Source organism: Lepidochelys kempii, chromosome 23, assembly GCF_965140285.1.
Source record: "Lepidochelys kempii isolate rLepKem1 chromosome 23, rLepKem1.hap1, whole genome shotgun sequence".
Taxonomy (NCBI): domain Eukaryota; kingdom Metazoa; phylum Chordata; order Testudines; family Cheloniidae; genus Lepidochelys; species Lepidochelys kempii.
Genome location: NC_136402.1, coordinates 7,942,753 through 8,011,370, shown reverse-complemented (window position 1 = coordinate 8,011,370; position 68,618 = coordinate 7,942,753). Strand labels below are relative to the sequence as shown.

At 57.0% G+C, this 68,618-nt stretch overlaps 3 protein-coding genes across 6 annotated transcripts in view; all 3 read left to right on the top strand.

Moving 5' to 3' along the window:
• The first annotated feature begins 19,247 nt into the window (after nucleotides 1-19,247).
• On the top strand, nucleotides 19,248-31,941 carry GIPR (gastric inhibitory polypeptide receptor). The gene is made up of 13 exons (XM_078849966.1): nucleotides 19,248-19,484; nucleotides 19,930-20,029; nucleotides 21,042-21,149; nucleotides 21,534-21,655; nucleotides 22,044-22,147; nucleotides 22,893-23,049; nucleotides 23,779-23,938; nucleotides 24,571-24,631; nucleotides 26,025-26,094; nucleotides 26,529-26,617; nucleotides 29,119-29,257; nucleotides 29,692-29,733; nucleotides 31,539-31,941. The coding sequence occupies exons 1-13, from the start codon at nucleotides 19,428-19,430 to the stop codon at nucleotides 31,905-31,907; spliced, it is 1,578 nt and encodes a 525-aa protein (XP_078706092.1). The 5' UTR covers nucleotides 19,248-19,427; the 3' UTR covers nucleotides 31,908-31,941.
• A 1,960-nt stretch (nucleotides 31,942-33,901) lies between these two features.
• Nucleotides 33,902-54,538, top strand: FBXO46 (F-box protein 46). Of its 3 annotated transcripts, none has more exons than XM_078850089.1 (2): nucleotides 33,902-34,002; nucleotides 50,514-54,538. In XM_078850089.1, exon 2 carries the CDS (start codon nucleotides 50,598-50,600, stop codon nucleotides 52,587-52,589), a length of 1,992 nt encoding a protein of 663 aa, XP_078706215.1. In that variant the 5' UTR covers nucleotides 33,902-34,002; nucleotides 50,514-50,597; the 3' UTR covers nucleotides 52,590-54,538. The 3 variants fall into 3 exon arrangements, with proteins under 3 accessions (XP_078706215.1, XP_078706216.1, XP_078706217.1); XM_078850090.1 differs by lacking the exon at nucleotides 33,902-34,002 and adding an exon at nucleotides 44,056-44,368; XM_078850091.1 differs by lacking the exon at nucleotides 33,902-34,002 and adding an exon at nucleotides 44,392-44,585.
• Nucleotides 54,539-64,547: 10,009 nt separating this feature from the next.
• LOC144929710 (glutaminyl-peptide cyclotransferase-like protein) overlaps nucleotides 64,548-68,618 on the top strand; it is a 7,612-nt gene continuing 3,541 nt past the window's right edge. The window contains exons 1-5 of one of the 2 annotated variants that reach the window (XM_078850120.1): nucleotides 64,548-64,763; nucleotides 65,824-65,970; nucleotides 67,254-67,541; nucleotides 67,805-67,957; nucleotides 68,155-68,254. In XM_078850120.1, coding sequence (XP_078706246.1) covers nucleotides 64,563-64,763; nucleotides 65,824-65,970; nucleotides 67,254-67,541; nucleotides 67,805-67,957; nucleotides 68,155-68,254 — 889 coding nt within the window. In that variant the 5' untranslated portion in view covers nucleotides 64,548-64,562. The remainder of the gene's footprint in view (nucleotides 64,764-65,823; nucleotides 65,971-67,253; nucleotides 67,542-67,804; nucleotides 67,958-68,154; nucleotides 68,255-68,618) is intronic. The other variant, XM_078850121.1, reaches the window with a different exon arrangement.

Genomic DNA, 68,618 nt, shown 5'->3' with positions numbered 1-68,618 from the left:
CGGCCTATGGCACCAGCCGCCCATGGCTACAAGCATGGCTGAGACACTGTCACCAGCCTCAGCCGTCGCTGGGGGTCGTGGCCTGTTGCCGTCCAATTTTGAAGATCTCAGCCATGTCCAGGTTATGAATTGCACCCGTGCGGTGCCCCGCGGCAGCGGGACCCATGTCTGTGCCAAGCGCCCTACCCCATCGTGACAGCTGTTGGCTTGGTGGAATCTCCTTGCCATGTCGATGGACCCTCGCAAGGTTTATCTGAAAGCGTTTTTTTTAGATTTTTATTGAATTAAACGTTAATAGTTGGAGGAAATTGGGGGGTGGGGGGGAAGGGTCCGGACAATTATTTAATGACAGTGGACGTTGAGATTCAAAAAAGTTAAAGCTTTATAACCATTAAAATGCAAGTTGTCAACATCACATGTCAGAATATACCACGTAGACCTCGTTAAATCAGCAGCTCCTGGCTGGGTTTGCTTTTCATTCACTAAGAGAGACAAAGAGGGGAGGGGATATCTGTTGTTGGACCGACTTCGGCTGGCGAGAGAGACCAGCTTTCCCGCCCCACAGAGCTCTTCTGGGAAAGGGCAAATACGGAAGCAGAGTGTGTATGCTACATACAAATTGGGACCGATTGTTTAACACATTGGAGGTGGTCATTTCAAATGACGTGAGCAATTGGGGTGAAGATCGGGGGTGCCGGAACAGAGAGGGCTGGGGAAAGTGGGGTCCACGGCCCTCCCCACTTTTTACTGGCAGTAAGGGCAAACGATCAGAGGAGTGGGCGGAGAGGAGCGAGTGGGGGGGGCGGGGCCTAGGAACGGGCAGTGGGAGGGTGGGAGCTTGGGAAGAAGGGCGGGGCCTCAGGGGATGTGGCGGTGTGAGGGTAGGGGTTTGGGGGAAGGGACAGCAGGAGGGTGGGGGCTCTGGCCAATGAGCGGTGCAGGGCTGGGGCCTTGGGGGGTGCAGCATGGCATGTGGGGGCCTATGGCCCCTCACTTTTAGGGTGCTTCCACCGTCTTTGGTTAAGATGGTCACGCATAAAGGGTTTGAAGCGGGCAATCAAGGGTAGCCGGGAGGGTGATGTGTCCTGCTCGTTGTACTGTAATGAGCCATGAAACCAGCATTCCTGGTAAGTCCATGGCTTTTCGTATCTCGCGGAGTTGTGAATGTGAAGTTCCCCCACTCGCCTTTTGAAGGCGTTGGGCAGGTTTCCCTGGGGGACGAGTACCGAAATACCAGTGATGGTGTGATCGCTTTGTGCAAAGTGTCTGCCCCCAGGGATGCGATGTTTTCACCTCGCAAGTTCATTCAAGAACTCGTTCGTTCGCCAGCCTGTCTGCAAGAAGCCTAATTCAAACATCTAAATCGCTCGATTTTGACTCTAATAAATTCTCAAGCAGCCTTTTGCTTCCGTTGCCTATCTGTAAATTTAGCCTGTTATCGATGGAAATATCTTTCCCTCGGTTTGCGTGTGTACCGTGAAATAGATGTTTACAGACATTTACCGAAAAATATCTAATCCTTGCAAGCCGAGATATCATTTAATTCCACCAATCATGGGCCTCGCTCGCTGTACAGCTAATTTGTATGCAACAGTTTCATTGGCTGTGTGAGGGAGACTGCACAGATGGCAGATTACTTGGGCCAGTTGCCACATGCACGGACTTGTAGCTACCAGTTTCAGCCAATATTTTAGTGGCGAACTCGCTCGGCCACAGTTTATATTGAGAAGTCTTTTCTGTTTAAAGGTTGAGTTTTCCCCCCAAAGTGCTCTAAAACACACATGCTTATGCGGCTTGTCTTGAAATCTGTTATGCCTCCTGGAGGTCTGGGGTGGAATTAGTCACCAAAATTTGGGGTCTTTTGAGAAAGAGGTTCCGGAAATACAGCCCCATCAAATAACATCAAATCACCCCCATTTTGAAGGTCACAGAGTCTATCAAATTTTTTAGCGCTCACCTGGCTCCTACAGCTCTAATGGCTTAATGGGATGAGATGGGGAGGGTAAGCTGCAAAACGCTCAGGTAGGACAGGTCCCCTCCCTGCTCACTGCCTCAGTTTCCCTAGCTAGATGAAGATACTGACCAGCCTCACAAAGGCTTTGCAATGCATGACACTCCCTTCCACCCTAAAGGGGATGAAGATACAACAGACCAGCGCTAAGTGCTGTCAAGTGGCTCCCTTTAATGTGACTAATTGCTGCATGTCTCCCAGGCTCCAGGCTTCTCCCCACCAGGCCGGGATCAGCTCCAGGGCAGGACCTGGCTTCTCAGGAGTTGTCACCGCAGGGGAAGCATCAGGGCCAATCTACGCTGGGAGCTCTTATTGGCATGACTACGTCTCTCGGGGGGGAGGGGGTGTGTGAAAACTCTGCGCCCTTCGGAGATGTAATTAAACTGGCCTAACCCCTGGTGTAGACAGCGCTTCGCCGATGGGAGAATTCTCCCACCAGCCTGGCTGCCGCTTCTGGGAGCACTGCAGCGTTTTAAGCATCGACACACCCTCAGCCGCAGTTCAGCTCCTCAGGGCCTGGCTACACCAGGAACGCTCCCACAACAGTGCTTTGAAGTGTGAGTGTGGCCACGCGCCACCTCCTGGTAACCCACCTCCAGGAGGGGATTCGCTCCGAGCGCTCGGAGCCTGTCTACACTAGCGCTTTAAAGCGCTAAGACTTGCTGCATTCAGGGGGAGTGATTTTTCACACCCCTGAGCCAGCGAGTTAAAGTGCTATAAAATGTAAGTGTAGACAAGCCCTAAGACACGCCACGCACCAATGCCTACAGGGCAGGGTGGCCTGCTAGTTAAGGTTGGACTGGTATTAAGGGGACCAGGGTTTGAGGCCTCACCCAGCCCGGGACTCTCTACCTGACCCTCACACCTCTCTCAGGCCCATCTCTGAGGTCTCCCGTTGGTTTGGGCCCTGTGTCTCGGGTCCTGCTCTGTAGCATGGGGCTCATGGCCCGTCCATGAGTGACCCCTCCCCCCCGCCTAAGGGGGTCACAGTTTGGGCCAAAGCAACTCCACGTTTGGGGCCAGGCTTTGAACAGGGCTCAGCTCTCCAGAAAATCTAGCCATGAATTTTGGGTGCCTAACGGGTGCTGCTGAATCCTTCTGAACATCTGCCCTCAAGTGTGAGTGGCCCAGGTTTTCACTGCCTCGGCCGGCTTCTTTCCCCTCCTTTCCTGCTGCCCTTGGAGTCAGCGGTGTGAAACCAAACCAACCCCTCCCTGCAGCACCTGCCTTTACCTCCAGGAAGCGTGGCGCTTTCAGCGAGTCCCAGACCACCGGGGAAGCCCGGCCAGCCGGCGGTGCCTTCAGCCTGTCCCTGCGGGTTGAGCCGGATCGTGTCTCTTAGACAGACTCCAAGGGGTGGAGACTTGCCTCCGGCCATGGGGCAGTTGTGCTGATGCTTTGTTTCCATCACCGCGACGAGCTTTCCCCTCTTGCCAGTCTGAATTCGGCCAGCTTCGGCTCCAGGCGCTGGATCCCCCCCTGCCCTTGTCTGCTGGATTGAAGGGCCCTCTGCTCTCAGAGATCTCCCCCCATGGCAGGGGGTGGGCAGAGGCTGGCCCTGTAAAGACTTTCTTTTCTCAGGCTTTCAGCTGATCTCCCACCATCCTCAAGGCCTCCTGGCATTTTCCTCTCACCCCAGCCTGCCGGGAGTTTCCGGCCAGTTTGCAGCTGATCCGGGGGGTAGCCCTCTCTGACCGCCTGGCCTGCCGCCTCGTATCCCAGCTGCTGCTGCTGGTCAACCATTTATCCGCCGCTGCGGAGGTAGCTCCCTTGTCTTTCCCCGCCTGGAGGCTGTGGCAGGACGGAGTCCCAGGACTTACAGACCCTGACCAAATCCCCTCGCAACCTCCCCTTGGGCAACCTGAACAAATCAAGGTCTTTGCTCTGTGTGGAGTACAAGGCATCTTCTCCGAGCCCTTTCCAGTCGGGAGCATCCAGGCCAGGTACGGAGCCATGACTGGGCACGGCAGTCAGTACAGTGCTTGGAGAGCCCAGGGGGATACGCACCAGGGACAGCCGTCCTACGGGCTGAAGGACCGTTTCCCCTGCTGTATCCACACAAGTCCAGTGAGGGGCCCGTCACTTGGGAGCTGGATGGCCCCGCACTGGAAAGCAGGCAACGGGCAGAGAAGAAATAAAACCTTTAGCGCCCGATACTTCGTCCTCTTCTTTACATCAGTGCTACTCCACAACTGCCAGTGTGGTTACGCCCCATGCAATGGGGGAGCCAGAGGGACCCCCGTGGAATTACTGCTAACACCTGGTCTACACTGAAAACGTATCCCAGGGTACAGTGGTTAGGGGTGTGAAACCGCCCCAGCCCCTAGCCGGGACAGCTCTGCCACCCAAACCCGCCGTGTGGACGCAGCTGTGTGGATGGAAGAGGGCTTCTGCCGGCACAGCTAGCATGGCTCAGGGAGGCGGTGTTCCCACACAGCAGAGCTCCTCTGTCTGTCAGCGGACACTGCGTCTCTGCTAGGGGGCTCTGCCTGATCCCCAGCTGGTGTCAATGGGCCATGGCTCCATGGGAGTCAATGGGCCAGATCCCAGCTGGGGTCAATGGGCCGTAGCTCCATGGGAGTCAATGGGTCGGATCCCAGCTGGTGTCAATGGGCGGTAGCTCCATGGGAGTCAATGGGCCAGATCCCAGCTGGTGTCAATGGGCTGTAGCTCCATGGGAGTCAATGGGCCAGATCCCAGCTGGTGTCAATGGGCTGTAGCTCCATGGGAGTCAATGGGCCAGATCCCAGCTGGTGTCAATGGGTCGTAGCTCCATGGGAGTCAATGGGCCAGATCCCAGCTGGTGTCAATGGGCCGTAGCTCCATGGGAGTCAATGGGCCGGATCCCAGCTGGTGTCAATGGGCCGTAGCTCCATGGGAGTCAATGGGCCGGATCCCAGCTGGTGTCAATGGGCCATAGCTCCATGGGAGTCAATGGGCCAGATCCCAGCTGGTGTAAACTCTCATAGCTCCACTGATGTCACTGGAGCGCCACCACTCTAGACCAGCTCAGGATCAGGGCGTAGGTGTGTAAAGTGACTGGTTAAAAGTAACCTTCACCTGCAGGTAAATTAGTAACTTCTCACTGAGCTGCCGCTCCCTCCCTCCCACTGGGGAATGGGAAGAGGAGACTGGGGAGGGCAGCTGTATTGGATCCCTCTGCCTCCAAAGCCAGGAACAGAAATCCACATTTAGGCACCAAACTAAGGTCTCGTTCCAAAGTCCCCTGCAGCCAGCGGGCCTCCTTCCATCCGGTGAGCTGTGCATCAGGTCCCCTGCATGGTCTGATAGCTGGGGCCCGGGGGTCTGAACTCTGCCAGCTCCAGTCAAGCCAATGGGCAAGTTGGCTGCTCAGCACTGCACAACACAAGAGCCCCTCTGAACGGCCCTTCGAGCGCAACATCCCGGCTCCAGCCCTGGGGCGAGGACCGGAGAAGGAAAGTGCAGCTCATGCCCCTGAATGGGTGATAGTGCGGTAACCTGCCTCCAGGGGATGTGACCTTCTGGCCCCTCCGGCGCCTCAGAGCAGGAGGGGTTAGAGCCCTTTCATACTAAAAAAATCCTGACTGATGTTCTCACCCTCTGTGTAGGTGTCGGGTCTTCTTGTGAATCCTGCTCTGTTCCTGGCCCGGCTGCTGTCCTGTGGTGGGGAGTTCTGCAGGCTCATGGGACGTGGGGGAGAAAAGTACGTGAAAGCCAGGATGGGGCCCTGAGTCTGGTGGCTCAGCTTGTCAAAAGAGCCCAGAGCCCACGGTGAGCAATGGAGCATCCCTACCTCCACCCCCATGGGGAGCAATGGAGCATCCCCCTTCCCCCCCGTCCTGTGAGGAGCAATGGAACATCCCCCTTTCCCTCCGTGGGGAGTAATGTAGCATCCCCGCCACCCATGGGGAGCAAGGGGAGCTAAGTGCTCTCGAAACCTTGGCTTTGGGCATTGCCAGTGGGGTGCCCGGAATAGGTGGCCATTCCCCCCAAGGTTGCTCTGTCCCTTTGAAGTGATAAACTCCAGCAGCTGCCTTTCCCGGTGAGCCTCCTGCTCCGGGGCTGGAGCCGATCGCTAACTATCAGAGAGCAGGATGGGACCAATGTGCGGGGAGATTAGCCCCATGTGCTCCTGCAGGGTTCTCACACCTTCCTCTGAAGCAGCTGGGGCTAAGCTCTGTCAGAGACAGGACACTGGGCTGGATGGGCCTCAGATCTGGTTCCTAGCAGCCCCCAGTGACTGACAGGGGACGGACCAATGGGCCAGAGACTCTTGAAATCAGAGGGTTAAAATCTCTCCTCTGTCCTAGCCGGTCCCTCCCTCTCCTCTGGTCTGAGCAGGGCTGCTCCCCCTTTCTCCCAGTGCTGGGCTCCCACCTACCCTCCAGCCTCTTCTTTTCTCATCTGTGCTGCTGATTTAATCCCCACCAATGGACGTCCAGTGGTGGGAGCGAGCACAGGACAGGGGTTAGGAGCCTGGCTTCAGGGATTTCCTTACACACTCACACACCCCAAGCTCTCCTATTGCCCCCCTCCTGGTGTGGTCAAACCATCCAAGATGAAGAACATACCAAGAAGCAAGAATATACCAACATGTCATCTGAAGGTTCAAGTGGTGTATCAACATCTGACCAGCCCAAAGCACAAATCCAGCTACCTACTGAAGAAACAGCATCTCCACAACCTTCCTGATGTTTGTCGGTCAAACATTGCCCATTTATTGAAGTTACAAAAGATGGCTGGCTGGCGCATCTCTTGCAAAAAAGAAAAGCTAGAAGAAAAGCTTCCCAATGCTATAACTGGTAAACGTGGAGGAGCTTGGTTTGCCAGACTGATCAGCAAAGCCAATGCTGACAAGCTGCGTGAAGAGGCTACAAAACACCAAGCCTCTGGACTGCATGGGTATGCAGAAAGCATGATAAGCCAGTCACTGTCACAGCCAATTTTAGAAGTACTTTATGAGGCTGTTAAGAATGCTGGAAACACGACACGGTTTATGCAAACAAACAGGAGGGTAAATTAAAGGAGGGCTGTCACATCGTACTTCCTATTTAAGCAAGAGATACCGCACCCTACAAACTGGAGGGCAATGTTAAATGCACTGACACTTGTTAACCCTGGAGTTAGACGCTGATTCCAAACAAGACCTGCAAATGCTCACTGTCTTTCTGTAAGAAACTTAACTGACTGGTTAGAAGCATCTGGCGCAACAGGGAAAGATGCAGCCGTTGGAAAAGTGAAGGACTCTCTCACCACATTCAGAAAGTGTGCCTACGTGGCTGATGAATGCACCCATGCAAATGGCCATCAAGTATTAAGTCATTGTGTACGTTATCTTGATGCCAGTGTAGCCAGTTGATGCATTTCTAGCTGTTCAGATTATAGAAGACGCAGGGGCTGCATCTGTGACATCTTAGGAGGGTTCAATGCTTGCCCACGGGACCCCAGACAGACGGCTGCTTGTGCATTTGATGGCGCTAGAAACTTCTCCAGAAGACCTAGTGGATGCAAGCTTCACGCAGAGAAAAGAAAAGGAGGACTTGTGGCACCTTAGAGACTAACCAATTTATTTGAGCATGAGCTTTCGTGAGCTACAGCTCACTTAAAGAGTAACCCTCATCTCTCCTATCCACACTGCAGAGGCCATCTTAACTTCAGTACCTGGAAAGAGAATGGAGCAAATAATAAAGCAATCAATTTGCAAACATCTAGAAGATAATAAGGTGATAAGAAACTGTCAGCATGGATTTGTCAAGAAGAAAGCATATCAAGGCAACCTAATAGCTAGGGCCCTACCAAATTCAGGGTGCGATTTGATCAATTTCATGGCCAAAGGGTTTTTTAGTTAGTCAGTTTCACATTTTCAGATGTTTACCTCTGAAATGTCATAGTGCTGTAACTGTGGAGGTCCCTCCACGAAACGGGGTCATGGGGGTCACAAAGCTGTTGTAGGGGGGTCGCGGGATTGCCACCCTCACTTCTGCACTGCCTTCCGAGTTTCCTGCAGGCAGGGGAGGTTCCCAGAGGTGGGTCTGATCTCCCCTGTACTGCTGGAGGCTCCTAGCTGTTAGTCCCAGCCAGGCTGGGGCGGGACGGGACCTTCCTCTTCCTCTGCATGGCTCTCGGGGGAGATCAGACCCAACTCCGGGTACCTCCCCTGGCTGCAGGAAGCTCCGTATCTGCGCTGCCTTCAGAGGTGGATTCTGAAGAGCCGCAGAGTTTCCTGCAGCCGGAGAAGGTACCCCGAGAGGGATCTGATCTCCATCGAGAGCCATGCAGGGGAAGAGAAAGATCCTGTCCCTCCCCAGCCCATCAGACTAGCAGCTGGAGCCCAGTGAATCGTAGGAGCCCCCAGCTGGGGTGCCCCCAGCTCTGCTCATCCCTCTTCCCTGCAATAGCTAGATTTCACAGGGGTGGTCTGATTTCATGGTCCGTGAAATGTTTTTCACATTTGGAAATTGTGGAATTGGGAATTTGGTAGGGCCCTACTAATAGATTTCTTTGACAGGGTAACAAATCTTGTGGATGGGGAGAAGCAGTAGACGTGGCATATCTTGACTTTAGTAAGGCTCTTAATACTGTCTTGAATGACCCCCTCATAAACAAACTAGGGAATTATAACCTAGATGGAGCTACTATAAGGTGGGTGCATAACTGGTTGGAAAATCATTCCCAGAGAGTAGTTATCAGTGGTTCACAGTCATGCTGGAAGGGCATAATGAGTGGGGTCCCACAGGAATCGGTTCTGGATCTGGTTCTGTTCAATATCTTCATTAATGATTTAGATAATGGCAGAGAGAGTACACTTATAAAGTTTGAGGACAACACCAAGCTGGGAGGAATTGCAAGTGCTTTGTAGGATAGGCTCCAAATTCAAAATGGTCTGGACAAACTGGGGTAATGGTCCGACGTAAATAGGATAAAATACACTAAGGGCAAATGCAAAGTACCACACTTGGGAAGGAACAATCAGTTGCACACATACAAACTGGGAAATGACTGCCTAGGAAGGAGTACTGCGAAAAGGTATCTGGGGGTCATAGTGGACCACAAGCTAAATATGAGTCAACAGTGTAACGGTGTTGCAAAAAAAGCGAACATCATTCTGGGATGTATTAGCAGGAGTGTTGTAAGCAAGACACGAGAAGTAATTCTTCCGCTCTACTCCAGCTTCAACTTGAGTATTGTGTCCGGCTCTGGGTGCCACACTTCAGGAAAGAAGTGGACAAATTGGAGAGAGTCCAGAGGAGAGCAACAAAAATAATTAAAGGTCTAGAATACATGACATACAAGGAAAAATTGAAAGAATTGGGGTAGGCTGTTACAAGGAGGAGGGAGAAGAATTGTTCTTAACCTCTGAAGCTGGGAGAAGAAGTGATGGGCTTAAATTGCAGCAAGGGTGGTTTAGGTTGGACTTTAGGAAAACTTCCTAACTGTCAGGGTGGTGAAGCACTGGAATAAATTGCCTGGGGAGGTTGTGGAATCTCCATCAATGGAGATTTTTAAGAGCAAGTCAAACAACCACCTGTTGGGGATGGTCTGTATAATACTTATTCCTGCCATGAGTGCAGGGCACTGGACTAGATGACCTCTCGAGGTCCCTTCCAGTCCTACGATTCTATGATCTACTCAACAAGCACTAATATGAGCTGCAGAATCTTCAAAATACATTTTAAAAGCCATAAATGTAATGTCTTCATTACCCTCTTTTTTTCAACAGAAGTCCAAAAGGACTGAACGTCTTGGAAGAAGTAGAAGATGCTCTGGGTTTGAAGTTCAAATTAATCCAAGCTGAGAAAACCCGCTGGCTTGCTCATGATCGATCCTTGGCGGTTGTCTTAAAAACTACTGCAACCATTACGACTGGCTTTGGAAAGCATCTACCGAGATGGAACGGATCTAAATCGTGAGGCTGGTGGGCTACTTTTGCTACTACGTTCAGAGAAGACTATCTCCATTCTCTCTCTTGTAAGTCTACTGTTGAAACCACTTGGTTTAAACAATGCCATCCAAGCATCTGCTACAACAATAGCAGATCTCTGTCCAGCAATAGAAGCCACAATTGGATCAATGGAGAATGATCCATTGACAGTGGTAGCTGATGACAGAACAAGGAGTAATGGTCTCAAGTTGCAGTGGGGGAGGTTTAGGTTGGATATTAGGAAAAACTTTTTCACTAGGAGGGTGGTGAAACACTGGAATGCGTTACCTAGGGAGGTGGTGGAATCTCCTTCCTTAGATATTTTTAAGGTCAGGCTTGACAAAGCCCTGGCTGGGATGATTTAGTTGGGGATTGGTCCTGCTTTGAGCAGGGGGTTGGACTAGATACCTCCTGAGGTCCCTTCCAACCCTGATATTCTATGATTCTATGACAACATACTGGAAGAAGCAAAGACTTCCGTCCAGAAGTTGACTCATGAAGGCACTTATATTGACTCCTTAAGTGAAGAGGACAAGAAGTGTTTGTTAAGCCAGCTGAAAAGCACAACAGACTTGATTCTTACAAATCTACAACAGCGACTTCTGGATTCTACTCAACCTCTAACTCTCTTTTACAGATCCCTGTCTTATAAAATATGGACAGTCGAGTGGAGTGAGGCATTACCAGCAATGGGACTGCCATTTGCTCAGGACAGAATAGAGAATTTGAACACAGAGAGGAATATCCTATGATGAGTGAATGAAGATTTGACTTCAACTTCTTCTTTATCACTGGTGGCTCAATCCGATCTTTGTGCTATGTTTTCTGGGATGAAAGAAGTAGGAATTCATCTCTTGTTATTCCTGGTCATAACAGCTACAGTTGAATGCTCTTTTTCTATCACTGAATAGAATTCTGTGTTCTAAAAGAAGTCGCCTTCTTCCTGATCATGTGAATGAACTAGTGAGCATATCACTTGAAGGAATGGAAGTACTGGGCACACGAGAAGCCACCAGAGATGAACACACTGCTTTCGAGAATTTCATTAACAGAGTTGTGCAAAATTACAACACGAAACCAAGAAGCATGTAGACGTAGTGTTCCAGAGAAGGCTTGAGTAGCCAGCTTTCATTTGTGTGGTGATTTTAAAACATGAGTTAGATCTAATAAAATGGTCATGAAACATTTTTCAGTTTTTACTGTGGTGCCATACAGCCCACCTTCGCCCTCACGGTCCCACCCCTCATCGGCCCTGACCTCCCCTGTAAATTCGACCCCCACCCCCAATTCAGTTCCAGGGGGAAATACTGCCTGGCTTCAGCTGCTGATCTTGGCATAAGTCAGTGGCGCACTCAGGGCTTCGTGACTCAGCAGTAAAGGGCCCAGGGTATGGGCCCCAGGCTGAGAGTCCCAACTCCTGGGGGGCATTCCCGGCTCTGCTTCCCTGTGGAGCCCTGGGCAAGTTACTCCTGAGCTGGGTGCCTCGGTTTCCGCACACCAACCCCCCCGTTGTGAAACTGCAAGGTGCCTCTGAAAAAGATGCAGGAACAGCATCTGTCTAGTAAAATGGCAACATTCTTTCTTTCTTTCTTTCTTTCTTTCTTTCTTTCTTTCTTTCTTTCTTTCTTTCTTTCTTTCTTTCTTTCTTTCTTTGACACAAGCCCCCTCCGCCCTTGCAAGGGTTAATACAAATTGACTTCACCTCCCAGACTGGCACTTGCACTGCCCAATGAGCGCCCCTGCGCCACCCCCTCCCCCGGGCACCGGCTCTGCGCGGCTGGTCCCCACCGTGCGCCTAGGGCGAGGTGGCTTGGGGAGGTGCCGCGCTCTGGCGGGACGTGCGATTGAGCTGCCGCGGGGAGGGAGAGGGTGGGATCCCGGCGAACTCCAGGGTGTCCCGTGCGCCCCCCCCCCGCCCCCCAACTCTCTTGCATCAATCCACCCCCGCCCCTTCCCCAGTCACCCAGGCGCTGCCAGCTCCAGCCGGGCGGGGGAGAGCGCCCCTTTAAACTTCGCTGCGCGCTTGGGGCTGCGGGGCTTGGGGCTGGAGGCTGCGGGCGCAAGGCGGCGCTTGGCAGGAGCGCACAGGTAAGGGGCTGCGTGCACCGGGGGGCGCCGAGGAGCCGGGGGGAGCCGGGGGGCGCTGCGGAGTTCGGGAGCGCTGGGGACCCGGGGGCGCTGTGGAGTTCGGGGGTCGCCGAGGAGCCGGGGGGCGGCGAGGAGCCGCGGGGCGCTGTGGAGTTCGGGGGTCGCCGAGAAGCCGGGGGGCGCTGGGGAGTTCGAGGGGCGCTGGATTGGGCCCGGGCAGCGGGATCGCTTCTGCAGGGCTCTAGGGGGTTAGCAGGGCTCGGGCTGTCTGCGCTCCCACCCGTGTCTCTTTAGCAGAGCTAAATCCAGCCCAGGGACCTCAGAGATACTAGGTCACATTAGGGGACCATCTGGAATCTGGTCTGTGTCCCGGGGATCAATCCGGATTCTGGTCTCTGTGTATGGGTCAGTTTGGATCTAGATCCCCATTTCCAGCAGGGGGCATCAGAAATCTGGTCTGTGTCCACAGGGATCAATCCGGACTCTGGTCTCTGTAGCAGAGATCAATCTGGATTCTGGCTTGTGTACACAGGGATCAATCCGGATTTTGGTCTCTGTACAAGTCAGTTTGGATCCGGATCCCTGTTTCCAGACAAGGCTCTCTGGAGCCTGGCCTGTGTATACAAGGATCAATCCAGATTCTGGTCTCTGTCCATGGTCAGTTTGGATCTGGATCCCCCTTTCCAGCAGGGGCCACCCGGATTCTCATCTCTGCATATGGGGAGGTCAGTTCAGATGCTGATCTCATTTCACATGGGGCTTAATCAAGTTTTGGATGGTGGCTCTCCCCAGGGTGGAGATGAACTCTTCCATCAGCTTCCCCTGGCTCCGGTCCACAATCGGTCCACAATTGCTCCCTTGACACAAGCCATGCTACTGCAGGGCAATGAGATCTGGGTTGGGCCCCACTGGTGTTTAGTTTAAAGGGGTGCACTTCCAGAAAAGGGAGCTGCCATTTATGGGCAAGAGCCACGGCTGAGGGGTTGGGGGGACTGGCTGGCGGGGGGTGGGGAGGGTTGAAGAATGGGGGATGGAGGCTCTTCAAACCCAGTGTCCCCATCTGGGCCCCGACCCTGTGTGCCATGAGGAGGCATGCTGGCAGGGGCTGGGGGGGCACAGGTGTGGAAAGCTTGCCCCTTGGATGAGCCTGGCCTTCTTTGGGGCTGTCACCCAGTGCCGGCCACCGGGTGGGATTAGAACAGATTAGAATTCACTGCCAAAACCTGACTATCCCAGCTCACGGGGTAGGCATGGGGGGTCATATCCCTCCAGAGGGGCAGGGTCCCCCAGATCCTGGCACACACCCAAATGCCGAGAGAGGGGCTCAGACCCCGCAAGAGAGACTAGAATAAAGCCTTTACCTTGTAGTCAATGGAGTTCCTCTGGCTTCACACCAGAATCTGGTCCAGAGCAGAATCAAGCCCCTGCTCAGCTTCCTGGCCTTTGCTGTCCATTGGTATAATGGGGATGGGTGCCCAGGGCTGGGCAGGGGAGTGTTCAGTGCTTGGCTCCCATTCCCAATTGCAGCTGGGCTTTTTAATCAAATCAGAATGTTTTTATTTAGTTTATAAATGAGGAGAATGGTAGCCGCAGAACACGGCTCTGCCAGGGGGCCAACATGGGAGGCAAAGCTGGGCTGGCCAGGGTTCAGGCAACGAGCCATGTGTATGAAAGAGACTGAGACCAGAGCAGAAGTCCCCCTCAGAGCTGGGAACAGAACTCAGGAGTCCTAGCACCCAGCCCCCGCTGCTCTGCCCACTAGACCACCCCTCTCCTCCCAGACCTCAGAATAGAACCCAGGAGTCCCAGCTCCCAGCCCCCCCTGCTCTGACTACTAGTTCCCACTCCCCTCCTGGAGTAGAACCCAGGAGTCCTGACTCTCTGTGCAGTGTCCTGTCCCCCCAGACCACATTGCCAATCCTTCACCCCCAACACATGGCTGAGTGATTTGGCTGGGAGCTGGGGATCTTCACATATGGAATGGGGAGGGGGGAAGGAGACTTCCACCACCAGGCCTTGGTGTGAGAGGGGCTCTAAGGGCTGGACTAGACTCTGGCCCGAGCGCCCCCTTGTTTCCCAGGGGAGGGGACTGGGCAGGATTCCTCCCTTGGAGATTGACGGCTCTGATCCTTTAGAAGGAGCTGGCGGTTAGGGTGAGGGGGAATTGGTCTCTCTCTCTCCCGGGTTCCCAGCGCCCCCATCCCTGCCCCCCCTTGTACCTCCCCCTACTCTGACGCGAGTGGCCGGGTGCTGGGAGACGCTGAGAAGTTAACACTGATTTTTTTAGCTTCCCCGTGGCTTTTAGCTGAGTAAATATTATTGCACAGTGTCCGGGGAGCTGGCGGGTGATTGATTAGATGGGAACATGGAGCAGCCGGTCTGCATGTCTGGCTCCATGCTGCTCCTGTGGCTGATTTCCTCCACTGCCATCTCCTCAATGGTGGGGGCCTAAGAGGAGAAGTAATGTCTAGGGGTTAAAGCACAGGATTGGGCATTAGGACTTCCATCCATCTCCTTATACACCCATCCATTTACTCATCCATCCCCATACACATCCATCCATCCCTACATGGACCTGTCCATCCATCTCCTTATACACCCATCCATTTATTCATCCATCCCCATACACCTCTGTCCATCCATCCATCCACACATGTACCTGTCCATCCATCTCCTTATACACCCATCCATTTACTCATCCATCCCCATACACATCTATCCATCCATCCATCCCTACATGAACCTGTCTATCCATCTCCTTATCTATCTATCTATCCATCCATCGCCATACACATCCATCCATCCCCACATGGACCTGCCCATCCATCTCCTTATACACCCATCCATTTATTCATCCATCTCCATACACATCCATCCATCCATCCATCCCCACATGGACTTGTCCATCCATCTCCCTGTACACCCATCCATTTATTCATCCATCCCCATACACCTCTGTCCATCCATTCATCCACCCACCCATCAATCCCCAGATCTACCTGTCCATCCATCTCCATATACACCCATCCATTTATCCATCCATCCCCATACACATCCATCTATCCATGCATCCATTCCCATATGTACCTGTCCATCGATCCCCATACACATCTGTCCATCCATCCATCTCCATATACACCCATCCATCCACCCATCCCCTTATATACCTGTCCATCTCCATATACAACCATCCATTTATCCATCCATCCATCCCTATACACCTCTGTCCATCCATCCATCCCCATATGTACCTGTCCATCCATCTCCTTATACACCCATCCATTTATTCATGCATCCCCATATACATCTGTCCATCCATCCATTCATCTTCTTACACACCTATCCATGCATCCAACCCCATACACACCATCCATTCATCTGTCCATCCATCTCCATATACACCCATCCATGCAACTCCTTACACATCTATCTATGCATCCATCCCTGCACAAACACATCCATCCATATCCATGCTCATCTATCTATCATACATCCGTCTGCCCATCCATCTCCTTACACATCTATCTATTCACCCATCCACCCCATACACTTCTGTCCGTCCACCTCCATCCACACCCATCTATCCATCTATCTTTCATTCATCCTCATATACACCTATCAATCTCTCCATCCCCATACATACCCTGCTGTCTGTCTGTGGTATCTGGGGCTGTACATAGGTTACATGTTGCAGCAAAGCCCATTGACATAGAGCCATCAGCTGGCTGGCTCTGCTGGTGGGTTCTGACCTGGAGCGCACTCACCGGGACCCCTTTGCTCAACTCTCGTTGATCCCTTTTCACCCAAGCACTTTCTGCCACTCCTTGCTCAAGCATGGGGCAGTGGGGCCTGTGGTTAGATCACCTCCCTGGCAGTCAGGACAGTCCAGAGGCTAATCCCAGCACTGGTACTCTCAGAGGCCGTGGGACCGCAGCAAACCACACGCCCTCTCTGTGCCTCGGTATCTCCAGCTGTACAACAGGGATAATGACCCTGACCTGGTGAAATTCCCCAAGATGCTGACAGCCCTCAGGAGATCCAGCCTTTGGGACTCTGGGGAGCCATGCCACAGAGTCCAAGTTGGAGACTGATCAAGAGCCATCTCCAAGCTAGGTTAGGAGTTTGCCCCCTGCTACTGCTATGAGGAGGCTGACCCAGGCTCTCCCTCCTCTGATGGTTAGAACCCATCTCCTTTCCAGCCTCCATTATTCCTGGCCAGTTTATCCCCATTTGACTCCCTGGGGTGCCCTTAACCTTTGCAAAGTGCTTTGGGATCCCCGGCGGAGAGGGGCTCGCAGCGTGCCATAGGGCAAGAGGAGACAGGAGTTTCTTTGCTGTGTGCATGGTGCTCGTGTCATGGGCCATTGTCCAGGGAGGCCCCCTGCTCCCCAGCCAGCCTCCATGGGTCACGACTCCTTCTGCTTGTCTGAATGACCCTCCGCAGGGGCCCAGGGTCCGGGGCTGGTTCTTACCAGACTTGAGCTCCCCGGTCCTTGGTTCCAAGGAGAAGCAGCCATATAGCCACTGCTCTGGGTATTCTCCCTGCTGCCGTCCCTGCATCCCCAACAGCCCACACCTGGCCCAGGCATCCCAGGGCTGCCCTGACTCCAGGTTTCCACAGGACAGACACTGGGGGGGTTGGCGTGGCCCACACGAGGGGAAGAGGGTCTTTGCCTCCCCACGTGTGGCTGCTGCACTGTTTCTGGGTCAGCTCTAGCAGCCAACTCTGGGGCTTGGCTCTTCAGTTCTGCAGCAGGGTATTCAGCACAGGGGGTTGCAGGTTCAAACCCCACTGTCAGCCCAAGTGGGGCCAGTTCCCTCACCACCAGGTTTCCAGCAGCCTTTGGTGCTTTCTCCATGGGCATTCTGGGCAGGTCTGGGTCCCCCGTGTCTGCATATCCCAGGCAGCCCCACCCACCCGCTGCATCTCATCAGCCTATCCCGGGAGCAAAGTCCAAGGCCAGCTGTGACGCTCCCCGTGTGTCCTGAATCTCAGACAGCGACACCCAGGGCCTCTCCCGCCCAAGCCCCAGGATGTGCCATTCCCTTCCCCAGCCGTAGTGATATATCCTGGTGTCTGCACCAGAGGGACTAGCAGGGGCCAGACTTTGTGGTCACATGCGTGGGGCACAGAGGGTCTTTGGTTTTCCCACCCCCTAGGGCATCTGATCCCTTTAGAGCAGTGGTTTTCAACCTGGGGTCCGCAGACACTGTGTCTAAGATTTCCGTACCTCCATCTGAAATATTTTTAGGGGTCCGCAAATGAAAAAAGTTTCAAAACCACAGTACTAGAGCTTCACCTGACATCCCAACCACTTGGAGAGCTGCTTCTCTCCCACAGGGGGCGTCAGCCCCAGTCAGCGCACCCTGGGGTGGGGGGACCTGGTAACCGTGGGGCAGAACCTGGGGGAGTCCGCCTGTGTAATACCCTGGCTTCCCAGCCCTCAGCCAGGGCAACACCTGCTGCTGACCCAGAGCTGGAGGAGTCAGCTCTGCAAGGGCCGCCTCCTTTGAGGTGCAAAGCCCCAGGGCGTCTGGGGCGGTTCTGAGCTCGTCCAGCTGGCGCTGGACACCGTACCAATTTCCCAGCACAGCTACCCCCGAAAAGGGCTAGGCAAAGCTGGCCAGGCAGCAACCCTCACTCAGGCTGTAGGGGATTGTGCCTTGGCTGCTGAAGGGTGAGGGTTCAAATCTCCATCCCCCACACACTTGTGGGTCTGACACTGTCTGGATTTCCTCTGGGATTCATTTTTCTAGCATTATTTCCAGGCCTTTGCCAAGAGGCAGGGTTGTTACAGGACAAGACCAGTGGGAATTTGCTACTCAATTAATTAGACCCCTCTCAGAGCCAGGGACAGAACCCAGGTGTCCTGACTCCCAGCCCTCCCGCTCCAACCAGTGGACCCCAGAGCCCGGGACAGAATCCAGGAGTCCTGACTCCCAGGCCCAACCACGGGCCCCATCCGCCAGTACTAGGGAAGAAGTAAGACAAGTGGCCTAGAAGGAGATGTTCCCCTGGACCTGCCCCCCAGGTCAGCCCCGTCAGGCTAACAATGCCTTGGGAGCGCGAAGAAGCCAGGGAAGGGTTTGCACGGGGAAGCTGAGGTCTGGCGAACTCAGGACTGGGATGGGCTTATCGGCTTGGGAGCTGAGGGAGCTTCTGGCCCATGCGGCGGGGGGGGGAGGGCAGAAGGGAGGGTTGGTCGGGGACAGTGATGCCAGGCTGGGGTTGGCTCTTTCTTTAGGCCTGCGTCCCCCCACAGGGAGCTGGGGGGAGAGAGCAGCTTTCCGCTCTGGGGCCCCAGGGCCCCCCAGCACCATGGAAACCATGGTTACATCAACGCCATCCACTCTGGGGCAAAGACCCTCTGGTCTCTTGTTGGGGCAGCGGAGGGGAGCGGCACCGGGGGCTGGGGGTCAATGGCCCATCGACACCTCCCAATCGGTGTGAGCTTCCCTGGCACCAGGAAACGCAGCTGTTCCGAGAAGGGTGCGGGTGGGTAACGAAATTCCTGCCTGCTGCAGTTTCAACAGGAGACAAGAGTCTTCGCATCCTGTCCTCAACTGGGCTGCAGGACAGCGGTTGAGCAGCTCCTGTGCCCCACCCCAGAGGTGGCTGCATCTCAGGAACCTTATTAGGGTGACCAGATAGCAAGTGTGAAAAATCGGGACACTTTTTTTTGGGGGGGGGGCATAGTTGCCTATATAAGACAAAGCCCCTTATATCGGGATGGTCCTCCGAAACCCTATAGACTGGGAGGAAAACCCCTTATTGTTGCCCCCTGTAGAAGCGGCCTGCTCCACTGCCCCCAGGCCTGTCTGTGGACAGTGTACTGGAGACACTTCCCTGCCCCGATCTCCCTCCCTCCGGGGAGCTTCCTCCCACTGTCAGGTCTCAGGCGCTGTATTTATCCCGGGCTCCCTGCTGAACCTCCCACCCGCCCGAACCCGGCTCACTCCGTCAGGGCCCTGGATCGCAGCAGGACGACACGTCTAATGTGCCCTATAAATAGTCCCTTCCCACCAGCTGCTGCTGCCTGCAGGTTCTCACGGGAACCAGGTCCTGCTCAGGAGGGCGGGGGGAAGCAGAGGGGGTGAGAGCCCTGCTTGAGGGTGGGATCTATCTGTGTCCATCCCCGTGGCATCAGATCCCTCTGCTTGAGGGCCGGGAGGGCAGAGCTCCCGGCTTTTCCGATGGGAGATCTGTTGGAGAGGGGGACAGGTGCCCTGGCCTCTGCTCTGCAGTTGAGACCAGCAGGGAGCCCCATTGCCAATCCATCCCTGGGTTGGCTGCTTCTCCCTAGGGCGCCTCTCCCCGGGTGCACCCCAGCTCCGCTGGAGAGGGACAGAGACAGCTGCCAGCGCCTGCAGGATCCCTGAGCCGGATGCCGCTCGCTGGCCTCATGTCTGCACTGCCGCCGAAGCATGTGGAAGCCTCTTACTCTCTTCCTGCTGCTTGCGACGCTCCAGGGAACAGTGGAGGTGAGACTGTGCCCCAGTGCCCCCCCCCACGGCTGGCGCTCAGCTCAGTGCCCCCCCCAGGCAGCACCTCAGACCCCCGTTGTTCCATCTCAGTTCCCACCGCAGCTGGGAGAGGCGGCCCACAGCCAGCTCCTGCCCCACTCCCCACAGCTCCCCCTACAGGGTGAGACCGAGGCTGGAGTAGCTGGGAGCTCCCCCGCCGCCAGCGCCCCCCCACCCCACAGTGCCCCCTGCTGGGAGAGGCTGGGGCTAGCGTAGCCGGGAGCTCCCCGCACATCCAGCTCCTGCCCCGCTCCCCACAGCTCCCCCTGCTGGGAGAGGCTGGGACTGGAGTATCCAGGAATTGTATTTTCCCCCACGTGAGCCCTTGGGCTGCAGTCTATTCAGGGGAACAGGGACCCGGCTGCGCCCCGAGCCCTTTGCCCTGACTCCAATCCCGTTGCAGGCGAGCTCCTCAGAGAAGTCAGCCAAGGATACATTTGCGGCCTGGAGGCAGTACCAGCAGGACTGTGAGCGCAGCATGGCCGAGGAGCCGTATCCCGCAGGTGAGAGGAGCGGGTTGTTCCTCCTGGGCTGGGGCTGGGGTGGGGGCCAGCGGGTCTCATGAATGCACCTGGCACTCGCTCATGCATCCCAGCTCCTCCTCTCGGCACGTGCTGCCATGTTTGCGAACCCACGTTGTGTGTGCTTCCATGGGATAGTGTGCTGGTGTGACCCACGTGCATGCCTGAGTGTCGTGTCTGTGTGTGTACCCTCTTTTGCGTGTGCACGCGTGTGGCTGGCATGTGCCTGGGGGAGCTGCCTGGATGGGGATGGCTGTGCAAGTGCGTTTCTATGCGTGTGTGTGATTTGTGTGTGTCTGTGTGTGCAGAGGCGTTTGTGGGTGTGTGGTTTGCACACCTGCATGTGATTTGCACGTGTCTGTGTTTGCAGAGGGAAGTTTGTGTGTGTGAGTTGCACACGTGCACATGATTTGCACATATTTGTGTAGGTGAGTTTGTGTGTGTGGTTTACACACGTGCGCGTGACTCACAGGCGCTGACTGTGGTTTTTCCCGGTGGGTGCTCTGCCCCCACTCCGCCTGGAGGCCCCGCCCTCACTTGGCCTCTTCCTCCGTGACCCCCTCTCCCTCCACCTCTTCCCGCCCCTGCTCTGCCCCTTTCCCGGAGGTCCCCCCTCCCGCCACTCGCTCCTTTCTGCCCCCCAACCTGAGTGCCTCCCGCCAGCTACTTGCTGATTCGCGGCTGGCCCCTGTGCCTGCTGAACAGCTGATCAATGGCCAGCTCCCGGGCCAGAGCCACTGTGGCTGGTGGGTGCTGACCCCTGGTTTTTTTCTGTGGGTGCTTGAGCCCCGGGGCACCCCCGGAGTTGGCGCCTATGGCGTGACTTGCCCATGTCTGTGGTCGTTTAGGCCCGCTTGCTGTGCATGGGTCACACATGTGTGAATGTGATTTGCACATGTGCGGCTGCGGCTGCCCAGGCCTCCGTGCCTGGCGTTTGCCCGGCTCTGTGACGTGCGAGTCTTTTAAACAGCCTCTTATCTTCGTCCCCTCCCAGGCCTGGTGTGTAACCGGACCTTCGACATGTACGCCTGCTGGAGGGACACGCTGCCCAACACCACCGCCATGGTGCCCTGCCCATGGTACCTGCCCTGGCATCACCACGGTAAATATCCCTTCCTCCGGGGCTCCTTGCAGCCACACTCTCTTCCCCGCCCACCCCCTCGGGCCGCCTGCTGGGACCTGCCTCCTGGGTGGAAGCCATCCCTGAGCTACGGGGCCCGATGCTGATCTTAGCTACATGCTGGTGGGGCTCCAGGGTAGGGGCCTGGGGCTGCTTTGCAGAGGGCCAGGCCTGCGGGTGTCAGCTCCGAGCTCAGGCCCACGCAGGGTATGGGGATGTTAACCTTTGCGTCCCCACACCCCCATTACGGAGGCTGCAGGGGCCACTTTAAGGGCAGGGCGGGGGACCTCTGTGGGCGGTGGTGGCATGGCTGTGGCTGACCCGCCCCGCCTGCCACTTGGCTCCCTCTGGTCTCCTCCCCGGCAGTTCGTGGCGGGTTCGTAATGCGGCTCTGCGGCCCGGCTGGCCAGTGGGTGACGGACGAGTCGGGGCTGCCCTGGAGGGACCACTCGCAGTGCGAGGATCTCAGCACAGAACACCCCTTCCAGGTCAGTGCCCCTGCCAGCCACAGGCTGCTGCTTCCCAGCCTGGCTCTCAGCCCTCCAGTCCCAGCTCCCCAGCTACGCGGCTTTCTCTCCTGCTGCTCCCAACCCAGCCTCCAGCTCCCTCCTGAGCCAGATTCCCTCCGAGCTCCTGCTGGCTCTGTCCCTCCAGCGCCGGAGGGATCTGTTGGCTGGATGCGGCGCTGGACGGAAGGAGCCGGCACCTGGGGCCCCGCTCTCAGTTTGCAGATCAATGCCTGTGCCAGTCCCTGATTGTCCCAGCAGGGGGCGCCCTCCCCTGTAAATGCTCCGAGTGGCCGGGGTGGGGCGGAGGGAGGGGTCGAAGGAAGGGGCAAGGAGCCTGGACCTGACCCTCCACCGCGTCCCTTTGCAGAAGCAGGTGCGGCTCCTGGAGCAGTTCCGGCTGATGTACACTGTGGGCTACTCCCTCTCGCTGGTCTCTCTGCTGCTCGCCCTGGTGCTGCTCCTGGCTTTCAGGTATGGCAGAGCCGATGGGCATGATGGAGTTCATGCTCCAGATCCTGATGTCAGTGGCTCTTGAGGAAGTGCAGATGGTCATGCACTGAGGTCATTCGGGATTTGCACCCAGGTCGCAGGGCAGGGTACGGACCCATTGGGTTTCATTTGTACTGTCTGCCTAGTAAAAAAGCAAGTTTCCTTTAGTGATGAAGGGCCTGATCCTGGATTTGGGCCTGATGGGGTGCCGGTCCCCAGTCTGACACTCCCTTTACTGGAGGAGTCACTCCTGTTTGACGCTCCATTTGCTCTTGGTTTGCTCCGTGTGGATGGGGCGCATGGAGCCGGGCCTGCAGAGTTGCCCAGTATAAAACCGGAGTGAGCGAGACTGGGATCAGGCCTGGATGGCTCCTCTTGATTTTTAGTTACTGGGGCTGTCCGTTTCTGGCGTTGGCCAGTTTCACTCCTGCTTAGTCGGCGTCATGCCCAGGGCCCCAGCGCTGGGTTACGTGATGCACAGAGCCCGGCGCTGTGCAGTCCAGCTGTCTTCATACGCTGGCTCAGTGCTTGTGCACGGCTCCCTCGAGGGCTGGCTGCACGGCTCCCTCGGCGTAAGGGCCCGGCCCGGGGTCAGTGCCCGGTGAGGCTTGCAGGGGCTCGGTGTAGACGGCCACAGCTGATTCGTTTCAATGCTGGAGTGCAGCTGCCCATGCAGCCCTAGGCAGCCCCCCCACCCCCCTGACTGGTGGTCCCACCCCCTCTGCAGGAAGCTGAGGTGTACCCGCAACTACATCCACGTGAACCTCTTCCTCTCGTTCATGCTGCGGGCCGTCTCCATCCTCACCCGGGACGCCCTGCTCCGCGTGCGCTTCTCCAAAGACCTGCAGCACGAAGGGGAGCTCTTCCATCTCCTCGGAGACCAGGTACTGCCCGGCCCTGGGCATGGCTCCAGCAGCTTCACTCCCAGAGGGGGCCGATCCAGCCAGCTGAGCCCCTTTCTGACCCTGGGGAGGTGGGGCTGGGGGGAATCCCTACCTCCAAGCAGGGCACTGCAGGGAGCACCCCGTACATCGGGGGTGAAAGCCCAGGGACCCCCAAGATCAGCAGCTAGGCAGTCTGGGCCATATCCCAGCTGGCTTAAATCAGCATTGAAATTCCTGGAGCCGCGTCAGCTGTGATCCAGCCCCAGTGGAGCTCTGGCCCGTTTACACCAGCTGGGGACCTGGCCCCAGGCTGACCCACTCCCAACAGGCACCGTGGGCAGTGGGGTTAGGCGTGGGATCAGCGAGGTAATCCAGGGGTGGGAGGGATCCACCTGCGTATCCGTAGAGTGTCCCCACCACAGAGGAAGGGGAATTACTCTGAACGATGGGACGAAAGGCAGTATAGGGAAACTGAGGCTGGATTCTGGGCAAAGCTTCCTGACTCGAAAATCTGTGGGGCAGGGGAGTTGCTCCCCAGAGGAAGGGCTGGGAGCCCATCCCATGAGAATCTGGGCCAAGCCATGGGGGGACTGACTGTAGGGGACGCCCCTGCCCCGAGCGAGGATGGGCTGGCTGTGACCTGACGGGGCTCCTCCATCCGCCACCCTCCAGCATTCCCATCTCTCCCTCCCTCTCTCTGCTCCTCTCCCCGCTTCCCCGGGAGCTCAGGCTGCTGCCGGCTGCCGCCTGGCTCAGGTCCTGACCCAGTACTGCGTGGGGGCCAACTACTACTGGCTGCTGGTGGAAGGACTCTACCTCCGCAACCTGCTTGTGCTGATGGCCATCTCGGAGGAGAGCTGCTTTGTGGGCTACCTGCTTGTCGGATGGGGTGAGTGGGGCCGCGCGGGCACGGCCGGGAAGGGGCGTGGCGGAGGTACTGCAGTGCTGGCCGGGACATAGGAAGACCCCTCTGGTGATCCTAGGCCAGTGGCGGCCAGCCCGCGTTGCTTCCCACGGCTCCCGTTGGCCGGGAACAGCAAACCGCAGCCACTGAGAGCTGTGGGCGGCCATGCCTGCGGACGGTCAATGTAAACAACTGTCTCACGGCCCGCCAGTGGATGACCCTGATGGGCCGCGAGTGGTCCGTGGGATGCAGGTTGCCCACCACTGCCCTAGGCAGCGCAGGCTGGGAGCTGGAAAGGACCCCAGGGTACGTCTGCATCCGGCAGCCCCCTGAAAGGATCCCCTTTAGATGCTTGCCCCAGCCTGGCCCCGCTCCACTGCCAAGGGCAGCGTGGGACTCCACCCACAACTCCTGTGGTGTTTCACAGCAGGTCGAGGCATCCCGGTGGGTAACGCGCCGGAGTCCTGTCTCCACTAGCACTCGTACCCGTGGCAGAGATGCGCCCACCGGAGAGGAGAGGGAAAATCCTAGAGTGCATGACGCTGTACACAGGGGGAAATCTCGCGGGTGGGGCTGGAGAACAAAACCCTAACTGCTGCGTCTGTCTGTCCATCTAGGAGCCCCCATCCTGTTTGTCATTCCCTGGGTGATCATCAGATACCTCTATGAAAACAACCAGTAAGTCCGGTCAGCGAAATCTCTCCAGCTTGGGGTCCAGCACAGAAAGAAAGTGCTTGGAAATCCTCAAACTTGGGGTGACCTTGTCAGAGGAGTCTCCGGGGAGCAGGGCGGGAAACGAGGGGTTTGGTGCCAGGAAACATTTTGAGGGGAAAAGTTTAAAAATCCGTTTTTTGTTTTCTTCAAAAACGTCCAGGTTTTCGTCGAAAATCCAAACCCTGATGTTTAAAAAAGGAACGAGCTTAGGATTTCAGCCAAAATTTCTCAGCCTTCAGTTGCCAAAAACACGAGGGGGGAAATTGGCTAAAAACGAATATTTCCATTTTGATGGAAAAGTCACGTCTTGTCCAAAACCCCATGTCGACTCAAACGCCCTGAGCGACTCCAGCCCAAGACGGGCGCCGGTTTCCCCACCCCTGCTCCACACCCATGTAAACGTGAGCGTGTGACCTCGCTGCATTTACAGCACTTTGCGACCCCAGCTCCACACGTGAGCGTCGCTTGGAGGGCTTGACCCAGCCCTCTGGTGTCTCAGCGAACGGGCTAATTCTGCTAGCCAGCACGAGTAACAGGTCCGAGGCTCTTACGTGCTCCAGCCAGGGGTTCTCGACCTTTTTCTTGCAGTCCTGCATGGCGGGACTTCGGCTTTCTGCCCCGGGTCCTAATGAGTCAAATGCTGACCATGCTTGGCGGACCCCCTGAAACCTGGTTGAGAACCACTGGCTCCAGCCACCTGATTTCCCCCCTCCCCCCGGTGGATTCTGGATTTGGGGTTTTTTAGTCTCCTTCCTCTGAAGCATCATGTAGATAGCTGGCGATGGGACCCTGGACTGGGTGGCTCAGGGCGACGCCGAGAATTCCCTCGCAGGTGCTTGGCTGGCTGGTTCTTGATCAGGGTCGGATTTGGGGTGTGGAAGGAATTTGCCCCCAGGTCAGACTGGCTGTGGCCTTGGGAGACTTTTTCCCCTTCCTGTGCAGTGTGGGGCATGGATTGCCCAATCAGTCCCCTGACATTGGCAGGACCCCCATGCCCATCGGTCCCTGCTGTTCTCTGCCTGTGGCCCATGAGCGTTTAGTCTCCTGGGGGCTGTAATACTTTGATCTAACGCAGGTTGTCGGGCTTGGGGCGGGGGCAGCTGGGTGGGGTTTAGTGGTGGGTGCTCACAGAAGCTCAGGCCGGATGATCTGGTGGCCCTTTCTGTCCTTAAATTCTTTGGCACTGGTGGGGAGCAAAGGCCGGCCCTCAGCAGATCTGGGTCACAGACAGAACTGTGCTCACAGCGGGAGAGAGAAGATTGGTGCCACTTGGAAGGCTGCTAAGTCCCTGTCACCACCCTACCTGGCTGTGCAGGTTCCTCCCTCCCAGCCAGTTTGATGTGAGTTGGTTTTCCAGGTGCTGGGAGAGAAATGATAACATGGCCTATTGGTGGATTATCCGCTGCCCCATCCTGCTGGCCATCCTGGTGAGTTACAAACACCCACTGTTCTTCAGACAGCCAAGAGGCAGCTACTCCAGTCCTGGTCTCGCCCAGCAGGGGGTGCTGTGGGGAAGGGGGAGGGCGCTGGCTGTGGGGGGAACTTCTGGCTTCTCCATTCCCAGTCTCTCCCAGAAGGGGGCGCTGTGGGGAGCAAGGTGAGGGCTCTGGCTGTGAGGAGAGCTCCCGGCTACTCCAGTCCTGGTCTCGCCCAGCACACGGCACTATGGGGTGCGGGGTGGGAACGCTGGCACCTGGGGGGTGATGCTTTCTCCTCCCCATGTATAAAGAACCACTGTCCCTCCCCTATGGAAACACCAGCCCTGCTTCAGGGGCTCCCAGCCCATCCCCAGGGCAGAGGGTACCAGTGGGGAGTGGTGCCCCCTGACTTCCCTGCGGGTAACTTACTCTCTCTCCCCCAGGTTAACTTTGTCATATTTGTCCGCATCATTAAGATCCTGGTCTCCAAACTCCGGGCTCACCAGATGCGCTACACGGACTACAAGTTCAGGTAGGCAGGGGCTACCCCTTGCGGCGCCCCCCGCTGGGCGCCCTGGCTCCCTGCAGCAGCATTGACTCTGGCTCTTAGATCTGGCAAGCTAAGTGAGGTGGTACCACTTGCAGTGGGACAAATCCAGGGAACAGGGCAAGGGCTCACTAGGGACACGCTTCTCCGGCAGTCAGTGCTGGCCTCAATGTCCCAGTGGGGCACTAGGGGGCGCTGTGCTACAAGATGGGGTGGGGGCTCACTCGGGGCACTCTCCCCTCGCAGTCAGTACTGACCCCAGGGTTCCAGTGGGGCACTAGGGGGCGCTGTGCTGCAGAGTGGGGTGGGGGCTCACAAGGGGACACTTGTGATGGGATCCCCGTGGTACAACCTGGACCTGTGGGACCGTGGTGCCCCCTTAACTGTCCACCCAGCAGTGTCACACAAAGCTATGCCAGTGGCAAACAGCAAAACCCCTCCAGGCATCGTGATCACCCAGCCACCAGCCTGTGGAGCCTACACCCAACCAAACTGCATGAATGCTCCCTGTGCCACTCATGAATCCTACAGAGAGAGGCACCAGCCAGTCACCCCAGCCTGGCACTCTGGAAATATACCAGCTCAAGACGCCCTTGGACAGTGCAAACTCATTAATTAGTTCGCCACTTGGTCAAAGGAAAGTGGCCAAGCACCAGCCTTTGTAATCTGAGCTGAGATTTCCCGAGCACTTCAACCGAAAGCACACTGTTCTAGGTAAAATATAAAACAGATTTTTTAACTATAGAAAGACAGATTTTAAATTATTATAGGTAGCAGGCAGAGAGATCCAAGTTGGTTACCTAAGAAATAAAAATAGAAACGCAGTCTAAATTCGAACTTTAACAAACTACGCAGGATTTGAATCAAACAGTGTCTCTTGATTCAACCCTAACAGATGTTACAGGCAGTTCACAGCTCCTCAATACAAAGACTGGGTTCCCTTCCAGCCTGGGACCAATCTCCCCAGTTCAAAGTCTTTGTCTTCCAGACGATTTTCCAGGTGTTGAGATGAGGGGAGCGGGGGAAGAGGCCAAGTGACGATGTCACTGTCCCTCTTTTACACTTTCTTCCAGCTGTCCCTTCTGTGACATTGGGGTCAGACAGTCTCCTTTGAGTACATCAGTGGTTTTCAACCTTTCCAGACTTTATACCCCTTTCAGGAGTCTGATTGGTCTTGCGTTCTCCAAGTTTCACCTCACTTAAAAGCTGCTTGCTTACAAATTCAGACCTAAAAATACAGAAGTGTCACAGCACACTAATACTGACAAATTGCTGACTTTCTCCTTTTTACCAGACAATTATCAAATAAATCCGCTGGAATATAAATATTGTACTTACATTTCAGGGTGTAGTACATAGAGCAGTAGAAACAAGTTCGTCATCTGTATGAAATTTTAGTTGATGCTGACTTTGCTTGCGCTTTTTGTGTAGCCTGTTGTAAAATGAGGCAAACATCTCGATGAGTTGATGGACCCCTGGAAAGCTGTGCGTGCCCCCAGGGGTACATGTGCCCCTGGTTGAGAACCACTGGCGTCAGGGCCGGATTAACTCTCCTGTGGGCCCCTGGATACAAGTCTTTTTCCTAATTTAAAACAAAATGAGCACAATTATGGCATCGAGGCTATTAACGCTAGACTAAACTTGCCTTTTAATGACCATAAAGCCGTTCTGTGGTTACATTTCAGTCTTAAAATATGTAGAATATAGTTAAGTTAATTCAAAATAGCCTATTTCTTACCTTAGAACCGCTTTGATATTAATTTCTTTCTGGGCGGGAGTTTGGGTGCGGGGGGGGGGCTCCAGGCTGGGGCAGAGTGTTGGGGTGCAGGAGAGGGTGAGGGATGCAGGCGCCAGCTGGGAGGTGCTTTTAAAATGATACCTCACAAGGCATTGCCCAAACACATCACAATCATCTCACAGTGGTGAATGTGGGGGTTCCAGGGTGCTGCTTTGAGGCACCGAGCGTCACAGCACTCTTCCCTGGCAGTCAGTGCTGGCACCAGGGGGGCACTATGGGGCACTGTGCTGCAGGGAGTGAGACAGGAGCTCAGTTCAGGGTGCTCTCCCTTCACAGACAGTGCTGACCCTATGCCCCAGTGGGGTGCGGGGGGGCGCCGTGCTGCAGGGAGCGGGGCGGGGGCTCAGCAGGGGGCGCCGTGCTGCAGGGAGGGGGGCGGGGGCTCAGCAGGGGGCGCCGTGCTGCAGGGAGGGGGCGGGGGCTCAGCAGGGGGCGCCGTGCTGCAGGGAGCGGGGCGGGGGCTCAGCAGGGGGCGCCGTGCTGCAGGGAGAGGGGGGCGGGGGCTCAGCAGGGGGCGCCATGCTGCAGGGGGGGGCGGGGGCCCAGCAGGGGGCGCCGTGCTGCAGGGAGCGGGGCGGGGGCTCAGTTGGGGGCAGGGCTGGTTCCCTTGGCATTGTCCCCGGGGGATGGCTGTGGGGCTTGGCAGGGGGGCAATTCACTGCCCCGCTTCCCTATTGCTCTCTCCCAGGTTAGCCAAGTCGACACTGACCCTGATTCCACTGCTGGGCATCCATGAGGTGGTATTTGCCCTGGTGACGGAGGAGCAGGCCCAGGGCACGCTGCGCTACGTCAAGCTCTTCTTTGAGCTCTTCCTCAGCTCCTTCCAGGTAGGGAGCAGAGGCCCCCAGGGCTGGCGGGGTGGGGTCTGGGGCAGAGGGGTGCCGGGGCCACCCTGCCCCGGGGGGATGGGGGTGAGGGCACGGGATGCCCTACGCAGCAGCTGGGCTTCAGCTCTGGGGATTGTTTGCAGGTGCCCCCCTTAGCCCGAGGCCCTTAGCCAGAGATGTGTCCCCAGCATCCCCCACTCAAGCCATGTGGGGCGCTGTAGGGTCAGCCCTGCCCCATGGCACCCAGAGGCCTGCAGGGCACAGGTGCTGCTGGCTGAGTAGGGAGTCGGCCGAGGGCAGCTCTACGCTGAGCAGCCATGGGATCCTGCCTGGGCATGGAGTCCCCCAAAGGCAGCCACACCCCACCTCTCCACCCCTTGTGTCTCCCAGGGGAGCTGGGCCCAGCCCTGCCTTTATCTGCTCTTGTCTTGCAGGGTCTTCTGGTGAGCATCCTCTACTGCTTTGTCAACAAGGAGGTAGGTTCCCCCCGACACACCCCAACAGGGGCTAAGCCGTTTCTGATTCCCCTTAACCCTTCCCACGCCGCAGTGCTGGCTCCCGGGTGAAAGGGTGGGGGACAGCGCCCTTCCCAGAGAGTGGTGGGTGAGGGATCACGTGGTGCAGGCATGCCACGGGGAGCAGGCAGCAGAGCCGGGCTGGGGAGTGCAGGCAAGGCACTGCACAGGAGCTGATGCATTATTTATGGGGGGTAGAGGGGCTGGTGGTCTCAGTGATGACCCCTTTGCAGGGCTGAAGTGGATCTATTTTGTCCAGATCCTCAGCTGGTGTAAATAAGCAGAGCTCTGGTGAACTGCAAGGGAGCTCTGCTCATTTACACCAGCTGGGATCTGGCCCCGTTGACTCCAATGGAGCTACGGCCCATTGACTTGACTTTAGCAAAGCTTTTGACACGGTCTCCCGCAGTATTCTTGCCAGCAAGTTAAAGAAGTGTGGGCTGGATGAATGGATTATAAGGTGGATAGAAAGCTGGCTAAATCGTCGGGCTCAATAGGTAGCGATCAATGGCTCCATGTCTAGTTGGCAGCCGGTATCAAGCACAGTGCCCCAAGGGTCGGTCCCAGGGCCAGTTTTGTTCAATATCTTCATTAATGATCTGGAGGATGGTGTGGATTGCACTCTCAGCAAGTTTGCAGATGACACTAAACTGGGAGGAGAGGTAGATACGCTGGAGGGTAGGGATAGGATACAGAGGGCCCTAGACAAATTGGAGGATTGGGCCAAAAGAAATCTGATGAGGTTCAACAAGGACAAGGGCAGAATCCTGCACTTAGGACAGAAGAATCCCATGCACCGCTACAGACTAGGGACCGAATGGCTCGGCAGCAGTTCTGCAGAAAAGGACCTGGGGTTACAGCGAACGAGAAGCTGGATATGAGTCAACAGTGTGCCCTTGTTGCCAAGAAGGCTAACAGCAGTTTGGGCTATATAAGTAGGAGCATTGCCAGCAGATTGAGGGACGTGATCATCCGCCTCTATTTGGCATTGGTGAGGCCTCATCTGGAGTACTGTGTCCAGTTTTGGGCCCCACACTACAAAAAGGATGTGGAAACATTGGAAAGAGTCCAGTGGAGGGCAACAAAAATGATTAGGGGTCTGGAGCACATGACTTAGGAGGAGAGGCTGAGGGAACTGGGATTATTTAGTCTGCAGAAGAGAAGAGTGAGGGGGGATTTGATAGCTGCTTTCAACTACCTGAAAGGGGGTTCCAAAGAGGATGGATCTAGAGACTGTTCTCAGTGGTGACAGATGATAGAACAAGGAGCAATGGTCTCAAGTTGCAGTGTGGGAAGTTTAGGTTGGATATTAGGAAAAACTTTTTCACTAGAAGGGTGGTGAAGCACTGGAATGGGTTACCTAGGAAGGTGGTAGAATCTCCTTCCGTAGAGGTTTTTAAGGTCAGGCTTGATAAAGCCCTGGCTGGGATGATTTAGTTGGGGATTGGTCCTGCTTTGAGGAGGGGGTTGGACTAGATACCTCCTGAGGTCCCTTCCAACCCTGAGATTCCATGATTCTGTGACCCCAGCTGGGATCTGGCCTTTGATAGCGAACCCCTTTCTTTGCGTACAGCTCGCTCTCTCTCCATTTACAAGACACAGTGGGATATCAATATCACACCATCATTTAACCCCACACTGGTTTGTGTGAAGCCTCTTGCACTGCTATGGTCTCCCTCTGCCCCTCATGAACCAAGGGTCTCATCCCGTCCCCTGGGCATCAACTGACCCTCCCCTCCCACCTCCTTTTCTCTGCCCTGCTCCAGGTCCAGTCTGAGATCAGGAGAAAGTGGCAGAGGTGCCAGCTGAGTGCGGACCTGCTGGAGAAACATGGCCACAGCTGCAGCCACGGGCCGTCCTGCCACTGCCAGCACGGCAAGGCCTCTGAGGTGGGCTGCCCCCGGCGCCCCAGCCACCCGGGGAAGAGGGGGGCCGAGGCGGACTCCAACTGCAGCTCGGAGAACTCCACGGGTGGCTCCCAGCAGCATCGCCTCCCCTACGCCGGTACCATGGGCAGCAAATCCTACTGCTACATCCCGGTCCAGATGCAGCCAGCAGGCAGGCTGGGGGGCAAGGAGCTGCTCCCCGGTGCCAGGGAGTCTGGGGACAACAAGATCTCGGAGAGCTGTTGCTAAAATCAAACTCGGGGCCCTTCCCACCTGCTGGCCCAGGGGCCAGGAGAGAGGAGCCGGGTTGTGGACTCCTTCAGACTTTCCCGGCCTTGGGCAGGGGAGCAGTCACTGAACCACTAGGGATGGAGGGAAGGGGGTGTTGGGGGTGGGGCATGGTGCACAGGGTCTGCAGGACCAGCAAACCCCCACCACCTGGTATCCTTTCCGCAGGGCACAGTGCCCCCCTGGAGTGCCCGTGGACAAATGACGTGGGCGCATATGAGTCCACTGTGGCCCACAGCTGTTGCTGAGACTCTGGGGACATTCAGCTGGGGTCAGTGCAGAGGCATGTCTCCATGGGCCTGAGGTGAGCACACCCTCCAAGCCCCCTGGGAATCCAGCCCCCCACCACCCTTGCAGGAGCTGGCATAAGGGCCCTGCTCTCAACCTCCTGTGTAGAGGAGACTCAGGGCACAGCCAGAGATCACTGCACTGTGGCTATTCTCCACCCCCACACCGGGGCCCATAGTGAGTGGATCGGGGCATGGCCAGAAAGCACTGTGCTGTGGCTATTCTCTGCTCCTCCCCCCAGGCCTATAGGGGCAGATAGAGTATGGAGCTGGAATCCACTGTGCTGTAGATATCGGGCCCTTAGGACATGGAGCAGCAGTTAGATCACCTCTGAGGTCTACCTGACAGAGAATAGGGCCAGGCAGGGCCTAGAGAGTACATTGGAGCTTAAATCCACCTCCCGCCATCCTTGCCTCAAGTGCAGAGATGGGGAAACAGACCCCTGATATGTGTTCACCTGTTTTGAATGGTCTGTGGCTCTTGGCCTCGGTGACACCCTTTGGCAGCGAGTTCCACAGGTAAACTATGTGTGGTATTAAAAAAGCATTGATTTTCTTGTATGTGTTGCCTTTGAATTTGATGGGATTTGAACTCGCAGAGGCGTGGGGTGCTGCCTGTGTAAGTGCAAGGCTTATAGAGGTGAGTGGGAGGGGAATCCAACCCAAAGTGCTGGGGGCTGGTCACCAGTTTACCCCTGTCTCCTGCTGGACCAGGACGATTAGCTTATCTCGCCTGGTGTCCTATCTCCTGCAGTAGCTCAGACAAGCAATGGGCAAGCCTGCGACCAGCCCCCACTCTATTCGTGTGCCGTACTCCAGAGCCTCAGACGTGGGGGCGGGTGTGTGGAAGAGCCTCCAGAAATTTCACCTGCCCCCGCGGTATTTAACGGAATAAAATGAAACCATGGCGACAGCGGCTCATTGCCACGGGCAGCAAAACTGCAGCAACAGGGCGTGGTGCTGCCTTCTAGCTCGCCCAAAAGGCAGGGGCTGCACACCTGGGCTGCTGGGCCATCTGATCTGGGTCAGGATGGGCCCTGCTGGCTTTCACCCGGTGGCTGGTCAGACAGAGGGAGGATACAAGGCCTGTTTCTGGCATCCTGGGGAGCTCCATCCTTAGCTCCAGCAGCAGGGCCTGGTGCGGGGGGAGCTGGGTCTGGAGGTGGTGGGATCTAAGCCTTGTTCCCCGGGCGTGGCTCACAGCTGCCGTGCCCCGGCAGATTCCCAACCGTGGCTCTCCGGTGTCCTGTGCCGGCCACTTCCCCACCCCACCCGCCCGATGGTGAGACAGTGGGCCCCAGGATGTGGGATCTGCCCCGCCATGCCCCCACCTCGGAGAGGAAACCCCTGGCTGTGGCTGATGAAAGAGATCGAATTCAATCCTCGAGGGGCCCATTTAGGGATCTGGGGCAAAAATTGGGGACTGGTCCTGCTTTGAGCCGGGGGTTGGACTAGGTGACCTCCTGAGGTCCCTTCCAGCCCTGATCTTCTATGCTTCGAGGTAGCCCAGTACGGGGAGGGGCTGTGAGGAGAGGGCCAGAGACTACAGCCCCCAGGATGCCCCTGGTTGGAACCGAGACTACAGCCCCCAGGATGCCCCTGGTTGGACCAGAGACTACAGCCCCCAGAATGCAGGGCGGGGCGGCGGCGGGGAGCCCCTGGGTCTGCAGACCCCGGGAGCGCCTGCGCAGTGCAACCCGGAAGCGTTGGGAGGAGGAGGAGGAGCTGCTGCTGGGGGCGGGGGCAGCGCGCCTGGCCCCTGCCCTGGGGTAAGAGCTGGGGAGCGAGGAGAGGGGTGGGGGTGGGGAGGGGAGGGGAGGGGAGGGGCAGGGGCTGGAAGGGTGGGGGAGGGGCGTATAGGGAGGGCAGGCTGGGCTGGGGTTAGAGGCTGTGGGGGTGGGGGCTGTGGATATAGGGGATGGGGCTGGGAGGGTTGGGGGAGGGGCGTATAGGGAGGGGGCTGGGAGGGCAGGCCGGGCTGGGGTTAGAGGCTGTGGGGGTGGGGGCTCATGGGCCGAAGGGATGAGCTGTGGGGGATCTGGGGCAGAGGGGAGGGGCTCCTGGGGGACGGGGTAGAGGAGGGGGATAGGTAGGGGAGGGTCTGACTTTTGACGGTGAGTTACAAGGACTGTGCCAAAAAGAAAAGGGGTACTTGTGGCACCTTAGAGACTAACCAATTTATTTGAGCATGAGCTTGCCCTTACGTGTGTGTCGCTCACTGAGCATCCTGTGGTCAAGGCCCTACCAGGCTGGCGCTTCCTTGGTGGCCTGCAAGCCCCTTCCTACCCCTGCCCCCGCATGACCCGGTCACTGGTTTCCATCAGTAATGCAGGGTGTGGTGGGGACTTGTGCCTCCAGAAACCCGAACCTCCTCTCATCCCTGCTCATTGGCAAGTGGTTTCCCGCTGGTGGGCAGCGAATGAGGTGGGGGTTTGTCTGTCTGGTCTGGTTCAGTTTAAGCGTTTTGGGGCAAGGGCCATCTGTTTATACAACACCTTGTACAACGGGGCCCTGTTCTTGGTTGGTCTTTAGATACGACCGTACTAAGCATCATGATTAATAACAAGGATCCAGTTGTGAAGCGGCACCCAGAGAGCCATCCCATTGCAGGGGGGACCCCCTGTGTACAGCTCTGGGGAGACCTCACCTGGGATCCTTTGTTCTGCTTTGGGCACCTCCTTACCAGAAAGCTATTAATGCATTGGAGGGAATTCAGCCACAGGGAGCTGAAAGGATTGATGTACGGGGCAGCGACGCTGAGAATCAAATATTTAGCTTGGCTAAATGAAGACTAAGACCTCAGTTTTTCCTACAGCTCCATGCGGATGAAGTGGTCTACTGGCAGGGAGTTCCCTGCAGGATCGGGGGGGTGGAGGGCAATGGGGTCTAGTGGATAGAGCACAGGAGTGGGAGTCAGGATGCCTTTTTCTGGCTCTGCCACTGTCCTGCTGGATGACTTTGGGCCAAGTCACGGCCCTCTAGGTGCCTTGGTTTCCCATCTGTAAAACGGGGGAAAGGATTCTAACATTCTCTGTAAAACAGTTTGAGATCTACTCGTGAAAAGTGTAAAGTAGCAAGGTGGGATTACGAATTAAGCCCTGAATTGCTGAAACGCCCAAGGAGGGAAAGGACTAATTTAGGCTGTTACAGATGGGTATAACGAGTGGTAAGGGGATTAAATGAAATTTAGGTTGAGTATGAAGGGAAGCTTCTCACCCATCAGATGTCTCTGACTGCGGAGGCCTCTCCCCAATTGGGGCCTTTAAAACTAGGGCTGGGGAAAGCACTCAGAGCTATTGCAAGGTGCAGGCCTGGAGCGGGAATGGCTCAGGTGTGATCAAACTCACTGGTCTTCCCATCCTATGCTGAGGCTGTCCTAGGGAGTTTGAAACCGATCTTCAAAAGGCAGGGCTGCAAAGGTGGGTGGGCTCCCCGAAGGGGTGTCATCACGGTGAGCTGCAGACTGTGCTGAGCATGGTGTGGTCAGGAGCCCTGTGACTCTGAGGATGGGGTGCTGAGTAGGACCGAGTGCAGGGCTGTGGGGAGCTGGGGCAGCTGCCGTTTCTCTGTAAATGAAGCTGTGGCGGAGTGTCAATTAGCCCCATAGTAGCTAGGGAAGGGATGGTGAGTGGATTACGCAGGATACTGGCACTGAATTTTCCTCAGGCCTGGTCTACGCTGCAGACCTACGTCAGTATAACTATATCACTTGGGGTGTGAAAAATCCACACCCTTGAGCCACGTCATTATATTGACCTTAACCCCCTGTGTAGACAGCACTATGCTGACGGGAGACCTTCTTCCACTGACATAGCTGCTGCCTCCCGGGGAGGTGGATTAACTGTGCCGACGGGAGAATTCTCTCCTGTCGGCGTCAGAGTGTCTTCACTTAAGTGCTACAGTGGAATAGCTGCATCGGTGCAGTGTTTTCAGTGTAGACATGCTTTCAGCCAATTGAAGGGGAAAGGAGTCCAGGAGAGCTGGCTGTATTTCAAGGAATCCCTGTTGAGGTTACAGGGACAAACCATCCCGATGTGTCGAAAGAATAGTAAATATGGCAGGCGACCAGCTTGGCTTAACGGTGAAATCCTAGCGGATCTTAAGCATAAAAAAGAAGCTTACAAGAAGTGGAAGGTTGGACATACGACCAGGGAAGAGTATAAAAATATTGCTCGGGCATGTAGGAATGAAATTAGGAGGGCCAAATCGCACCTGGAGCTGCAGCTAGCGAGAGATGTTAAGAGTAACAAGAAGGGTTTCTTCAGGTATGTTGGCAACAAGAAGAAAGCCAAGGAAAGTGTGGGCCCCTTAATGAATGAGGGAGGCAACCTAGTGACAGAGGATGTGGAAAAAGCTAATGTACTCAATGCTTTTTTTGCCTCTGTCTTCACGAACAAGGTCAGCTCCCACACTGCTGCGCTGGGCATCACAACATGGGGAATAGATGGCCAGCCCTCTGTGGAGAAAGAGGTGGTTAGGGACTATTTAGAAAAGCTGGACGTGCACAAGTCCATGGGGCCGGATGAGTTGCATCCGAGAGTGCTAAAGGAACTGGCGGCTGTGATTGCAGAGCCATTGGCCATTATCTTTGAAAACTCGTGGCGAACCGGGGAAGTCCCGGATGACTGGAAAAAGGCTAATGTAGTGCCAATCTTTAAAAAAGGGAAGAAGGAGGATCCTGGGAACTACAGGCCAGTCAGCCTCACTTCAGTCCCCTGAAAAATCATGGAGCAGGTCCTCAAAGATTCAATCCTGAAGCACTTGCATGAGAGGAAAGTGATCAGGAACAGTCAGCATGGATTCACCAAGGGAAGGTCATGCCTGACTAATCTAATCGCCTTCTATGATGAGATTACTGGTTCTGTGGATGAAGGGAAAGCAGTGGATGTATTGTATCTTGACTTTAGCAAAGCTTTTGACACGGTCTCCCACAGTATTCTTGTTAGCAAGTTAAAGAAGTATGGGCTGGATGAATGCACTATAAGGTGGGTAGAAAGTTGGCTAGATTGTCGGGCTCAACGGGTAGTGATCAATGGCTCCATGTCTAGTTGGTAGCCGGTGTCAAGTGGAGTGCCCCAGGGGTTGGTCCTGGGGCCGGTTTTGTTCAATATCTTCATAAATGATCTGGAGGATGGTGTGGATTGCACTCTCAGCAAATTTGCGGATGATACTAAACTGGGAGGAGTGGTAGATACGCTGGAGGGCAGGGATAGGATACAGAGGGACCTAGACAAATTGGAGGATTGGGCCAAAAGAAATCTGATGAGGTTCAATAAGGATAAGTGCAGGGTCCTGCACTTAGGACGGAAGAACCCAATGCACAGCTACAGACTAGGGACCGAATGGCTAGGCAGCAGTTCTGCGGAAAAGGACCTAGGGGTGACAGTGGACGAGAAGCTGGATATGAGTCAGCAGTGTGCCCTTGTTGCCAAGAAGGCCAATGTCATTTTGGGATGTATAAGTAGGGGCATAGCGAGCAGATCGAGGGACGTGATCGTCCCCCTCTGTTCGACATTGGTGAGGCCTCATCTGGAGTACTGTGTCCAGTTTTGGGCCCCACACTACAAGAAGGATGTGGATAAATTGGAAAGAGTCCAGCGAAGGGCAAGAAAAATGATTAGGGGTCTGGAACACATGACTTATGAGGAGAGGCTGAGGGAACTGGGATTGTTTAACCTGCAGAAGAGAAGAATGAGGGGGGATTTGATAGCTGCTTTCAACTACCTGAGAGGTGGTTCCAGAGAGGATGGTTCTAAACTATTCTCAGTGGTGGAAGAGGACAGGACAAGGAGTAATGGTCTCAAGTTGCAGTGGGGGAGGTTTAGGTTGGATATTAGGAAAAACTTTTTCACTAGGAGGGTGGTGAAACACTGGAATGCGTTGCCTAGGGAGGTGGTGGAATCTCCTTCCTTAGACGTTTTTAAGGTCAGGCTTGACAAAGCCCTGGCTGGGATGATTTAATTGGGAATGGGTCCTGCTTTTGAGCAGGGGGTTGGACTAGATGACCTCCTGAGGTCCCTTCCAACCCTGATATTCTATGATTCTATGATTGGAGGGGCTGTACAGTTACCTGTACACCAATTGTGCAGTTCCCTGAGCAGGGGCTGCACACCTGGGCTTCTGGGCCATCTGGTCTGGGTCAGGATGGGCCCTGCTGGCTTTAACCCAGTGGCTGGTCAGACAGAGGGAGGATTGGCCGTGGAGGTCTGATTTGCATGACAGTTGTGTGGTTGTTTCTCAATAACTGTACAGTAATTATATAAATCCTGGGAGTCTGGAAACTGACCTCAGCCTCCTGTCCATGTGCCCATAACAAACATGGCCTCCTCCACTTCTGGCAACCCTCCCCTCCCTCTCAGCTTCTTGGCCATATTCCCAAGACAAACATGGCCCCTCCAGCTTCTGTCACCCCTTGTTTGGCACTGCACTGCCCCCTCTAATCTGAGAGTACATGTAATCCATCCCCACAAAAATTGGTCTTTAAGCTGTTGGAGTGGAGAGTGTGAAATGGAGCAGAGGCAATGTGATGCAGTGGTTAGAGCAGGACACTTGGGTTCTTTCTATTCTTCTGCCGCCGAGGCAATGTCACTTAATTTCTGCTCATTGATTTCTCTCATCTGTATAATGGAGACCCCAGTTGCCCTACCTCCTGGAGCACTTTGTCTGAAAAAACACCACCTAATGCTTAGTAATGTATTGACAAGGGTGGGATCAAGTGGAGCGCCAGGGTCCAAAGTGGGGTAGCCACGTTTGGTGAGGATGTATGGCTGGTGAGTTCTCGAGGCAGCAGGCGAGGAGGCGAAAGGAAAGAAGCTCAGTATAACAACTGGGAGGTGAACCAGGTAACAGCCTCATGCCAGGCTAACCTGCATCTTGGCCTCAGAGTTCATTCCACTTGGGACATGGGGGTCAACTCATCTGAGCTGCTCAGGTACAAACAAGAATCAGCGGGATAGAAATGCCGTAAACAGTTCCTCCACCCCACGCCATGTGTACAGAGAAATTAGACTTTTTTGTGTGTGTGCTTCCTCCTTCATAGCTCAGCTTGCTTCGTCCATGCCCCACAGTTGGGCTGGGGTTTGAGAGGCGGGTGCTGCCCCCGAAGCATGAATGGGTTGTGTAGGCCTTACACAAACAAATCAAAAGAGCTTGAAATGTTCCTGGAATCCAGCTTGTATTTCAGACTAGGCAAAGGTGCTGCCTTCTGGCCGAGTCCTGAGGCGCTCAAGCTGGATGATCTGAGGGCATTTCCCAGTGGGAAGCGGGTTTTCTGACTGGAGGCGGGGTTCGTACGCGCACTAACCCTCTGGTTTGGCCTGGGGTCATGAGGTTAGCTGGAAGGAGGAAGGAGGAAGGCACGCTGATGCTAATGGGTTTCCCAGGAAAGCCCTGGGGAAGTGCTGGCCCAAAAGGGGAATCCGCTCCTCAGTTGGAGGAAGGGGACTGTCCAAATAGCAACCAGCATTTGCTCTGCTTCAGGACCTTTGCTGCAAATACTCATCAGCCAGGCCTGGCCAGCCTCCTGCAAGGCAGGTATTATCCCCTTTTATGGATGGGGAAACTGAAGTTCAGGGACGGGAAGGGGCTTTCTCAAGTTGATGCCATAGCTGGGAGCGGAACCCAGGAGTTCTGACTCCAGCATATTCTCCTGGAGCTCGGAGTCGAGCTTGTGAGTTCATTTCTCTGGACATTTCTGCACCTAGATGTCCTTTTGGCCTCTTCTGCTACTGCAGGAGGTGGGGCACTGGGCTAGCTGCACCGTTGGTCGGTTCCAGTTCAGTCCTGATTCCAGCGGTAGCCTGTCCTAATTGGTTCAGGAAGAGGTAAACCCCTCCTCCCCCACTATTCAACTGACCAATCAGATAGTACTGTACCACTGTCACCACTGGAGAGGGGGGATACCCTCCTTCCTGCCCTCAAAAAACTGGTGTTGAAGGGCTCCCTGGAAATACCTGAGCTAGATCAAACTGTTTGGCAAATGCGCTGGTACTCGAGGTTCACTAGCCCTTGTGACTTTAATCCTAGTGGATGCTTTCCTTACCTTTAAATGCCTAATCCCTTTCTGAGTTCTTTGCTTCAGTAATACCCTGCTGCAGTGCGTTCCACAGATGAATGACACATGGTGTGTTAAGTATGCTCAGAGATATGCCCTGGGGTTACCATTTTTGATCTCCAGCTTTGCACCACCCTTCTGCTCTCCAGCCCCTGTGTGCTAGATCCCTGGGGAGCTGATGGGGCATGCGGATGCGTGCATCAAATGGGTGGGAGTTCGTAAATGTCAAATTCCTACCTACGCCCTGGCTATAAAACAATTGTCACCTGGTGAGGAAAGGCCTCTGCTGAGCATCACAAGACCAGCCCAGGTTCAGCAGAGTCAGACGCTCCTGTAGGTGTGGCTGGGATTGAGGCTAATCGAAACTCTGGGCTAAGATGATCTTGTGCAAGGAGGTGGCGTTTGTCATCGTGCAGTTTGGGGCAGCTGAGATACTGGAGAGAGAGGATCCCTTTGCTTTGAAGCGTTAGGCCTAACTGCAAGGGGCATGATGCTATCCCTCCATCTGGTACTTATAACACCCTCTTCATCACAGTCTCTGACATGTCCAGGGGTGGGTCGTCTGAATGGCGGGCTTTGGGTTGAGGAGAGGTGGCCGCAGGACCAAGGCTTTGAAAACACAGCAAATCATGAGCATTGTTCTAGGACTGCAGCAGAAAGCGCTACACCTCTCATGCTGCATCTGCTGCTTTCAGCCACCCCGTTCCTAGAGCTGGGAGCCCACTTCCCGCTGGGTGCCCAGCTACGGAGAAGCAGCGAGACGCTGCAGCAATGGGCATGCCGGAAATTCATTGATTGCTGGAGCTTGGGGGGACCTGGGCTGAGTTTGAGAGCAGAGCTGGGATGCTCAGGCAGCTTCCTGTCTGATCTAACTATGCAGCTGGCTACAGGTGTTGGCAGCCAGCTGTGGTCATGGGGGGGACCCGCCCTGGAGTGGCGGGCGAGGAGCCAGATGTGCAGAGCAGAGCTGGTAAATCCCCCTCACTTGGAAGCTTAGGGTGTCGGCTCTGCCCTTGCAAGGTCTTTTGGGGGGGAGTGTTTCAGTTCTTAGATCTATGGAGCCCTCTCCTCTCAGGCATCCCAGACACTCCTCCCTGAGCTGCTTGCCTGTGTACCAGGAGCTGCTGTCCCTTTAAATGCAGCTTGTCAATCAGTGCAGGAAGGCAAGGGAACATCTCAAATTGGTAACTCTGTTGCAGAAGTGAAACGCTCAGGAGGTGCCTAAAGGCAAGGGAGATGGGCAGATGGCACCAGCTTGGCTTAAAGGGGTGTCGCAGAACTCACTGGCCCAGTCCTTGCCCTGCTGAGATCTTGCGCCTTGTCATAACTCCTGGCATTGAGAACTTGGGGGTCCAGAATACTGCGTCTACACTAGGCTCACCTGGGACCATCTTGCCTCCGTCATTTGCTTTCCTCTCTAGCCTGCCTCTCCAGCCCTAGCTGCTTCTCGGTTCCTTTCCTCTGAGTTGCGGTTCTTATGGCACAGGAGCAGACCCGACTTGGAGGAAAGTTGGGGATGGAGGAAGCCCAGAGAGCAGTGAAAATTCAGGGCAACTTTGAATTGGACTTGGAGAGAGGAAGAAAACTAGTGAAAGGAAGCAGGGATGTTGGAACAGGGGAAGCCGGCACAGGGGGTGTTGTATTTGGGAGCGGGTGGAGATGTCTTCTAAGACTTTGTTTGTGTCCTGTTCAGATTTTTTCCTGACTAGCCCCTCTTGGCAAACAAGTGGCCGTCATACCTACACAGTGAGCTCTCCAGGGCTCTGTCTTTGTTACTTGCCTACCACGCTGGGGAGCTGATCCACCACCACTGGGTGCTACTGTAATGGCGAGAATCTCAGGAGGAGAGGGCACTGGGTCTAATCCTGGCTCAGCCACGGACTTGCTGGGGGACCTGGTGCCTCCAAGCTGGGGTGTGAGGATGATGAATTTTTTGCAGAGGTTTCTCTAGAAGCATTGGCTGGGCGCTGAAGGGGCTTGGGTGGCAATTCTCCATAAGCTGGTGTTCAGGCCGTAATCGACCTGCTCCTCCTTTCCTTGCGTATCTTTGCCTTTGCTTTGTGGCGACCCCAAGCCGCCAGCGTCTTCCCCTTCCACAGAGCCACTGTGCAGCTCCAGGGGCAGCATGTGCCCCGGACCCGCTCGCAGTCTGTGCCCTCTTCGGGTGAGTTTCCAATGGAAAGATGCCCAGAAAGGGACACCAAAGTCCCAGACTGATCGGGACTGAAATCATGCAAAGTTCCATGTCCGCCAACATCTCTCCAGCCAGGCCGGCCTGGCTGCGGCTCTTCCGCTACCCCTTCATCATCCCGGGAAGCAGGGGTTTCTTTGGAGCTCAGAGGTGTGCCCAGACATGGGCCGGGGGGAGGGGGGTACAATTAATACAGGCACGGAGACCTGGAAGCCTCCTTGTTCAGGGTACATCCTACCTCTGGCTCTGCCGTTTCTGTGTGGCCGCATTGGAGGGATTGGTCTGATGGACAGAGACTGTGTAATCCCACTGGGGGCTTGTGCGTGGCCTAGAGAGGGAAAAGGAGATTTTACTGCTGCCGGCTCCAGGAGGTCAAGTGTTTACAGAGCGAAAGGACCAGGGTTCTAATCCGGGCTCCCTCCGTGCGTGGGTGGGATGGTGGCTGCAGGACAAGGGGAGCTAGGTGTGTGTCGTAGAGTCCAGCCCTGCCGGGTGTTGCCGTACAGCCAAGATTTGCAGGCTCATGCAGTGGATCTAGCTCCCCGTGGATGGAGTATGAGCATAAGCAGTATGAAGGTGGCGTCAGCCCTGAGGCCAAGGAGTGTGTCTGCTGCTGCAGAAAGGCTGGTAGGGGAAAGAGGACACCCCAGCACACCACCAGGATAACGGGCTGGAGGATTCTCCTTTGCTTGGAGTCTTTCCAGCAGCTGGGGTGTGTCTATTTCTAGCACCCCCAAAATTACTATCTGCTGGGTACATTCTCTGCTCTGGGTTATGCAGGAGGTCGGGCTGGGTGATCCCAGCGGCGTTCCCTTCTACAATTAACATGCACTGGGCCAGAATGCAAGTGCTGGGCGGATCACACCTCGCCATCCTCCCAGGCTGTCTGCAGAGTCAGGCGGACGTTGCGGCATCAGGTCGTGTGTGGACCATGAAGAGATAAGGCCCCCAGCTTTCCAGGGGAGGTTTGCCTGCTGCGTCCCCAGCTGGCTTGCCAAACCGAACCAGGGAGCTCCAGGAAACCGAGATGGGGAAAGACCCTAAAATTTGGATGCTGCCTCTGCTGCCCGTGGGAGCAGAACTGGGGTTTGGTCTGTGCTGCTGTCCCCAGCCCCCTGGGCTCCTGCTTCCAACTCTGCCCTGACCCAGGAGCGCTGAGAGCTGCGCATGGCTCACAGAGGGGGTCCTGCCGGAGACTTTCACCTCGAGGTCACCCGACCCCGCTCCGCGGTGAGCAGACGCGTGACCCCCGTCCTAGTGAGGCTTCATCCGAAGCCAGAGGGTGGCAGGCAGACCCTCCCTGGCCGGGCGGGTGTTGGCAGGGCAAGCTGTGTCTCCAGGCTGGCGCCGAGGCCAAGGAGGGGGCGTTGGCGCTGGATTCTCCATGTGTTCCGCTCCTGGGATAATCCCTCACCCTCCCGCGGCCCGGCCCTGCGCCTGCGGCCAGGCTGGGGAAGAGCGCCACGCTCCCTAACCAGGAAGCCTCTGGGTAGGCTGAGGTTCTGCTGTCAGCCATATATGGGCATGCCCCAAACTCGGCCTTCTGATTGGCTGCCAGCGCCATGCATATGTCTGTCAACAAATGGCTGGAGCGGGCGGGCGGAGAGGGGGGAGGTCGGGATCAAAGGCCCCTATTGTACTGTAGGGACCGGCGGGCCCGAGTGATGGGGGCGCGGCCCCTTTAAGGACCAGGCGCCCCCTGGCAGCCGGAGCGCGGCGGCCCTTGGGGAGCAGATGCCGGCACGGCCCAGCCCTGGGTGGCTCCGGTGCCGGCCCCCCCCAGCCCCGCGCGGAGGCTGCGCTGCAACCTGTGGCTGGCCGGGCCCCAGCAGGGAGGGGGCCGCAGCTGGGATCGGGCGCGGATCGGACCCCCCGGCCTTGGGGGGCTCGGGTAAGGGGGGGCGGGGCGGGGCGGGGGGGGGGCTTGAGGGCGCGCTGGGGGCTCGGGCTTTGAACCCTCGCCGGGGCCCGCCTCGCGGGGCACACGCCGGGCTCCTCACTCGCCTCTTCCTGCCTGGGGCCGAGCCGCCCCCGGCCTAGGCCTGTTGTGCCGTGGGGGTGCAGCTCCACCCCCCCCCTCCCGAAGGTGGATTAGCCCCGTTCTACAGGTGAGGGGGGAAACTGAGGCACGCGGCGACTAAGTGACTTGCCCAAGGTTGCCCCCCCCCCGGGAGGGGGGGCTGTGTGGTGAAGCTCCCAGCGCTGTGCGGTATCCGCCAGATCCCCCCTCCCTGCCCCCCAGCTCCGGGGGCTGGGTCCCTATTAGACCCTGGCAGGAAGCTGAGGCAGGCCCAGCTGGATCTCTGGCATGGGCCTGATCCCTGGGGTTGGTTTCTTCCCAAATTCTGGCTTTTAGTACCAGAGCCGTTTGTTTGTTTTTAACTTCAAAGGGACCCCCCCCCCCCCCTCCCAAATCCAATCCGTGCCAGAACCAGCGAAAGGGGAGGGGAAATGCATTGCTCCTCTTGGGGGGGGGATGCCCCACCTGAGACCCGGGATCCCTCAGGGTGGGGCGGACAGGTGCAACAACCGGCCCCTCTGAGCTTGAAAAGCAAGTCAGCTTGGGAGAGGCAAGGGGGAAATCGGGCAAGGTCTGAGGGGGGGTCCAAGTGGTACCCTCATCCCCCACCCCCAAACCACTCTCCTGCCTGCAGTGTGGCACCTCCCAAGTTTTAGGGTGGTGTGGATGAAAGGGCCCAGCAGATAAGCCCTCGGGGAGCAGGTTTGGGGCCTGTCCCATCCCCTGTCCATCAGGATCATGCTGCTCTGTGCATGGTTAAAATAACGCTGCTTGAAGGGCGGGAGTCAAACCTGGTCCTGCTGGGCTGGCTGGCTGTATGGGCTTCAGAGCCAAAGCCAGCCCTGCGCTGCCCCGGGTTAGGCAGAGCCTGCCGCCGTGGGCCGGGTATTGCACGTTCTCCACTCAGGTTTCTGGGAGCGTCTGGTGCTGGCCGTGGCCTTGCGAAGGACTCGATGCCTTTCTCCGCTGCTCTGATCCGTTATGGCAGCGCCTGTCTGTGATCCTAAGGGCGCCGCCAGCTATGCTCCCTCCAGAGCCCAGTGGAAGGCCGGCTTGCAGGCCGCTCTGGCCAGTGGCAGTGAGTCCCATGGACTCCAATTGCTGGGGTGGGCATGGTCTGTGGACCCTCAGCATAACAGTAGAATCATAGAATCATAGAATATCAGGGTTGGAAGGGACCCCAGAAGGTCATCTAGTCCAACCCCCTGCTCAAAGCAGGACCAATTCCCAGTTAAATCATCCCAGCCAGGGCTTTGTCAAGCCTGACCTTAAAAACCTCTAAGGAAGGAGATTCCACCACCTCCCTAGGTAACGCATTCCAGTGTTTCACCACCCTCTTAGTGAAAAAGTTTTTCCTAATATCCAATCTAAACCTCCCCCACTGCAACTTGAGACCATTACTCCTCGTTCTGTCATCTGCTACCATTGAGAACAGTCTAGAGCCATCCTCTTTGGAACCCCCTTTCAGGTAGTTGAAAGCAGCTATCAAATCCCCCCTCATTCTTCTCTTCTGCAGGCTAAACAATCCCAGCTCCCTCAGCCTCTCCTCATAACTCATGTGTTCCAGTCCCCTAATCATTTTTGTTGCCCTTCGCTGGACTCTCTCCAATTTATCCACATCCTTCTTGAAGTGTGGGGCCCAAAACTGGACACAGTACTCCAGATGAGGCCTCACCAATGTCGAATGGAGGGGGACGATCACGTCCCTCGATCTGCTCGCTATGCCCCTACTTATACATCCCAAAATGCCATTGGCCTTCTTGGCAACAAGGGCACACTGCTGACTCATATCCAGCTTCTCGTCCACTGTCACCCCTAGGTCCTTTTCCGCAGAACTGCTGCCTAGCCATTCGGTCCCTAGTCTGTAGCTGTGCATTGGGTTCTTCCGTCCTAAGTGCAGGACCCTGCACTTATCCTTATTGAACCTCATCAGATTTCTTTTGGCCCAATCCTCCCATTTGTCTAGGTCCCTCTGTATCCTATCCCTGCCCTCCAGCGTATCTACCACTCCTCCCAGTTTAGTATCATCCGCAAATTTGCTGAGAGTGCAATCCACACCATCCTCCAGATCATTTATGAAGATATTGAACAAAACCGGCCCCAGGACCGACCCCTGGGGCACTCCACTTGACACCGGCTGCCAACTAGATATGGAGCCATTGATCACTACCCGTACCTAGAACCACTGTGCTATACCTCTCCAAAGGCTTGATACCCCCATTTTACAGATGGAGAAACTGAGGCACAGAGGGGCAGTGACATGGTAAGAGTCTCACAATGAGTCAGGGACAAAGCTAGGAATGGAACCCAGGAGTCCTGGGCCCCATCTGCTGGAGCAGTCTGCCTGGCCTGGGGTGTTGGCGGGATGCTCCAGCTGCCCCATTGGCTCCCCAGCTCTTGCTTTTAAATGACTCTCTGACATCTCCCTCTTTTAATTCCAGTGGCAGATCAGACTCCTTGCTGCCCTCCCCTGGCCTGCCTCTTGGGCTGATGCCCATGGCTGTCAATGCTGCGTGGATTTCTGCGTGTCCCTCCCTCCCCACCACACACACCTGGCAGGCTGGGTCTCTGTCTTGCTGACAGTGTAACCCACTGCACAGGGAGGAGTTTCACTGGCCGTCTCTGAGTGCTTTGGACGTGCCATACGGCTGAGTGGCCAAGGGAGCCTGGGCGGGTGCCTTTCCTGGCTCCCCATGTATTCAGATTTGCCACCTTAAGTGTCACGTTGACACGGATTTTTTTTTTTCCTTTGGCATTATGTTTTCTTTCTTGTAAGCCCATCCGTGCCCTCAAATTCTTGCTTTGAAGTCACCTTCCTTTGACTGGTCCAAGCTCCTGTGAGGGCTTCTGACTGCTACCCCTTGATCTGCCTGAGTTTAGGAGTGGAGACGGCTACTCAGTAGTGCTTTGTCCCCCCGGCTCCTGCAGTGCCCCCAACCTGTGGAGCGTCAAATGCAGGTTTCTTTCCCCCAGTCCCACCCCTCCCTAGCAGGGGCAGGATAGCGAAACTGAATGTGTAATGAAAGGAGTTTAGGTTTTGCCTGATGAGCTTGTGGAACTCATTGCCACATGATCCCGTTGAAGGCAAGTGTTTGGATGGCTCCAGACAAGGACTAGGCGTCTGTGTGGATAAAGGCACCGCCTACAGATAGATGTGGTAGGATATAGGTGTAAGTTTCGGAGGGATCTAAGATCTGGTGCCTAAGAGAATGAGCTGATCACTAACTGGTGGGTTGGTGGAAGGAGGAAACTTTCTGGGAGCAGCCGTGTTAGTCTTCTGGGAGCAGCTATTCCATAATTGTCCACTGGGGGTTTCTTGCACCTCCCTGTGAAGCAGCCGGTGTAGGCCACTCTTGGAGCCGGGATACCAGGGTAGATGGGCTCCTGGTCTGATTAATTCTTCTGTGCATCTCTAGCCCCGCTGGCCCAGGGAGTGGGTTCTTTGTTCAGTCTGTCTCCCAGAAACTCATCCCAATGAACAGGCAGCTGCCTCGGACGCGGGCATTTGGTAGATGCGCCAATCGCTTCTGCGACCATGCCCGGGATAAGTGAAACTTGATGCAGCCCCAGGAGCAGAACCCGTCTTTAAACCGCCTCCCCTCTCTCCTCCCCACCTGCCTGCTCTGGCTCCCCCAGAGATACTGAAAGAGCCAGTTGGTTCTGGTGGGTCAAAGCGTCTCACCCCATCTATGGCCCGCCCTGCAGGAACAGATTAGGTCCAGCAGGCAACTTTGGCTGCCCCCAGCCCTGAACTCCTAAGTCCCCCTCATATTTTATTTTGTCAAATGAAGATACCATCAGGTCTGAGGATAACTCACCCCCATTCTTTCCACAGCATTTGGAAATGGGGGTGAAGACATGGGACTTGGGAGTCAGGACTGGGTTCTGGTTTTGGCTCTGGGATGGGGGGAGTGGGGTCTAGTGGTTAGAGCTGTTGGGGCTGAGAATCAGGACTCCTGCCTTCTTGGCTCTGGAGGGGGAGTGGGGCCTAGTGGTTAGTTGTGGGGGGGGGGCAGGTGTCCGGACTCTTGGGTTCTACCGACTCTGCCGTGGAGTCACCGTGTCCCTGTGCCAAGTCTTGTCTCCCTTCCCTTGTGGAGCGTGCTGGGCTGTGCTTGTGCTCGCAGGAAGCGAGTGACTTACTCCGCTGGACACGTAGGGAGCAGCATCGGCTCCAAGAAGAACCCAGCCCAGCCACGGGCAGCCTCTGACTGGCACGTAGCTGGCCCTGGGCCAGTGCTCTTGTCTGGTGTCACTTGCAGGTGGCCAGCCTCTAACCACAGTCCTGTGGCGGGGGGGCTCTGTGCCTGGCTGTCCTCGCTAGCAAGGGGTCCTTGGCTGTGCTGTGCCCAGGCGTGGCCGAATGGGAAGAGCTGGCGTCAGGGAGGGGGCCCTGTAGCCTGTCCTCCCTTGAGGGCGTGGCCTGTGATTCTGTCCCGCTTCTCTGGGGGCTGTAGGCTGCAGAGGAAGGGATGCAGCCCTCCTTCATACCTGAATGCATCCTGGTAGGGGGGGTGCAGGCTGTGGGCATGAGCCCCTGGGGGCAGGTGGGAGCGAATCTCCAGGGGCAGACTGTGGGCATGAGCGTCGGGGTACAGTCTCATTGGGGCCTGAGTTCCTGCCTCATCCCCGTCTGGCCTCTTGACCCCAGAGAGGGGGTCACAAGTTAGGCAGGGTCTGCCTGGTTAGTAGGTGGGTAGGAGATCGCGGCTGGTGCTCTCCCCTGGCAGCCAATGGTGACCCCAATGCCCCAGCGCAGCGCTAGGGGGCGCTGTGCCGCAAGGAGCGGGACGGGGGCTCAGTAGAGGGCTCACCCCTGGCAGTCAGAGCTGAGCCCAGTGCCAGCCCCAGGGGGCGCTGTGCTTCAGGGAGCAGAGGGGGGGCTCAGTAGGGGCCTCTCCCCTGGCAGTCAGGGCTGGCCCCAGTGCCCGTGCTGTGCTGCCGGGGACACCGTCTTTCCGATAATACGTGACACTGACACTGTGGCCATTGGAAAAAAAAATCCATTTCGTTTTTTGCGCTAAGTGGAAGGATTAACCCCAGTGTCTGTGCAAAATTCAGACTTGTGCCTCTGGGAGCTTGTCCTGCCATTTCGGTGTGATGGGGGATACTTCACTTCCTGTCCCACACCGCTGTCCTGTGGCTGTGTGCGGTTAAACAGCTCCCATGTTCCGCCCCAGAGGCAGCTGTATTTCAGTGGTGATGTGTAGTGCCTGTAACCAAGAGCAGGACTTGAACTGAGAGGCACCATGGGGACTTTTGGAGGGTGAAAGGCCCCATAGCGCAGGGAGATGGGGTGGGCAGCATGTGTGGGGTAGGAGGGCATCTTCTGAGCTGTTGATGCCTGCAAAGTGCTCATTGCAAGCGAGCTTTGTTACGGTAACTTGAGCTGCAAGGGTTGATTGTTCCCAGTCCTGTTTTGCACATTACTTGCTGTTCTAGCTCTGGGCACTGTTTTTTTCCCCATGGTAGCGACTGATCCTGTTTTGCTCTTGGTCTTAACAGTGTCCTGTGGCAGAGAGTTCCGCAGGCTCACGACACACTGTGAGAACATGTATTCCCTCTGCCCCCTTAGGAACTTGCTGCCTTTCCGTTTGGCCAGCTGCCCCCTCCTCCTCGTCTCAGGAGATTGGGCGAATGGAAGCCCCCAACCCGCTTCCCCTAGCGTGCTTGTTCCATCTTTAAAGGGGACGATCCCCAGTGCCACCCCTCCCCTTACAGAAACCTGCACTGACAGCAGAGACCTGCGCTGTGGGGAAGCCAGGGCCTATGGGCAGCCAGGATGGGAGGGGGCAGGGGGTTCAGCAATGGGGTTTGGTGCTGGGCCAGGACACGTCGGTCTCCCCTCCTGCCGGTGGGCTGTGGTGGAGGCCATGTGGCATTAGTTATGGGCTGGCTCATACTCCTAGATCCTTGAGTCTGGAGTGGGCGAACCCCTGTGCTGGTTCCCAGGACGGCAGACCGATTCGTTTCCATCCAGCCTCGCTGATCAGTCTGTGTCTCTCCCTTTCTCCAGGTGGCTCCGAGCCGGTGAAGATCTCGGCGTCCGGCACCAGAGCGCCATGAGCTAGGGGGGCACCACCTGTGCCATGAGCCCGGGATGGATCAGAACACCTTCTCGCACATCCAGCTGTGGTGCCCACGGCCCTTCGGCACCTACTCCCAGAACAAGCCGTGCGGCGGCAGCCTGGTGAAGAAGCCCTTTGGGGACTTTGCCTGCAAAGCCAAGGAGGGGGAGGAGAGCGGGGAGGCCTGCTCCGAGAACACCCCGCCGGCCCCGCCGCCGCCTCCCCTGGTCTCCCCCAGCCCCAGCCAGGGGGAGGAGGGCCGGGTGCTGCTGGACACCTGGTACGTCATCAAGCCAGGCAACACCAAGGAGAAGATCGCCTTCTTCGTGGCCCACCAGTGCAGCAGCAGCAGCAGCCGTGCGAGCACCATGAAGGTCAAGGGCAAATGGGGGAGCGACAGCTCCAAGGCCAAGCGCCGACGGCGCTCACACGACCCCAGCAAGGGCAAGCCGTGCCCGGGGAAGGATAAGGAGGGCAGCAAGGAGGCGGAGGACGTGTACCTGTGCCCGGAGGCCCACGCTGAGCCGGGCGGCGACACGGACCTGCTCTCCGTGGCTGAGATGGTGGCCCTGGTGGAGCAGCGCACGGCGCTGGCTCTGCAGAGCTACTCGCGGCCTTGCCCCGGGGGGGCGCCGGCGGCCCCGCCCTCCCCCGTGGTGTTCCTCTCGGCGGATCAGGAGCAGGCGGACGGGGAGAAGAACGTGGTGGGTGGAGGAGGGGGCCAGGACTGCAGCCGGGTGGCCGAGGCGGTGGCCCATTTCGAGTCGCAGCAGGAGGAGCGGAGCGTCCTGCGGCAGAACGGACTGTGCTCCGAGACGGCCGAGTGCGTGGCCAACTCCCAGCATAGCCCCGGCGAGGTGCGCATCGCCTTCCGCATCTCCAGCAGCCGGGACCCCCGCTCGCCCCCCGAGGTGGGCTCCGGCACCCGCCCCAACTGCATGTTCATGAGCTGCGGCACCGGGGGCCCCGCCACCGGCTCCGGCGCCCATGCCAAGGACAAGATCACCTGCGACCTCTACCAGCTGATCAGCCCCTCCCGCGACTCCCTGCCCAACAACGTGGACTTCCTGCTGTCCAGTGCCGCGCCCAAGGGCGATGGGGCCAGCGAGCCGCCCGACTTGGAGATGAGCTGCGGTGAGAGCCAGGCCTTGCCGGGCAAGCTGGACGCCGGCCCCGAAGGCAGGGCCGGGGAGAAGCTGGGGGGGCCAGCGGCAACGCCCCGGGACTGCGTGGCCGGCTTCCACGTGGACGTGGTGGTGACGGGCGTGGTGGATCAGTGCGTCTTCTTCGGCAAGGACAGCACCAAGAACATGAAGGAGGAGACGGTGTGTCTGACGGTGGGGACCCCCACCCCGGATGGGCTGTGCTCCGCCTGCGAGGATCCGCCCCCCGGCCAGCTCTTCTTCCTTCACGCCCAGGCCCCCCGGCCCGAGGACGCCCGGGAGGCTGCCGGCTCCCTCCTGGACAGCAAGAAGAACAACGGCGAGGGGGGCGTGGAGTGGCCGGACGGGCCGGGGCTGGAGCCGGCGGCCTCGGACACCTCGCTGTGCCGCCTCTACCGGCACGTCTCCCACGACTTCCTGGAGATCCGCTTCAAGATCCAACGCTTGCTGGAGCCCCGCCAGTACATGCTCTTGCTCCCCGAGCACATCATGGTGAAGATCTTCAGTTACCTCCCCACCCAGTCGCTGGCCGCCTTGAAATGCACCTGCCACTACTTCAAATCCATCATCGAGACGTTCGGCGTGCAGGCCACAGACTCCCGCTGGAACAGGGACCCGCTGTACCGGGACGACCCCTGCAAGCAGTGCAAGAAGCACTACGAGAAGGGGGACGTGTCTCTATGCCGCTGGCACCCCAAGCCCTACCACCACGACTTGCCTTACGGACGCTCCTACTGGATGTGCTGTCGGCGCACGGACAAGGACACGCCGGGCTGCCGGGTGGGGCTACACGATAACAACTGGGTGCTGCCCTGCGACATGCTGAGGGACCGAGCGGCCAGGCGGGAGGACGGGAGGTGAGGTGGGGCGGCCAGGCGCTGGGGCGGGAGCCCACGAGGTCTCGTGCGTGTGCGTGTGTGTGTGGGGGGTTTGATTTGTTTGCCTGGCTGTCTGGTGCTGATCTTGGCTGCAGCCCATCCCAAAAGAAATCGACTCACCCACCTGCAAAACTATACTGGGCCGGGGCCAGATCGCCTCTTCCCCCAGCCACTACGGCATCCAGCCCTGCCCGCCTGCCTGGGCAGGGGGTCCTTGCTGTGCCCCGGCTTTGCAGCTTGTTGGTGGCTTCGGGGGGAGCGGTTGTGAATTCTCCTGCTAGCCTTGTGTCCAGCCCTTCTCATCTGCCGCTCCTACCTGCTTGGTGAGCACTGGTAGGTTATCATCGGTGGATTCATCCCCAATCTCCTTCCCCCTTTGCCGGAGCAGAGCTCCCCTCAGCCCATCTGTCCTGCTGCCAGCGGGCACGTGGCAGCCCCCGCCTACCGAAAGGAGCGTGTGATCGGAGCCAGGCTCTGCTGCCTGAAGCTGTGAAACCCCCACCGCTGCTAGGGCCCGCTCCTCCCATGCCCTCGTTCGGGGGGGCACCGCACCCGTTCTGATCACTGATTAGCCTCTCCAAGAGAGGGCTCCCGGCCCTGCGGGCTGGCATGGCGAGCGTCACGCCAGCTGGGGGTCCCGTTTCCAGTCCGAGCTGCTCACACGAACACACATCGGGGGACAAGAAATCAGCCTCTGGAGAGAGAGGCAGGCCCACTGGTAGAACCCGTCACGAGACCAGCCAACCCTGCCCCTGCTCAGAGCCAGCGAGTGGGTCACAGCAGCAAGGGAGCTGGAGGGGATGCCCCCCCCCACGAGAGAGCCCCCTTTGTCCCCATCCTTGCCTACATGCAGCAGCCTCTCTGAAGCCGAGTGGCAGCTTGTCGTAGCCGTGGGTTTCTTAGCATGATGGCCACCAGTTGACTTTGCCAAGCTGCTCAGACACCTGGGTTCTCAGCGAGAGGGGGTGGTGGCTGCTGGCCTCCCTCTGGCCGTCGGCTGGTTCCTCCCCTTCTAGCCACGTTGCTTGGGGGAAGGGGGATTGTCCATGGGGTTGGCCCCAGCCTGGCTCCGGTCGCTATCGGCCAGTGTCACCGGCTCTTTGGGGTCCCGTCCTGTAGTTCTAACCCCCGTATGGACTGGTGGGCAAAGGAACCCAGCTCTCCACTCCCCACAGGCCGGAGCGGACCAGTTCCAGGGGAGGGTGGGCATTTCTGTAACCGCCAGGCCAGCCCCACAGCTGGAATGAGTTGGCCTGATGGCTTCAGTGGTGCCAAATGACATGCCAACTGGGGGTCTGGCCCTCAGCCTCCCCACCCGTGCCTGGAACTGGGGCTAATGACCAGAGCAGCCTTTCACCCTGCCTCTTTGCCCCCTGGGGTCCTGATTCCTTCCCCCTACACACGGCCTTATCCCCTCATTGTTCCAACCTCATCCAGCCGGGTGCTGGGCTCCCACCAACAGGGTCGGGGGCGCTTCTCCCCCAGCTGCTGACTGTTCCACTCCCTCCCTTTTTGCGGCCTTTTAATTTGAACCCACAGATCTTATCCCCTCTTCCTCCCACCCCCCACCACAAGTTGCCTTGAAATCCTAGCCCTAGTCTCTTGGCTTACACACAAGCATGGTGGGGCCCTACCAGTTCTTGTGTCACTGGGCTCATGTGGCCAATGGCTACACCTCAATTCTCGGCTAGCATCATGGTCCGAAATCAGGGGGCCATTCCCTGCCTTCCCCGTCGGGCCCATTTGCATCCCCACCCTCTTGCCCTGAGGAGGCCGTCGGCCCGTGGTGCTCTAGTCCCCAGGTGCCGATCTGGTTCCGGATCCCCCGGCACGGGCACAGCTCCGCCTGGTATTTATACGCCTGTCTCTGTGCATGTGTGACTTTTCAAATGACTGTTGAGTGGAAAACAAATTAAACAACAGGAAAACTGACTCGGGGGGTGATTTTTCTTTTTTTTTCCTCGTCCCCTCCCCTGTCAAAAAAGGGCTTTTGAAAGATAGAGAAATTGCCTCCTCCACTTAGCTGGCTCCCTCCTCCAGAATAAAATGAATCATGTCCCCCCCACCACCCAGCCGTGTGGCATTAAAGACTGGTAATGCATTCACCATCTTAATGCCGACCTTTTCCTCTGATAGCTCTTCAGAGCGTGCTCCTGCCCCGTTCTGCCGGGCTTGAAAGGGTTAGTGGCGTTCAGAGTTGTGTGGGAGGCAGCCCCTGTTGAAGTGATGCAGGCAGTCCAGCCATCTGGAGCTGTTATTTCAGGCTCTCTGCAAACTCAGGCAGCGGCTGCCTCACTTCCCCTCAGGTCCCATGTTGGAGGAGCTGCGGAGCCATTTGACGCTTGAGGCAAACTGGTGGGAAAATTTGGATAAGAATGAAAAAAATTGTTTTGGCCAACATTTGCTGTGGTCAATTTGGAAGGCTGAGGCGGGGGGAGCAGAAAGCCCTGTCCTGCTGCAGTGCCTCATGGGAGTTGTAGTTTGGGTGCTTCCTGTTCCTTGTCCCTCGGGACCCAGGCTGGGTGATGGCTTCCAAGATGCACCACGCTCATGGAGAGGGGCCGCTGGCTGCAATGCGGCAAATGAAGTTCGTTTGGGAAGTCTGGCCCATAAAGGGGAATGGGCAAACGAGGCAGCCGTATGCGGCTCCCATGAGCCTCTCTGACTTGAAATTATCTGGGGGGGCTGGGTTTTTTTGATGAACCAAATCTAAGTTGCCTGCAGGAAGCAGATGCCTTTTGTGAACAATTACATTTACTTCTTAACCCAATTACCCATCCAAAAAACAAGGTTTGGGGGAAATTTCCAAGCCTCCCTTGTGGCCAGCGAGGTCTGTCCCTGCCCCCGCCCTGGCTAGATTTTCACGTCCCCTGCACTCTGGGAAATGCCCCCTGTTCGCAGTGTGTTGTGGGGGGCCTTGGCTGTCCAGGCTGGGCCCTTGGGATGATGGGAAGGTGCTGGAGGACTAGCCGCGCTTGTCCAGAGCTTGCCTGCATCCGCACTGTAGGGCGTGTGAGTTGTGCTAATGTGAATGTTAGCCCAACTGGTGTTTCTCAGGGTAAGCTGCCACCCGCCCTCCTAACGTTTGGCCCGAGGGGAGGGTCACTGTAAGTTAAAGCTGCCAACTCAAAGCTGATCTAGGCCAGGTTGCTTCCCATGATGCTCCGTTGGCCAGTGGGACTCCCTGCCACATGATGCTACAGAGGCCCAAGAGTTGAGGGGCATCTGAAAAGGACTGGGAGCTTATATGGCTAACAAACATCTCGAATCAGAATAGCAAATGCTGAACTAGTCCCTGAAGGGCTGTGAACCAGCCTGCTTCTGGGCAGGACCCAGCCACTGCTAGGGGGCCGGAGGGAATTCCCGGAGGGCAGGTTATCCGCTAACTGCCCCCCTGCAGGGATCTTTGCACCTTCCTCTGGCCACCGACAGGCTGGTCCAATGCAGCCTGGTGGCTCTGCTCACCTGTGGGTAGGTTGCCCCAGGCTGGCTGGACGCACAGGGTCTGGGGCCCAGCTTTGTGAACCCCCTCTCTAGTCCTATTATGCCCAGCAGTTGCTGGACAGGGTGGGAGAGGCCTTGAGGGACTGGAACGCCTGCCTTATAGGGAAAGACGCCAGGAGCTCAATCTGTTCAGCTCAACAGAGAGAAGGTTAAGGGGTGACTTGATCCCAGTCTAGAAGAACCTACCAGGGGAACAAAACTTTGCTTATGGGCTCTTTTCAGTGTAGCAGGCAAAGGTCTGGCAGGATCTGAGGGCTGGAGGTTGAAGCTAGATGAATTGAGACTGGATATTTTAGCAGTGAGGGTAAGGGGCCGTCCCTAAACCATGTAACATTTGGGGAGTGATTTTCCAAGCTCCACTTGTGACATGAAAAGAACCATGCAAAATTAAGGACGCCCCGTCCAGGTGTTATCTAATGTATGGACTGGCCCCAAACTACTTTTAAATCACGGTTGGCTGGTTTTCTAACAGATCTGCTCTAGGAATGGTTTGGGGCCAGTTCTGTGCTACCCAGCAGGTCAGGCTGGGAGATCACCATGCTCCCGGCTGGCGTTGGAGTCGAGCAGTTGTACCAGATGGTGCAGTTTCATTAGGAAGTGCAGGATCTTTCTGGAGCACGGACCACCTGGTCATTAGCCAGGCCGATGGCCTAGAACCATCTCCATATTCCCCCAGGCTCACAATGCACTTTATGTAACCGCCCTGGAACCCAACCGCCGCTCATCTGCTTCCAAGGCAGTGGGCTTCCACCAAATGTGTCCCTGAGCCACGCTCCAGGCTCTTGAGTATGTGCTCTGGGCAGGTGGAAACGGATGAAAAAGGTTTCTTCCGGCTGGGTGTGGCCCCCGTGATGGGTCTGATGAGGTTCCTAGGGGGTGGAAATGCCTCTGGGCTCCTTGCAGAGCAGGGCCACTCAGCATAAGAATGCAGCCACCTGTCTTCCATGCTGAGGGGTGGGTTTTGCCTTTGGAGATGGCACTACCCAGCCAAGCAGAGGGCAGCATGCCATGCTGGTGCCTGTGATCTCTATGGGTTGCCTGGCCTGTCTCACAATCCCCTTCCCCATCTGGGCTCCAGAACCAACCTGGATCAAAGCTGACAGGGAGTGGCGGGGGGTGGACTATTTCTAATCTCCCTACCAGTGGATGGACACACGTGGCTGCATAGAGTCGAGGCGTTGGCCCTTGCCAGGCTCACGTGCCGTGCCTCGGGCTGGGCATGGGGGAAGTTCTTGCCCCTGCTGTGTGTGGGGTGGCAGCAAGCGACCTGCGGGGGCTGAGTGCCCTGATTCATCACGGCATCAGCTGCGTGTCCATCCGCCCACCTCGAGGAAAACGGGGCCCCGGGGGTGAATGCGACAGGACAGGGGAACAAAGGGGGTTCGGGGCTGCCGCACGCCGGGGGTTGAACTGCAGCAGCTCTGCCTCCCCATCTCCTCTCTAAGGCACCCAGCCCCCTAGTGCCCCCTGGGAGATGAAAAACCTTCCACTTGATGTGACAGTTCTCGGGGTACCCAGAACAGTGAGTCCGCCCCCAACTCCAGCGTGAGGGAGCCTGGCTGATGGTAACTGGGTATGAGCTGCTCCAGCCCCCTCCTCCGAGCTATGCCAGCCCTGGCTTCACCCTGCAGGATAACTCTCGGTGCCCCCGAGTCTCTTTGTTGCATCCCTCCTGTGATATCCAGCCCTTGGCTCTGGCTACCCCCAGGAATCCCAGCTCCTCTGCCCCCAAGGGTGCAGCATGCCACAGTTTAACCTTAAACTACCACTCCGGTGACACACAGCACTTGTAATGAACCCCAGGAAGGTTGATTTAGGAAAGGACAGAGGTTCCGCTAGCAAGAGAGGGTGAGAAACAAACGGTTGCAACACAAAACAAAATCATTCAATGTAAACGGGGTCTTCGCTTTTACCTTTCCTAGCTAATACAGCTAGTCCCGCCCATCCCAACATTCAGTCCATTGCAGAGCTGGCTGGCTTCCCGAGATCCAGACTTGCAGGAAAACCTCACTCCCCAAGCCTCTCCTCAGTGAATGGATGCAGAGGGCATCTCCCCACGCGGTGTTCTACTGAACAATTGTTTGTCTCGATTCACCGGCAGATCCCATCTGGTGCAATGTTCCTTTCCACTTCCACATGGTATGGGTTGTTTGCAGTTGTTTTCGGTGGCTTTCTATTGACTGTTCTGGGATGGGGCAGTGGCAGACCATCAAACTTGGCGCTACATCACCAGCAGTGAGCCAGGGAGGGTAGCAGCTCCCCCCAACAGACCTTCACCGGGGGAATCTCACTGCCCCCATCCTCTTTTTCACTGTAAGACCAGAAGGGCATAAATGTCAGTATAGTGACACTGCTCCTCCACTCTTAGACTCATAGACTTTAAGGTCAGAAGGGATCATTATGATCGTCTAGTCTGACCTCCTGCACAACGCAGGCCACCGAATCTCACCCACCCACCCCTGTAACAAACCCCTAAGCTATGTCTGAGCTACTGAAGTCCTCAGATTGTCGTTTAAAGACTTCAAGGTGCAGAGAATCCTCCAGCAAGTGACCTGTGCCCCATGCTGCAGAGGAAGGCAAAAAATGCCCAGGGCCTCTGTCAATCTGTCCTGGAGGAAAATTCCTTCCCGACCCCAAATATGGCGATCAGCTAAACCCTGAGCATGTGGGCAAGATTCACCAGCCAGACACCCAGGAAAGAATTCTCTGTAGTAACTCAGATCCCACCCTATCTAGTGTCCCATCACAGGCCATTGCACATATTTACCGCTAATAGTCAAAGATCAATTAATTGCCAAAATTAGGCTGTCCCATCATACCATCCCCTCCATAAACTTATCAAGCTTAGTTTTGAAGCCAGATATGCTTTTGCCTGCACTGCTCCCCTTGGAAGGCTGTTCCAGAACTTCACTCCTCTGATGGTTAGAAACCTTTGTCGAATTTCAAGTCTAAACTTCCTGATGGCCAGTTTATATCCATTTGTTCTTGTGTCCACATTGGTACTGAGCTTAAATAATTCCTCTCCCTTTCTGGTATTTATCCCTCTTGTCCCTATGCACATCATGCCAGGATTGTGAGCATTGATAAGTTGCCAGCTTTTAGTAGAGACCTCCCATGCTACCCTTTACGAGCAAGTACCCTGCAAGCAATGTATTTGATGTAATGAGTGTGTCTGGTCTGAGGGGAGAGTTTGCAAAGAACAGGGGACCCTTTGGCTCACCCTTGAGCATGGCACATTCTAGCCCTCACAGGGCCCTGACCCTCACCCCAGAGCATTGCCAAGCTCCTAGGTGCTCTCAGCTCCCCCCTCTGTATGGGCCCCCATCATTGTCACTGAGCCTCACACACGGAGGGGGGAGGGAGGGGTTCCCTCCCAACAGCCCTATGAGCTGGGTGATTCTACATAGGGAAACTGAGGCTCAGAGCAATATAGTGGCTCAATGTCACAAAAGGAGTGTGCAGGAGAGTAAGGATTAGAATCCATGGCTGCTGGGTCCTAACCCAGCCATCCTACTCACCCCTTTTGGGGCTAAGTCCCCATTTGTGGCAATTAACCTTCCACAGCAGCTGGGCCCAGAGATCTGCCATTCCCTCTAGGCACGTCAGAGGCAGCCTGCCCTTCACCTTGGTTTATTCTTTCCTACATGGGCTGATTTTAGGCTTTTCTGGGGCAATAAAGGCCAAGGGGATTTAGGGGCTTTTCTTGGGAGCAGCAGAATTGTTTCAATCAGCCCTCAGGGCTCTTCTGCTTTGTATAATGCCGTGCCTGTTCCCCACACACCCAAGCCACAAACATAACCTGCACCTTGTCGTCTCCAGATGACTCGAAAAAACTTCTCCCATTGCCTCAAGGGAAGTCTTGGTATGAGCCTCAAGATCTGGGAGGAGAGAAGCGCCACAGACTTTGGGAAGAGAATGGCGAATTGTAGATGTGTCCTGAACTGCAATGTAGCATTGCTGTGCCCTGTATAAACAGCTGCTGTGTTCCACTCCAGAGGTGGCTGCATTTCAGTGCTGGATGAAGGATGTCCATATAAACAGCTGGTTCATTTCACATAGAGATGTGCCATCCCATAGAGGTGGCTGCATATCAGTGGGTGGGGGAGCAATCCCTAAACATGCAGGTGTCATCTGTACCCACTGGTCAGTATTGTTTGGCTAAAAGTGCTTTGAGATGGAGCATTAGCAGCCAACACACAATTCACATTGCCAGCCACTGAAAGGCAGCCACCTCTGAGGTGCATCTTAGCTCCCTTGCATGGAGAGATCACACTTTCCAACCCCACCGTTTTGCCAAAGAGAAGAGGCTCTTGCATGTAGGCCCAGGGTGTGCGGTGGGAGAAGAGGTAACTAGGGCTCCCCTGGTGGTGTCCCATGCTGGGCGTGCAGGGATTGAGCTTTCCCACACCTGGGTACAGAGGTGGACAACGAAATGAGAAGGAGGATGGAAGAGTTTCCAGACGAGGGGAGGTTAGAAAGACGGGAACTATTCAGCTTGGAAAAGAGACGCCTAAGGGGGGATATGACGGAGGTCTATAAAATCATGACTGGGGTGGAGAACATGAATAAGGAAGTGTTATTTACCCCTTCACTTACCACAAGAATCAGGGGTCACTGGAGGACATTAACAGGCATTAACTGAAGGACATTTAAAACAAACCCAAGGATGTACTTCTCCACCCAATGGACAGCCAATCTGTGGAACTCACTGCCAGGGGAAGGCCAAAAGTACAACAGGGTTCAAAAAAGAATGAGATAAGCTCCTGGAGGACAGGTCCATCAGTGGCTATTAGCCAAGATGGTCACGGACACAGCCCCATGCTCTGGGCATCCCATAACCTCTGGGACTGGACGACAGGGGTGGATCACTCGATAATGGCCCTATTCTGTTCATTCCCTCTGAAGCATCTGGCACTGGCCACTGGCAGAGGCAGGATACTGGGCCAACTGGCCCTTTGTCCTGACCCAGTCTGGCTGCTCTGATGTTGTTGAGCACAAGAATGCAGTGACACAGGACTCGGAGGTGTGGCTGTGCGTGGCCAAATCTCCCTGAGACACATGATCCTTGCGCGGGATGAGTCCGGGGAAGCCAGCGCATTTGCTGGTTGCTGTGTATCAGCAGGGCACGTGGAAGCTGCTATCCTCTCCGAAGCCAGTGTGGCTTAGGGGCATTTAAACGCCAGCCACGCAAGTAGAGAAAGGCAGCAGTGGGAATACAAAACTGGCACCAGGGGGCGGCGTGCTCATCCTCCCAACATCTGGGCGTTGGGGGTAGTGATGGTGTGACAAAGTGGGGATTTCCTGTAATATTGGTATGAAGCCTATGCATGCCTCAGTTTCCCCTAGCATGTGCATGGTTACCTAGTTGAGGGGACAGGGATTGTTTGCCTCGGGGCAGGCTAAGGGACACCTGGGAACTTACCAAGGAGGTCAGATGGGGAGAGACACAGAGCCTGGCCGTGGGGGGGTCACTCCAGCTTGGCTGGCCCTGGGCTGAAGAGGCTGGACGATGTTTTAACCTCCATGTCTCGGCGCTAACCTGGTGCCATCCCGTGCTGGGCTCCAGGGACCAATAAACCCGACTGGTCTGCCAACGCTGCCAAGCATCCCTGCAAGTGCTGCCGGGGTGTCAGTCCCAGGGGGGACAGGACTCTCCCAGGAGCCTGGCTGGTCCGGCTAGGCAGAGCTTGTGGGGTGCGGCCGGAGGGCTGAAGCCCGGGGGTTCAGTCTCAGAGGTGGGGAGGCCACATGGATGGCCCTGGAGGATGAGTGAGACCTCTGGGGAGCCTGGCCCACTGACAGGTTCCTCTGAGAGGCTGTTCCAAAGCTGGGGTGTAGCCCCAACCCCTAGGGCTCCATGACAGATGGCTCCAAGCCAGAGCCAAGGCCTCCAAAGGGCGTGATGGATCCTGCAGGGTCAGAGGCCAGGAGACCTTGCCTCTCTTCTGGTTTGATTCCAGCCCAAAGGGCCAGAAGCTGGAAATTGGGTGGGATGAGTTTGTTGGGTCTCACCCACGCATCCCTGTTTCCCCCCAGCCTCTCCCCGCTCCATTATTCCTCCTCTGCCCCATCCTGACTGCTCTGTTCGCTTTCCTCCCACCGTGCGTGTGGGGGGAGCTGCTGCTGTGGACAGCGGCAGCTGTTGATTCCCCCACCCTGTGGCCCTGGGTGGCACAGTGGGCGTAAGAAGGAGAAACGAAAGGGCAGCGTGTAGGGCCGAAGCTGGAGTCAGTCCCTGAGCACATCCGAGGAGCTGCCCCTAGTACGCATGAAGCTGAGGGAACCCTGCTTGCTGCCAGCGGATGGGCGACACTGCTGCGGGGCCGAGTGTGGGGACCCAGAGCCTACGGGAGGGGAGAATCCATTCCCCAGAGTCCAGCTTGGGTTTAAATCCCCCAGCAGCACCAGGGCTCCCTTTGGGAGATGCCGCTGCAGCCAGAAAGGCTCCAAGCATATGGACTGTCGTGCTGCCCAGCAAGGACTGAATCCACCTGTCAGCTCGTGTCTTATCTGGAGATCGCCAGCTCTTTGGGGCAGGGACTGTTTGTGTTTGTACAGCGCCTAGCGCAAGGGGTCATAGCCTGGGACTGGCGCTCTAAGGCGCTACAATAATCTGTATAATAAATAACGATTGCAAGGAGGCAGCTGGTTGCACTTGGGTTGGCTGCGGCACGGTTCTGGTCTGCAGTGTAAACCGAACCGTACCACATCTGGTTATCCAAGGGACATGCTCCTCCGCTTCAGAACCAAGCTGTGCGGTACTAAGGCCTTAGCCAGGGACAGCCTGCCCAGGGAGTTGTCAGCCTTTAGGGCTAGAAACTTACATTTCAATGGAAGCCGAGTATCTCACTCCATCCCATGACTCTGGGAGCTGGTGCTTTATGAGACACACCAAATACCAGGGGAACTGTGATGAAACCACAAGCATTGGCCACTTGGCAACACCCTGTGTGTGTCACACAACCGCACACACTGTGCTCTTGGCCATGTAAGTGAGGGGCAAATCCTGTGATAAACCCTATTATACAGCCCAGGAAAAAGGTCAAATGCAGAGACCACCCTCGGCAGGACCCATCAGGTTAGAACGTGAGCACTATTGACCCAGTGACATCAGTGCTGCAGATGGGCCCTGTGCCAGCTGCAAGGGGTGCGGGGGGATGTCACTCCAGCTGCTGCCAGATGGGCTCTAAGCACTGTTTTCCTCGCTGGTATATTGAGGGACACAGGGGGCAGGGGCACCCTCTATCTAGTCACCCACTGATCCCTGTACGCTCCCCTGCCCCCGGCTTTCCAGGCCCAGCTGCAATAGTCGGTCTGTCCTTCCATCTGCTTGCTCTCTCCATATGGACCTGTCATCCATGTGCACCCATCCCCATGTCATCGGGGCCCAGTGCGGGGAGGGGTCGAACCCTTGGGTGCACTGGAGAGGGGAGATTCAGATCCATGGGTGCGTTGCGGGGGAGTTGGACCCTTGGGTGTAGGGAGGGGGTCAGACCCAGGAATGTGTTGGGAGGAGTCAGCTGCATGGTGGGGGGGGGGGAGGTGTCAGACCTTGGGTGTATGGGGTAGGTTGGACCCATGGGTGTATTAGAGGAATGAGGCACTGGATCCAGGGGTGTGCTGGAGATGGTCAGACCCATGGGTGCGGGGGAGTCAGACCTAGGGGTGTGTTACAGGAAAGGGGGTTGGACACATGGGTGCACGGCAGGGTTGTACCAGTGGGTGTAATAGGGGAAGGGGGGTCAGAGTCATGGGTTCAGTGTGTGTGTGTGGGGGGGGGGGGTTGTACCCAAGGGTGTGTTGGGAGGGGTTGTGCACATGGTTTTGTTAGGGGAAGGGGGGTCAGACCCATGGGTGTGTGTGTGTGGGGGGTCAGATCCAGAGGTGGTTTCTGGGAAGGGAGGTCTGAGCCAGGGCAGGGGGTGCAGTGAGGGAGTAGGACCCAGGGGAGTGTTAGGGGAATGGCGGGTCGGACCAAAGGGTATGGTGGTGGGGGGGGTTAGGACCCAGGTGCCCAGGTGGGGGTCAGACCCATAGATGTGTTAGGGCTGGGGCTGGTCAGACCCTGGGCTGTGCTGGGGGGGTGTTGGACCCAGGGGTGCATGGGGGAGGAGGGGTTGCCCTTTTCAATATGCCGTTATGTGATGAGGTGTCCTTACCCGGCCCCGCCCCATTGTGGGTGTGTCCTGTGGTAACCCCACCCCTAAGGGCGTGTCCCCGCCCCAGCAGGCCGTAATAACGCCGTGGCTCCGCCTCCTGTGGGTGGGTCTTGCAGATCGCCCCGCCCTCAAGCGGCTAGGGACTCTATCTGGGACGCGCCGCGCGGGGGGCGTGGCTTCAGTTCGCCCCGCCCCTCTGGCCGTGCGCTCCCCTCAGGTCCTTCCCCCGTGGGCGGGGCCTGGTCGCGCCCCTCCCCGTGGGCGGGGCTCGCTGTCTCTCGGCCGGCGGCGCCATGCGGAAAGGGCCGGGTGCCGGGGCCCGGCGCGGCCGGGGAGGGGGCGGCCCGGAGCCCAGCGCCCGCCCGCGCCGCGCCCCCCCGCGCCTGCTCCTCCTTCTGCTGCTGCTGCTGCTGCTGGCGGCCGGCGCCGGCCTGTACCTGGGCTGGGGGTCCGGGGCCGGCGGGGGGCAGCCGCGGGGCCCGCCCAGCGCGCAGGTGAGGGGCGCGGGGCAGGGGGCGTGGGGGCAGGGGGCGTGGGGGCAGGTGCGCAGGGCGTCTGGGGCGCGGGAGTAGGGAGCATGGGGGGCAGGGTGCCCAGGGAGGGGCAGGAAAGTTGGGGTAGGGAGCATGGGGGGGCAGGGGAGTTGGGGTAGGGAGTATGATGGGCGTGGGGGCAGGGTGCCTGGGAGGGATGGGGGGTGCCTGGGGGGAGGGGCGTGGGGGCAGGGTGCCTGGGAGGGATGGGGGGTGCCTGGGGGGAGGGGCGTGGGGGCAGGGTGCCTGGGAGGGATGGGGGTGCCTGGGGGGAGGGGCGTGGGGGCAGGGTGCCTGGGAGGGATGGGGGGTGCCTGGGGGGAGGGGCGTGGGGGCAGGGTGCCTGGGAGGGATGGGGGGTGCCTGGGGGGAGGGGCGTGGGGGCAGGGTGCCAGGTAATGGGGGTTGCAGTGAGGCATGGAAGGGGCAGGGTGCCTGGGAGGGTGGGGGTGTCCGGGGGTGAGGGGGGTGTCGCACTGAGGCATGGAATGGGCAGGGGGGGCTGGGCGACGGTACGGCCGTGTAGAGCTAAGATGGGGTGCAGTGTCGCTGAGTCCAGGAGGATGCTCGTCTGGGGCTGGCGGGCTGGGGGGAGGCCCTGGGTGCCCAGAGCCCTCGGAGAGGCAGTAGGAACACCAGCGCTGGTATCTACCCCCAACCCCTCCCTCCACTGACACTAGTGGGGGCAGGAAGAGGCCCTTGAATTCTCACTGGCTCTTGTGCTCTGTTCTCCGTCACCCTAGCGCGGTCGTGCAGCACAGGGGGACGCAGCGGGAGGGCACCCCCCCCCCCCCGTTCGCATCCACTGCCTGTATTGGGGACAGGATGCCCGGGGAGAGTTAGTCACGGAGCAGGGCCCCATTGTGCTGGGTGCTGTATGAACATGAGGAAGGAGACAACCGCTGGCTCAAGACCCGGACCGCAGGACCCCTCTGCTCTCGCTTGGGTGCCCTGGGTCCGTTCCTGGTGCCGGGGGTGTTTTGAACGGTCCATTGGATTCCAGCGCTGTTCCTTTCCGCAGCTTGGCCACAAGCCCCGGAGCCTCTCCAGCAGCCAGGTGAAGCGGCTGGCCTCCCTGGTGGACCTCCGGCGCCTCTGGAACTCCTTCCTGAAGCCCATGCTGATCGAGCGGTACCCGGGCAGCCCGGGGAACAGGAAGGTGCGGCAGGTGAGTGGGGGCTGTGGCCGGGCGAAGCCTTGGGGTGTGCGGTCCTTGTGCTGTGCCGGAGGTTGGGGCACATCCTGGGCTCAGAGGACACCCTGGAACGTGGGACCCCAGAGTTAGCTTGGGCCCTGAAAACCCAAGAGGTTTGCCCCAGCTGCAGCCAGTGGCTCAAGGCCAGGAATTGCTCTGGGGCAGCTTTGTCTGGTTTCAGGCTCCGGTGCAAACGGCGGCTTTGCCTCCCTGCACCGGGGACCCTGGGCAGTCACTGCCTTTGGTGTGAAGTGGGCGCGAGAGACCAGCTAACTCGGTATCCACACGGATACGGCCCTGGCTGCAATGGGGGCAGGGTGAGTCTGCGGCCTTGTCTACACTACACAAGCCCTATGGATATTGCTGTGCTGATATATGTCCCAGCAGCATGGACACTGACAGAAGAGTTTTGCCCGTGTAGGAACAATTTCCCTGAACGGCACTGTGCCAGCAGAAGTGCTCTTCCATGGACAGCTGCATCTACACGGGGTTTTTTGCCAGTGTAGCTATGGCAGCTAGGGGCTGTGTTTTTTCTTTCCACACCCCAAACAACAAAGCTGTGCTGGGTTTGTGGAGTAGCCCTGGCCTGAACTAGGGATGCGGGAGATCTTTGGGGTTGGGTCTGCAGGACCTCTTGGGGAAGCTACACCCGGTTTGAAGTGGGTGCCGAAAGCTCAGTGCATTTTGGAAGCGTCTGTGCCAGAGACATGTCCATTGCAGACCCAGCGTGCGGGGGGTCAAGCCCTTGAGAATTGGTTTTCCCCTTCTGCAAATATTTTTGCAAGTTCCAAATATTTTCCTGTCTCAAATCAGGACAAAAATTTCAGATATTGGCAATACCCCAAGACCTTTTCTTTGCCATTTCGGCTCAATGGAAACGGTTCATTTTGGTCAGTTTGCCATGTTTAATTTCAGTTTTGACCTTTTTTCAGTCTGTTTAGCTGAAATTTCAGAACAAAACGTTGTTGTTTTGACCCAGAAAATGGGACTGTTTGAAGCGATCAAAACATTTCATTTGCACAGTCGAAACATTTTTTCGAGGCGGGAGTGTTGTCGAACCTGACCTAGCCCCATTGCACTGGGCAGATCCCTTTGGAGATGGTGAGCATCTCTCCGACCCTGCCCCTTGCCTTAGAAGGGTGAGACAGTTCCCACCCCCCCGCAGCCCCCTGGCCTCCCTGCTGATATCCCCAAAACCGCTGCCCCCTGACGCTCCCCCCAGACGGCACCCTGAAGCCTTCTCTGTCTTGTCCCAGTTCGTTGTGGATAGCCTGGCCACGCTGACTGCGGGCTGGCGGGTAGAGCTGGATGCCTTCGAGGACCGGACACCGCGGGGTGTCGTAGGCTTTGCCAATGTGGTGGCCACGTTGGACCCCGCTGCCGGGCGGCGCTTGGTTCTGGCCTGCCACTATGACTCCAAGTACTTCCCCCGCGACCAGCAGGGCCGCACCTTCCTGGGGGCCACCGACTCGGCCATGCCCTGTGCCATCCTGCTGGAACTGGCCACGGCCTTGGACGTGGAGCTGCTGAAGGCCAAGAAGCAGGTGAGAGCTTCCCAGGTTGGGGGTTCTACTCTTGGCTTGGGGAAAGGAATGGAGTCTAGTGTGTAAAACTGGGGGGGATGGGAGCCAGGACTCCTGGCTTCTATCTCTGGCTCTGGGAGGGGAATGGGGTCTAGTGGTTAGAGCAGGGGAGCTGGGAGCCAGGACTCCTGGGTTCTATCCCTAGCTCTGCTGCTGTCCTGGGTGCAGTCCCCTCACCTGTCCAGCAGCGCCAGGTGTTGAGCGAGCCCCGTGTCTCTCCCCAGGGCTCCGAGGTGACGCTGCAGCTGTTGTTCCTGGACGGCGAGGAGGCCTTCGGGGAGTGGAGTGAGAGGGATTCCCTGTACGGGGCGCGCCACCTGGCTGAGCACATGGCCAAGGCTCAGCACCAGCCGGGCACCAGCCAGCTCCAGGCTATGGTGAGAGCCGCCCGCCTGCCCCTCTGAGGAGTTCTGCCTGGGGGATCTTTCAGGCTGGAGGGAGATGGTGGGGGTGCCTGTCCGGGGTAGGCGGGGGGCTCAATCTGTCTGCACTGGATCTTGTACCAATCCCTCCCTCAGATCCTCCTGGGGTGACTGGGCCCCTACAGATTTAACCCCTCGTTGCCTCCTTGCAGAGCCTGTTTGTCTTGCTGGACCTGCTGGGGGCCCGCCACCCGACCATCCAGAACCACTTCCCCCTCACCGCCTCCTGGTTCGACCGGCTTGTCGGCATTGGTACCAAACCTTCCTTTCTTCCAGGGGTGGGAGGGGGCTTGCTCCCCCAGGCACCTGTAGTGGGATAGCTACCCCCCCCCCCCCCCCCCCCCGCCAGTCCTGATGGTCCTGCATCTGTCTGACAATGAATAAAGGTGCCTGGGTTCTAGGCCCAGCTCTGGGAGGGGAGTGGGGTCTAGTGGTTAGAGCAGGGGGGCTGGGAGCCAGGACTTCTGGGTTCTATCCCCAGCTGTGGGAAAGAGCTGGGAGTTGGGGATTCAGTCCCCGGGGCTGTTGACCTGGCATCTTTCACCAACACTTTATTTCTCTCAAACACGACTTGTCAGGTTTGAAATCCCCCCTCCCTCCCTCCCTGGCGTTTTCT

Excerpts from the sequence above, each read along its gene's own strand:
- FBXO46 (XM_078850089.1), top strand. The coding sequence starts at position 50,598 with ATGGATCAGAACACCTTCTCGCACATCCAGCTGTGGTGCCCACGGCCC.
- GIPR (XM_078849966.1), top strand. The coding sequence starts at position 19,428 with ATGTGGAAGCCTCTTACTCTCTTCCTGCTGCTTGCGACGCTCCAGGGA. Across the intron at positions 22,148-22,892 it reads GTGCTGCTCCTGGCTTTCAG|GAAGCTGAGGTGTACCCGCA; the intron begins GTATGGCAGAGC and ends CCCCCTCTGCAG. Across the intron at positions 23,050-23,778 it reads TCCATCTCCTCGGAGACCAG|GCTGCTGCCGGCTGCCGCCT; the intron begins GTACTGCCCGGC and ends CCGGGAGCTCAG.